The 72,089-nt window shown below is 37.3% G+C and overlaps 4 protein-coding genes across 7 annotated transcripts in view; all 4 read left to right on the top strand.

Annotated features, from left to right (window-relative positions):
• Positions 1–2,748, top strand: part of LOC130213801 (CD59B glycoprotein-like) — an 11,424-nt gene extending 8,676 nt beyond the window's left edge. For both annotated transcript variants that reach the window (XM_056445582.1, XM_056445590.1), the window contains exon 4: positions 2,008–2,748. In XM_056445582.1, coding sequence (XP_056301557.1) covers positions 2,008–2,120 — 113 coding nt within the window. In that variant the 3' untranslated portion in view covers positions 2,121–2,748. The remainder of the gene's footprint in view (positions 1–2,007) is intronic.
• Positions 2,749–3,612: 864 nt separating this feature from the next.
• Positions 3,613–10,594, top strand: LOC130213833 (CD59 glycoprotein). Its single transcript, XM_056445626.1, has 4 exons — positions 3,613–3,665; positions 7,434–7,486; positions 7,601–7,723; positions 10,229–10,594. The coding sequence occupies exons 2-4, from the start codon at positions 7,435–7,437 to the stop codon at positions 10,327–10,329; spliced, it is 276 nt and encodes a 91-aa protein (XP_056301601.1). The 5' UTR covers positions 3,613–3,665; position 7,434; the 3' UTR covers positions 10,330–10,594.
• A 4,703-nt stretch (positions 10,595–15,297) lies between these two features.
• Positions 15,298–20,940, top strand: LOC130237376 (CD59B glycoprotein). The gene is made up of 4 exons (XM_056468312.1): positions 15,298–15,370; positions 18,217–18,269; positions 20,346–20,468; positions 20,632–20,940. The coding sequence occupies exons 2-4, from the start codon at positions 18,218–18,220 to the stop codon at positions 20,730–20,732; spliced, it is 276 nt and encodes a 91-aa protein (XP_056324287.1). The 5' UTR covers positions 15,298–15,370; position 18,217; the 3' UTR covers positions 20,733–20,940.
• A 34,230-nt stretch (positions 20,941–55,170) lies between these two features.
• LOC130213768 (uncharacterized) lies at positions 55,171–70,436 on the top strand. 3 transcript variants are annotated; one of them, XM_056445551.1, is made up of 6 exons: positions 55,171–55,376; positions 55,619–55,718; positions 58,199–58,335; positions 64,562–64,793; positions 65,985–66,114; positions 68,327–70,436. In XM_056445551.1, exons 1-6 carry the CDS (start codon positions 55,184–55,186, stop codon positions 69,053–69,055), a joined length of 1,521 nt encoding a protein of 506 aa, XP_056301526.1. In that variant the 5' UTR covers positions 55,171–55,183; the 3' UTR covers positions 69,056–70,436. The 3 variants fall into 3 exon arrangements, with proteins under 3 accessions (XP_056301526.1, XP_056301519.1, XP_056301535.1); XM_056445544.1 differs by having other exon boundaries at positions 58,199–58,353; XM_056445560.1 differs by lacking the exons at positions 55,171–55,376; positions 55,619–55,718; positions 58,199–58,335 and adding an exon at positions 61,675–62,308.
• Positions 70,437–72,089: the final 1,653 nt, after the last annotated feature.

The following is a 72,089-nucleotide window of genomic DNA, read 5'->3' as shown; positions in this document are numbered from 1 at the left end:
CCTCAATTGTAAGTCACTTTGGACAGAAGTGTCTGCTAAAGGACTGAATGTAAATGTAAACAAACCATCAAGTCGTAACCTCTGTATTAAAATACTTTTTAAAGTTTGTAAGTACACCACTGCTTTGTCTAAAATACAAGTCCTCAATCCAAAAGTGTCTTTCAAGAGAAAAATTCACCCCCTGGTCTAGTGAGTCGGGAATCAATTGAATCACTTGCTTTTTAAAATGATTCAGTCTAGTGTTCAGAAGCGATTAAAATGCCTCAAAATGGCGAATCCTGCTGGACAGCTCTACGTAAATACACCAATATTTATACCACGATATTTTGTATCGTGTCTCAATCAGACAGTGAATAGGCTATCATTAATTTTAAACTAATCAAACTGTAAACACAGATATTTTATATATGGCATAACAGTTCACCGGAAGCACTTGATCTGGCTTATTCAAATTAAAAGTCCTTTTGATTACACAGTACCCCAGTGATTCTCAACCATGTTCCCGGAGGACCACCAGCTCTGCACATTTTGCTTGTTTCCTTAATCAAACACACCTGATTCAGATCATTAGCTCATTAGCAGAGACTGAAAGACCTGTAATGGGTGTGACAGACAAAGGAGACAACCAAAACATGCAGTGCTGGTGCTTCTCCAGAAACGTGGTTGAGAAACACTGCAGTACCCCAATGTTTTATTGAGTGCAAATGCTCACTAGAAGATCTACTATTCATTAAACAAAGTTTGAGGATAAGCACTATTCAATATTATAGCTTAGGTTTTTATGTGTTTGTTTAAAGGGATATTGATTTCTTTCCTCCTGTTGAACACAAAGAAGATATTTTGAAGAATGAAGCTGAAAATCTGTAACCATTGACTTCCATTGTGTGTTTTTTTTTCTACTTTGGAAGTCAGTAGTTAGAAGTCTTCATCTCTCTTCAAAGTTTATTCTTAAGTGTTCAACAGAATTAATAAATCTAAAACATAGCTACTTGAGGGATAGCCCTGAAAAAACAGCATATGCTGGTAAGGTATGTTTTGATGCTGGTGTTCTGGTCTTGCTGGTTTCATTCCTGGTCTCCAGCAAGACCAGCATTGAGACCAGAACTGACACCAACATATAGATCAGCAAAACCAACATTTAAACCAGCATTTAAACCAGCAAGACCAGCCGTGAGACAATCAAGACCAGCATCAAAACAAACCTTACCAGCATATGCTGTTTTTTTCAGCAGGGTAAATAGTGAGAAATGTAGTTTTAGGTGAACTATCCTGTTAAGGGGAAATTGGCTAATAAATTGGCTAACATTATGCAAATTTGTTCTTTAGGCATTGCAACATACTACCAACAGTACACTTGAGTAGTTACAGGAATCCAGTCATGATAAGGGGTAATAAAATTGCAGCATATAAAGTTGATCCACGGTCAGTTAAAAACATTTCAAAACAGTTTTGATGTAACGCTCACAACAGTGGGATGTTGCGATATTTCTATCTTCTTTTTATTCCCCATTAGAGTGAGGATGCATGATGAGAAGTGATTTAAAGGAACAGTTCATCAAAAATGAAATTTACTCACTATTTACTCACCCTCAAGTGGCTACAAATCTATAAGTGTGTCTGTTGAACACAAAAGAAGATATTTTGAAGAATGTAAGTAACCGGTAACTATTGACTTCCATAGATGAAAAAATAAATGTAAGTCAATGGTTACCGGTTTCCAACATTTTGCAAAATATCTTCTTTTGTGTTCAGCAGTAAAAAAGAAACACCAGCTTGGAACAAGAGAAGGGTGTGTAAATAATGACAGAATTTTCAGTTTTGAGTGAACCTTTATTGCTAAAACTGTGCAAATCTGTTCAAAAGAAACAATTAGTTTGTTTGTTTTTGTTTGAAATACACCCTAAGGATGTACACAAATATAAAGAGTTAGTGAAGGTTTGTTCTTTGAAATGCATTAAAATAAACAAGTGCACTAATTTACTGTAATTTCTTTCGACTTTCCTCTAGTTGGCTACTTCCGGAGGTGCATTGGCATGGCGGACTGCATGATTCTTCAGTCCAGTACCTCGATTAAGGCCAAGTGCTGTCAGACTGACCTGTGTAATACACCCATCATTTAAACCAAACAAATAAACGTTCAATAATAATGTTGGCTTTAAAGAGATAATTCACCCAAAACTGAAAATTCTATCATCATTTACTCACCCTTCACTTATTCCAATCCAGTTTGAGTTTTGGTTTTAATGTTGAACAGAAATGAAGATATTTTGAAGAATGTTGGAAACCGGTGGTCATTGACTTCTTTAGTATTTGTTTTTCCTACTGTGGATTTCGTTGGCTGTGTTTTATTCATCAGGATATCTTGTTTTGAGTTCAACAGAAGGTGTGCATAAATCAACCCAGGCTCATTCTGAAAACGTACCCTTATACACATTTATTGAGAGTGCCAAATGCGTCTGATGAGGTATGTTTCTTTTTGCAGTTTTAGTTTTCGTGGATCCACCAGAGGCCGCTGTGTGCGCTATTTGAGAACTCAAATTTCTCTCATGAGTGCCATTCGCGCCTGCTCTTCTTTCAAAAATCCACCACAGTCCGCTGTTGACTGACAGACTGACCAACCGACTGATACACCCACCAACCCGCTGCCCTAAACCCAACCTATAGTGTTTTAAAAAGCACAAATTGACCAGCGTCCACCCACCCACTTCGCTAAACTTAACCGACAGTGTTTCCAAAAGCAATTCAGAATAGATTTTTACCACGCTTTCAGATTTTACATTCTCACCCTGTTATTTACTTGTTTATTTTATTTTTTGGATTTCGTTTTTTGTTGTACCTGCTTTCTGGAATCATTCTCTCCCAGACTCGAACCCCAATATCACAGTCAGCTCTTCTCTGCGTCTCAAGTCCACCGATATACACAGCGAGCCACTGGGCAGACTGGTAACAGTGGGAAAGCCGTCCACACAGAGGGATCGACGTCATACCGCCCTGTAGCGTTTCATATAAAGACAAAATGCAGCCATACGTACTTCTGGCTTTATAATTCGCGATCTCCAGAAATGTATAGAGGTACGTTTTCAAAATGAGCCTGTGTTGGCATAAATAATTGTTACAATTAAAAGTTGAATTGTTTTTGTGGCCAAATTTCACCATACAAATAAACAGGTTGCATGAATAAAGTGTTGCTTGATTTTGTAAAGGATTTTGTCAACACTGATGTTGTATTTGTGTTTCATCATCTGTGTCTGTTTGTTCATTTGTAATGTAACCAACAAATCATAAAGGAACGTTCACTTAATACTGTTACCAGTTTATACAAACAGCAAATATAAAATATGACAACAGAGAAAAGAGTCTTTCATAGCAGAACTGGAAAAAAACCCAGAACAGAACACAACAATAATGTTGCACAACCACACGGACCAGAGTAAACCAACAAAAGTGACACTTATCTCCTGAACCTCAAGCCAAGAACACACACACACACACACACTCACACGTAACAATGCGTGTCATTGTCTGGTTAATTCCAGATTCTTTGGCCTTAATTCAATATGGAATTTCCACACATCAAAGACTCCCAGAAATGAGGCAACATTACAGTATATAAAGCACAAACACAGGAGTCTGAGTATTGACTTCAGATCTGCTTCACAGTCAAGGTGAGTTTAAATATTATGAGAATTAAATCTGTAGTGAATTTGAACACTTTTACTTTTATAATAGTCTTATTGACTATAGTCATATTGTTCTTCCTTTGGTTGTTATATATTTTTAAATATTTCGATGACGCAGCCATACTAAGTTTACTTTATGAGAATGATGATATAAGGGTTATCTACCAGTCAGAAATTAGCCGGTTCGCTGATTGGTGTGATAAAAATAAGCTAAAAACAAACAGAAGAGATGGTATTTGACCCAAAGTGTATAGGTGACCGTCGTCAAGTGGTTGTACACGACCATCCTTAGTCAGAAGCATTACTCAGTCAGAGACCTATAAGTACTTGGGCATTTACATTGACAGTTCTTTTACATGGAAAACACACATATAGTTGGTTTGCTCTCGTTTACACCAGAGATTGTACGTTGGTCACACTTAATTTTGATAATCCGTTTGTTGAATTTAAGTTACATTGCATCTACATGCCAACTAATTCTCATTAGATTATAAGTTGCCTGTTAGGTTGTGGGGTTAGGGTTGGTGTAAGTTGACATGTACTTGCAAAGTTTCTTATAGTCAGTTAAATGTCTGGTGAAGGAGCAGTGTCAACATATTTAGCAGACAGTCTACTAATACTCAAATGATTCATCCAAATAAAGTGTAACTGTATTTTTACGGAGGTTACGCCTTTTTTCAGTTAACAAGAAGCTTATGATGCTGTTTTATAAAGCTGTTCTTGAAAGCATTATTAGATATGGTATCACAGTATGGTTTGGCAACCTCCTGTATCTGTGCAGTGTAAGTGTTGACACATCTCTTAAAGATAGGACGGAAAACTGTTGGGCACTATGAATATTTTAATCATCAAGTTTTATATGAGAATTGTGTCCTCAATCAGGTGGAAAGTATTCTGAATGATCTAACTCAGGGGTGTCCAAACTACAGCCCGCGGGCCATCTGCGGCCTGCAATCAGTTTTTTGGCAGCCCGTGAGGCTTTTTACAAATGTTAATAGAATCTGGGCCGCTATTCAAAAATGAACGTCAATTCAATAAATAACCACCGGGTGTCGCTATCACATGCCTTCAATTGTTATAACGTAAAACCGACCAAACTGAAGGAAACATAATTGATAATCACGTTTTGGCGAGGCATGGCACAACCAAGAAAAAGGAACACAGTGAGGGCTGGAAATTTCAGTCACGTAGGGGCAAAGAATATTTCTTCACAGAGGTCAACGGGAAATGTGTCTTTAACTTGCTAGGTTAGTAATGAATCAGTTGCAGTAATGAAGGATTATAATATTAAAAGACATTATGAAACAAAACATCAGGTCTTCAGCAAAAAGTAAAACAATTAGCAGCTGCCCTATCAGCTCAACAACAGCAGTTTTTTTGTGCTAATAAAGTGCAAGAAAACTCTACGCTGGCTAGTTATGAGGTAGCTCAGCTAATCGCACAGCACAGGAACACCTTCACTGAAGGAGAATTTATAAAGGAGTGTCTGATGAGTGTTAATGAGTAATAAGTCTTAATTAGCATTATATTTATTTTAACTACTGGACTTTGTATTGTTTTTATGGCATGTCTGCAGCAATATGGGGATGCCCATAACAAATTTCGTGCCAAGGACAATAAAGTTTTACTACTACTACTATAGTCATATACAGTGCATCCGGAAAGTATTCATAGCGCTTCACTTTTTCCACATTTTTTATGTCACAGCCTTATTCCAAAATGGATGAAATTCATTTTTTTCCTCAAAATTCTACACACAAAACCCCATAATGACAATGTGAAATAAGAGTTTTTGAAATTGTTGCAAATTTATTAAAAATAAAAAAGCTAAAAAAAAAAATGTAAAAAAAAAAATAATCACACGTGCATCAGTGTTCACAGCCTTTGCTCAATACGTTGTTGATGCACCTTTGGCAGCAATTACAGCCTCAAGTCTTTTTGAATTTGATGCCACAAGCTTGGCTCACCTGTCTTGGGGAATTTTTGCCCATTCCTATTTGCAGTACCTCTCAAGCTCTATCAGGTTGGATGGGAAGCAACAATGTACAGCCATATTCAGATCTCTCCAGAGATGTACAATAGGATTTAGATCTGGGCTCTGGCTAGGCCACTCAAGGACATTCATCGAGTTGTTGTGAGGCCACATTGAAATTTTGGCGATGTGATTTGGGTCATTGTGCTGCTGGAAGATGAACTGTTGCCCCAGTCTGAGCTCAAGAGCACTCTGAAGCAGATTTCCATTCAGGATGTCTCTGTACATTGCTGCATTCATCTTTCCCTCTATCCTGACTAGTCTTCCAGTTCCTGCTGCTGAAAAACATCCCCACAGCATGATGTTGCCACCATCATGCTTTACTGTAGGGATGGTATTAGCCTGGTGATGAGCGCTGCCTGGTTTTCTCCAAATGTAACACCTGGCATTCACTCCAAAGAATTCAATTTTAGTCTCATCAGACCAGAGAATTTGGTTTCTGATGCCTTTTAGCAATTTCAAGGCGGGGAGTGGCTTCCGTCTGGCTACTCTATCATACAGGCCTGATTAGTGGATTGCTGCACAGATGGTTGTACTTCTGTAAGGTTCTCCTCTCTCCACAGAAGAATGCTAGAGCGCAGACAGAGTGACCATCGGGTTATTGATCACCTCCCTCACTAAGGCCCTTCTCCACTGATCACTCAGCTAGGAAGAGTTCTGGTGGTTCCATACATCTTCCACTTATGAATGATGGATGCCACTGTGCTCATTGGAACTTTCAGAGCAGCAGAAATGTTTCTGTAACCTTCCCCAGCCTTGTGCCTCGAGACAATCCTGTCCTGGAGGTCTACAGACAATTCCTTTGTCTTCATGCTTGGTTTGTGCTTTGACATGCACTGTCAACCCTGGGACCTTATATAGACAGGTGTATGCCCTTTCAAATCATGTCCAATCAACTGAATTTACCACAGGTGAACTCCAATGAAGCTGCTGAAACATCTCAAGAATGATCAGGGGAAACAGAATGTACCTGAGCTCAATTTAGAGCTTCACGGCAAAGGCTTTGAATACTTCTGTAGCTATGATCACCGTCAGCTGTTCCTACACACGTGCGGCGATCAAGTTTTAAAATAGTTCAGCTTTTGCCACTGTGTGGATTAAGACTGAATGTGTGTCACTGTTTTTACTTATTGTTAAGAATAGAGCAATATGCTGGTGTTTAACTGCATTGCTTTAATGCACTCCTGCATTGGGCTCACACATACACTCTGCACTCTGACTACTTCAAAACTGTTGATAAGCCGTGCTGGGCATTCCTCTCTGTCTCACGCTAAACACAGTCGACCAATCACAACAGACTGGGTCATCGGACCAATCAGTTCAGATTAGCATCACGCTAAGGAGGGGTTTGGGAACAAATGAATTGCTGAACGAATCATATGGGAGTCGTTGGGATAATTAGGTAAAAATAAATGCAGATTATAAGACAATGAAAGCGTTTTCTGACCTTGCGTGCATATCAAACCATTGTTGGAGATCCCTAAAACTAAATATGTTCTTTTTAATGCATAATAGGGGCTCTTTAAGTAAGAAATAAGTAAGAAAACTGAGAAATGGTCCTTAAATTAAAGTGGTAGGCTACCGATTCTGAAAATAAGTGATTGATGGAAAGCCTGAATTAAACTAGGAGTAAGCAAATCTATCACTCAATGAAATGTAGACATGTGACATATTCATAAACACTATGGTTGATCAGGTCTATTTTTGATTTTCCTCAACAGAATGATGAAGGTTCTGTTGCTGGCTCTTGTTCTCGCACTGGTGTTTGCCAATGGTTAGTTAAAGTCAAGCTGATTTACTTTTACAGAACAGTCACTATAATAATCATCTTAAATTGTTGCATCAATGATAAGCTGCTTCATTAATAACTGCTTTATATCTGCTACAGGATCTTCCTTGGTATGTAACAGATGTGTCCCCTCCAGACCTGGAGGAAGTTGTGTGACCACTAAAGAAACCTGTGGCTATAAACAAGACACGTGTGTATCTGCCAGGTTCACCATACAACCCTGTGAGTATGTGCTTTTATGTGAAGAAAAATGCAGAGAAATCTCCTCAGGTGTTTGCATTTAGAAGTTAATGACCAAACACCTCTTTATAAAAGTTCACATTGGCGTTGCAGATTAGGTGTAATGCAGAAAATATATTAAAATATTTTCCAGCAGGTTAGATATTAATTAACAGTCATTCAAACATTTTACGGAAGCCTCTACATTTAACGGTCGGTCTCGCACGTCCGCCATCTTTGTAGTTTGTTTACACTTTTTAGCCGCATTTGCAGTTCTAATCGAATTCACGTTCAATACGCAATGTATCGGAAGCAATACTTGATATAGTTCATTCATTCATTCTCTACCTCTTTTCCGGGACCGGGTCGCGCGGTCAGCAGTCTTAGGAGAGAACCCCAAACTTCCCTCACCCCAGACACTTCCTCCAGCTCCACCGGGGGGATCCTGAGGCGTTCCCAGGTCAGCCGAGAGACGTTGGCTGTTTCTCAATTCCAAGAATGCAGAGAACGGACTTGCGTTCTTGTGAAGACCGGTCTTGGAGTCCTCAGAAGAACGAACTCAGGAGACTGCGAGTCAGAGAACGCGTCCTCTAAGAAATGAGACGCTGCATTCTTCCTGATGGTCATGTGACCTTCATGTGTTTTTTAATGGAAAATTATTTAAACATTACAGCATTCTTACAACGACTTATTGTTTTCCCCTTTTCACCAGATATACTATGCATAAAAACATTCTAAATATACGTTGCACAATATAAATAAAACAGATTTTAATATAAATTTCAGCAAACAAACACACTTAATGTGTTTATTCCTTTATTAAGATGTCCATGGTAATGTTTACTTTTACCATTTCATTAATTAAAACTCCTGAGGTAAATAAGTGATATCACTGAACTTTAATAATAAATCTATATAAAATGCTGCGCTTCCCACCTCCAGTCGCAATGACTTCTGGGACTTCTAAAACAAGATCAGTGCTCAAGTCTGCATCGGTGCGTCCTCAATATCAAGAAACCCCAAGATACTTGAATTCCTCTACATGGGGTAATGACTTTCCTCCAACCTAGAGATGGCAAACCACCTTTTTCAGGTGGAGCACCATGGCCTCGGACTTGGAGGTGCTGATTCTCATCAGCATTCTCACTTGATATATTTACGGTTGTTATATTACTGAGCGAGTTGGGGTGGGGCAATTTTAATGGGTAATTTAATAAATAATACAGACAATTCTTGTTAACTTCCAACCACACCCGGGGGCTGTTCTATAAACCAAGCTTACAGAAAAAGCCAGGCTTATTTTGGTAAGTCAGGTTTATTAATGGGGGATTCTGTTTCATAAATAAAATTTACGATAGTCTGGCAACTCATGCTGGGAAACTAGTCTGGTCCAGGGCAAGTTAACTCTCAGGCTCAGTCATGTTAACATTCACCTGCTATAATTTGATGCCATTTTATTTCACTTAACCTCTTAATAACGATTAAAAAAATGTTCATTTAATAATAGATATATATATATATATATATACATACCAAACATCCTATAGAATATAACTATATATACAGTAGGCTCCATTTAAATGCATAGTACAGTTACTAACCCAGTTCTCAAAGGTGTCACCAATCCCACCAATGTGTTATTTTTTAAATGCTTCTACTTTGAGAATATAGAATGTTTAGAATACCTTTGCAACTGTTTGGCAACACCTTAGCAACAACAGAATTCCTTAGTGTAGTAACAAATCGGGAAAAAAAGTGATATTGGATACAGCAGCAGAGTAAAGTCTAGATGGGATACAGCAGCAGATCCTCACATCAATAATGCATAATTTATGTGACAATTCATTCCTTTTCTTTTCTGCTTAGTCCCTTTATTAATCTGGGGTCTTCACAGCGGAATGAACCGCCAACTTATCCAGCAAACGCTTTACACAGTGGATACCCTTCCAGCTGCACCCCAATACTGGGGAACACCCATACACTCTCATTCACACACATACACTACAGACAATTTAGCCAACCCAATTCATCTGTACCGCCGGTCTTTGGACTTATGGGGGAAACCGAAGCACACAAAGGAAATCCCCATGAACGTGGGGAAAATATGCAAACTCCACACAGAAACTGCCAACTGCCCCAGCTGAGGCTCGAACCAGCGACCTTCTTGCTGTGAGGCGACAGTACTACCTACTGCACCACCGCATCGCCCTTTATGTGACAATGTACAACAATAATATTTTTACAGTACTGTGAGGGTTGGAGTAGGTGTAGACGTTAATTAAATACAATTAATTAAATAATATGAATAATACTTGGTATTATTACTGTTTTTACATTACTGTGAAATGGGTTTAGGGTCTGGGTAGGGGTAGGTGTTAATAAAATCCAATAAATTGGTAATTTGATAAATAATATGAATAATTCTCGTGAACTTCCGGCCACAGCTGTATCCCTTAACAACCAATCAGAACACCATTTTCACTTTGATGTTCTTTGTCGTTCCTCTAGATTCCTACTTCCGGAGGTGCATCAGCATGGCAGACTGCATAATTCTTCAGTCCAGTCCCCATATGTCAGCCAGATGCTGTCAGACGGACCGCTGCAATTAACCAACCCATCATTCAAACCCACAGAACTTACAGGAAAATACAAACTGGTGGCATTTAAGAAGTGCATTTCGGAGAATTAATCTTTAGAATTAATGGTAGTAACACAACAATAGATTAATATTTACAGGATGGCGTAAACCCTTTAAATTAGAACTTGGGTAATTGTATGAGCACATAATGACCTTATGATTGAATGTAATACAATTTCATTTTTCAAAAATGTTCAAAATGCATGAATAAAATGTTGAACTAAAGGTGCAGTAGGTGATTGTGAGAAACTTTTTTGATGTGCTGTTTGAAAGTCTCTTCACATTCCAATAGTACTGATTAAAGTCAATGATCTAAATGTATTTATATGTATTTTTACATTCTGGGTAAGGCATAAGGCTAAAAAATGTGCTTCCAATTAAATATTGTCGGGCTGACATTTCCCATAATTCTGATAAGTAGCTCAAACTATCTGTCAGCAAATGTAGATTTGTGCATCTGTGCCTCTCTGTTCACGTAGATCCGCCATTAGTGAATGCACGCATGGATGCACGTCGCGCATTCATGTGCACATGAGACACATGAGATCACAGCGGTAAAATCAAACGCAGAATCAAAACTTTTTAAAATCCTGAATCAATATTGAAGTTACTTTTGCACACTGGAGGAAGGACGACACCATGGCTGAAGTATTTCTGTTAGACAGGTAACGTTCTGTTTTAAAAGTATTTAATCACGGAAAGCTGATGTAGAGTGTGTTGTGTTACGAATGGGTTACATGCACTGAAGTGTTGTTCAGCCACTGAAATCTTCTGCCGATAGATTGATGTGACTATTTTCAGTTTCATAAGGGACCTTTTATCGATAATGTAGATTTTTATTTAGTTTAACAACAAAACATCAGTAAATAGCACCATTCCGCCTAGCCTGCTTTACTGAGGTGAAGCTGTTTTTATTTTCACATTGGTTCATTTTTGAACAGGAATGCACTGATATGGATTTTTTAGCCGATATCGATAACCGATAACTCTTTAGATTTGGAGGCCAATAACCAATATTTATATAAGCCGATAAATCTAAATATTTTAAAATGTTATATTTTAATACTATGTTACTATACTTATGTTATATTTCCCTAAGAGGGAAGAAATCACTTTCCCGAACTCTCGCATTCAATCTGCCCAGTTGGTGGAATGAACTCCCTAACTACATCAGAACAGCAGAGTCACTTGCTGTCTTCAAGAAATGACTCAAAACTCAACTATTTAGTCTCCACTTTCCTTCCTAATCTTAACTGCCTCTCTGGCTATACCACTAACTGTACTTTCTCAGAAAAAAAAATGTTTTAATGCTTTGCTTCTTAGACTTTACACACCTGAAACTTGTCTATAGCACTTGTTCACTGCTGCTCTTATAGTTGTGTAAATTGCTTCCTTTTCCTCATTTGTAAGTCGCTTTGGATAAAAGCGTCTGCTAAATGACTAAATGTAAATGTAATACCATGTAGGAATGGGCCGGTATAAGATTCTGACGGTATGATAACCTTGGATAAAAATATCACGACTTCACGGTATGATGGTATTGTGATAACTGCTCTAAAATATATTCTTTTTAATTTATTCTTTTGTCTGTGTAAAAAACAACAACCTTTTCCTCTTTGACCACAATATATCTTATTTTGAGAAACTTTTAAAATATTTTAAGAAAAGAAAACATGTCAGACGGCTAAATAATTCAAATGAACCATTGACTTCTGCTGTTCTCAGTTTCAAAAACACTGATTTTATTACAATTTAAAACAGCATCTTTGAATATATTTTCTGCTGGAGATACTGTTGTCCTAAAAAACTTAAAAACTTAAAACAAATCGAAAAAAAAAATCTTACATAAACCTTAGGAACCGTAAAGCAGAAAGTGTTGGTGGTTTTAAAACCTTGACTTTTCCAAACCGCGGTATACCTTAAAAACTGTTTTCGTCGCATGCCTAATACAGTGTACAGCTGATTTTATTTTAAAAACAATAAAAGTTTGATCTGATCTTATGAACTGAATAGCAAAAAAGCAATAATTTCAAAATCGCAAGGTGATTATATCAACACAGGCTTATTCTGAAAACGTAGTCCCGTGGACGTTTCTGGAGACCGCGAATGCAGACGGAGATACGTATGGCTGCATTTCTTTTTTTTTTTTTAAATCGAACGCTATAGGGCGGTATGACGGCGGTAAGACAGAAATTAGGTAAGACAAAAACAGAATCCAAAAATTATAATGAACAAGTGAACAATCTGAAAACGTGGTCAAAATCAGACGAGGGCTTTTCTTTTTCTGGACGGCTTTTGTAAATTGTCGGTTTGGGTTTAAGGAAGTAAGTGGGTGGGCGGGTCAATCCTTAAAATTGGTTGGGTTTAGGGAAGGAGGAGGGTGGGTCAGTCGATTGGCCGTTCGCCCAGTCAATCATTCAGTCATTCAGTCGGTCGACAGCGGCCTCTGGTGGGTTTACGCGAGAACAGCGCGGGCATGAACAGCACTTGCAAGAGACATTTGAGATACGAAAAAACACAAACAGCGGGCTCTCACGGATTTGTGAAAACAAACACTGCAAAAATACAGACAGAAGGATTTACTTTAGAAAACGCTGCATAAATTCATCCCATTTGGCATTTTAGATTCTCTTGAAGACATGTGGGTGCTGCTTGCTGTCTCGCTACAATCCAACTTCTTGGTCTGGTATTCTGGTAGTACCTAGAATAGCAAAGTCGAGTAAAGGAGGTCGAGCATTCTCATTTATAGCTCCTAAACTCTGGAATAGCCTTCCTGATAACGTCCGAGGCTCAGACACACTCTCCCAATTCAAAACTAGATTAAAGACCTATCTGTTCAGTAAAGCATACACTTAGTGCACCACTTAGGGGGCTTCCACACAGGTTATGCATCTTGTTGATATACACTGTGAACATCAGCTACACTAATTATTTTTTTTATTCTCCATTTCCACCTGGGGATACTCTTCCCGAGGCCCTCAGACTTTGCAGAGTCACTGATTCGATCCAAGACCAACGACGAGTTGATCCCAAGGTTTCCATATCCTGGACCAGGCCGTATCCGGAGCAGCTACTGTGATGGTCATGAAAGAGTGGAGAACATGAGACTGATTCCTGTGACGCTCCAGAGACAGACGAGTCTTCGCTGAGGCCAGCTTCCAGCCTCCGCCGCTGAGACTGCAGCTCTACACAAGACGTTTGGCCAGCAGAGAAATTAAAATGATCGTGCCCAACTGAGCCTGGTTTCTCTCAAGGTTTTTTTTTCCGCCATTAGTGAAGTTTTTTTTTCCCTCTCCGCTGTCGCCTCTGGCTTGCATGGTTCAGGATCTATAGAGCTGCGCATCGTTGGATTTTCTCTTCAGTATTTGGACTCTCAGTAGTGATTATTAAACCACACTGAACTGAGCTCAACTGAACTTAAACACTACAAACTGAACTACACTGTTCCTATTTACTATTTACTATGACCTTTTATGTGAAGCTGCTTTGACACAATCTACATTGTATAAGCGCTATACAAATAAAGGTGAATTGAATTGCTTGTCCATCAAACAACGCTTCTATGTTCATTCTTACTGTCAATTGCGGGAAAAATGACAGATGAAACCCACAGAACACAAAGGAAAATTGTGGCATTTAAGAAGTGCATATCAGAGAATTAATCAGTAGTATTATGTGGTTGTATAGGCACATAATGTTTATATGATGATGATGATGATGATGTTGATCTCACAAATTCATTTTATATTCAAAATGCTTCAAATAAAAACAATTATTAAAAGATGAAATGCTGTGCAGAAATATAGTATTTTCACGTTTTCATAGCTGGTCATCAGATATCAGGGGTGGATTTAACAGATAAGCGAGGTAAGTGGTCGCTTAGGGCCTCAGGAAATCTGGTGGCCCCAGTAAACACCTATTCATTAAACAAAGTTTGAGGATAAGCGCTATTAACTATTATAGCCTAGGCTTTTTGTGTTTATTTAAAGGGATATTCATTTCTTTCCTCCAGTTGAACACCAAAGAAGATATTTTGAAGAATGAAGCTGAAAATCTGTAACCATTGACTTCCATTGTGTGTGTTTTTTTTCAACTATAGAAGTCTTGGTCTTGCTTGTCTAAAAGCATTGAAACAAACCTTACCAGTATGTGCTGTTTTTTTCAGCAGGGTAAATAGGGAGAAATGTACAATTTTAGGAACTATCCCGTTAAGAGGAAATTTGCTAATAAATTGTCTACAATATGCAAATTTGTTCTTTAGGCATTGCAACATACTGCCAATAGTACACTTGTGTAGTTACAGAAATCACGGTCAGTTTCAAAACAATTTTGATGTAACACGCTCACAACAGTGGATTGTAAGCACTTCTCTCCGTCTCAAGTACACGGACATACATGTTGAGCCACTGGACAAACTGGTAACAGTGGGAAAGCCGTCCATAAGGAGGTAAGCGGTCAGCTGGTAAGAGCAAAAAGGAACAGCATCACATCGCCCCGTAGCGAACATTTTAAAGACAAAATGCAGCCATACGTACTTCTGGCTTCATAATTCGCTCCTCCAGAAATGTATATAGGGCTACATTGTCAAAATGAGCCTGTGTTGGCATAAATCATTGTCACATAAATTAAAATTAGGCTGAATTGTTTTTGAGGCTAAATTTCACCATACAAATAAACAGGTTGCATGAATAAAGTGTTGCTTGATTTTAAAGGATGTGCTTTTGTAACCGCTGATGTTATATTTGTGTTTCATCACCTGTGTCTGTTTGTTCATTTGGAATATGACCAACAAATCATAAGTTCAATTTCACTTAATAGTGTTACCAGTTTATACAAACAGCAAATTAAAATATGACAACAGAGAAAAATGTCATTGACTGGTTGATTCAAGATTTATTGACATTAATTAAATTTCCACACATCAAGACTCCCAGAAATGAGGCAACATTACAGTATATAAAGGAAAAACACAGGAGTCTGAGTATTGACTTCACATCTGCTTCACAGTCAAGGTGAGTTTAGTCTTATTGACTATAGAGTCATATTGTTCTTCACTTGGTTGTTTTATATATATATATATATATATATATATATATATATATATATATATATATATATATATATATATATATTCTGAGAATATTTCTTACAAATTAAAAGCATTTATATTAATTTAGAGCTTTTTTTTTTCAGAATATGAAAATTGGTCAGATGATATGTTTTAACTTTCTTTAGGGGAGTGCGGGGCAAAAAGTACAGTGGGGTTAAATGTAACACAGAGTTTTGAGGTATTTGCTTAGGGTTAACCATGGCATGCTTTCAAGGTTTACACCACAATGTCAGCAGACGTCTTCCTGCCAAATATTGAAAAAGTTCGGCGAAATTTAGATGAGAAACACAGGAGCAGCATAAAAGTATTTTTTATTATAGTCGATATATTTTTATTTTTAAAAAGAAAATCTGTGAAAGCATGAACTTGGGTAGCACAGTTTACCATTACTATGGCAGTATCGCAATGCTATGGCTCCAACATACTGACGGTGCCACTGTAGTTTGCACATCGGTTTATTTCTGTTCCTGCTAATATGATTTAGTAGCCACAACAACAACCATGACTCTCTTTAAAAGAACGACTTGCAAAGTGAAATTTTGAATTACTTTGGATTGTTACCTGATACTGAAAGAAAAAAACAATAGATGAAAAACCCCAAAAATCTACAGGAAACATTAAACATTTTTGACCACTTCATAAAGCCTAATTTTGTTGGAAAAATGCTCTTCTGTAACAAGTTTCATTCAGTATAATTTGTATCTTTATTTTAATGTATTGTTTGTTGTGAGTGAGGTGCAGATATTACTTTTTGGCCTTAAGGGAATCATCAATCAAATGCAAGTAGGCCTATTATAACATAATATATACTGTAGTATTTCTGGCAATTTTCTTTATAATTTGAGTCATGAATTACAGTATCGTAATACTTTGTATTACTTTGATCGTAATACATTGGTATCGTGATACTTCAGCTGGTATAGTATCGTAAGATTAACTAATGGTATCATGACAATTATGAACCTAAAATCTTATATTGTTGTGAGTACCGTCTTCTAGGCTAAAAGATGAAACCATTTTAAAAGAAGTAAAAAACACAGTGACTGCTAGCCAGTTTTGAGGAAAACACGACACAGCGGGGTTAATTGTAACAGGGTGGTACAAATAAGCCACACACTGTTGGACACCTATTAAACCAATAAAATATATATATTTTAATTTTGAGTGTAATGTTGAGAACTTTTTAAATGAAAATGTTTTTTAATAGAAAATATTTTATTAGAAAAAAAATATTTTATTGCTAATAATCAAAATAAATGCATCGTAAGATACTGGATAATAATGCAAATAAATTCAAATGTGTTTATCCAATAAATAAATAAATAAATAAACATACTGTGCTATGTAAAATTTTTTAAAAAATGAGCCAATTACTGAGGAAATATAGCTACTATTTAAAGTAAACTGAATTGAAATTAATTGTGTGAAATCTGCCTTTATAAGCATGCGTAACCCACTGTCTGTTACAACTTGCCCCGCAGGTGGGGTAAATAGTAACATTTTTACTCCTGGCACTTTTGGGAATACTGCACAGAAACCATAGGTCCGGCGATCATAATTCCAGTGCTCATTTGTAGGAGACTTGTGTTATTGATAATACAAATATGGTTTGTCTAACCCCGTTACTTTGTTCATTATTTGGCTAAAACCAAAAAGAGTTACTATGTGCCCCGCTCTCCCCTCCCTCTCTTTACTTTCTTTATTGTCCACAAGTGAGAATTTATCTTTGGCTTGACCACACAACCAGATCAGCGTTCACATTACACACATCACCGAAGAAACAGGCAACACAAATACATTCAATATAATCACATTCAGTTGAAGTCAGAATTATAAGCCCCCCCCCCTTTTAAGAGCTGAAGTTTTATATTTAAGGTATGGGAATCTTCAATCTTCAATAATGACATGTGTTTTCTGTTTAATTCTCATTGAATACATTTCACTTGCTTGTCTTTGTGCTTTACCTACAACTGCACTGACAATTTTTACTACTCGACACAGTTTTTGCTTTTCCTTGATTGGCAACAGTCCATACCAATCATGTTAAAACTCACAACACTTTTAACCAGGTTCTTGTATACCATCTACAGAATCACTCAAATTGTTGTAATCTCCTAATGAGATTTAATCTCTGCATTGCTTTTTAAAAATGCACTCTGCATGTGCATTTTTACAAATGATGTGCACATGTGCACAAATGATGTAAAACTGTTTTAAGAAATGCATTAACTGTTGTGCAAAGGTAAACAGTGTTGTGAGAAATGCAACTAACTCACTGAGGAAAACGGTACTATTTTCAATATGATTTAAGCACAGGAATTCGAACAGAGTTTTTGGGCACTTTATTTTAGGTATACAATTCTCACTATTAATAAACATTTGACTATGACTTTTGCCTTAATAAACTCTTAATTTGCAGCTTATTACTAGTTAATAAGGTTTATGTAGTAGATAGGATTAGGGATTTATAGTAGATCATAGTAAAATCATGCAGAATATATAACTATAGCCTATTTTATATGTACTAATAAACAGCCAATATCTTAATAATAGGGAGGTAATAAGCAAGAAAACTGAGAAATGGTCCTTAAATTAAGGTGGTGCCAATTCTGAACACAGTGAAAATGAGTGTTTGATGGAAAGCCTGAATTAAACTATAAGCAAATCTATCACTCAATGAAATGTAGACATGTGACATATTTATAAACACTATGATTGATCAGGTCTATTCTTGATTTTCCTCAACAGAATGATGAAGGTTCTGCTGCTGGCTCTTGTTCTCGCACTGGTGTTTGCCAATGGTTAGTTAAAGTCAAGCTGCTGTTGCTCATCGGTTTTACAGAGTAGTCACAGTAATAATGTATATTAATCATCTTAAATGGGTGCAGTGATAACCTATATGAACCATTATTCATCTACAGTCTAAGAAATGCTGGGTTATTTAAACCCAGATTTGGTAAAATATGGACTAACTCATTGGGTTAAATTTGGTCCTATTAATTCATTCATTTTCTTTTTGGCGTAGTTCCTTTATTAATCAGGGGTCGCCACAGCAGAATGAACCGTCAACTTATCCAGCATACATTTACGCAGCGGATGCCCTTCAAGCTGCAACCCATCACTGGGAAACACCCATACACTCTCATTAACACACATACACTTTAGTGTACAATTTAGCCTACCCAATTCACCAATAGCACATGTGTTTGGACTGTGGGGGAAACCGGAGCACCTGGAGGAAACCCTCGCCAACACGAGGAGAACATGCAAACTCCACACAGAAATGCCAGCTGACCCAGCCGAGGCTCGAACCAGCGACCATCTTGCTGTGAGGCGACAGCACTACCCACTGTGCCACCGCACCACCCTGGTCCTATAAATTTCATTCAAAAAGTTAATCCAGCAGTTGGGTTAGTTCCTATTACACCCAGAATAGGGTTGAAGTAACCCCGCATTTCTTGAGTGTATTTATTCCCAGCCAAAATATATTTTTAATATATCATAAATATAAGCTGTATCCATATTGTTCGATAAAATGTATTTTTAAAATATAAATATATTTCATTTCAAGCAAACACATATTTCCAAATATATTAATATAATAGATTTCAAATAGGGTGAAGGAAACACATCCCTGACCTTACAGCAGAATAATTATTATTAATTACAAAACAGTTTTATAGTGTCATTTAAATTATGTTGATTGGTTAACGTGCAAATAAAGATTGCTCAGCGGTTAGCACCATCACCTCACAGCAAGAAGATTGCTGGTTCGAGCCCCGGCTGTGTAAACACTGGCCACCCCTGTAGCCACCCCAATAATATTCTGCTGTTGATATTATTGATTTAAATGTACACTCTCAGAAATAAAGTCAAGTGTGTGCGTGCGGTCAACGACAATCGGAGAGGGGCAGGGGCAGTGAATCAGCTACACCAGTGGCACCAATCAATCACAATAACACAATAATTTACTGCATATTTAGTTATTTAGTACACTCTCAGAAATATAGGTATGCGAGCTGTCACTGGGGTGGTATCTTTTTAAAAAGGCACACATTTGTACTTAAAGGGTCCATATTGGTACCTTAAAAGTATACATAAGTACCTAAACATTTTAAGAGGAACACTTTTGTACTTTTTATATACATATATATGAAAATGGTTTTTAAACTAAATATTGACTTTTACTTGGTTTGCACACGTACTTGCAGAATAATTTCAAGGAATAACTAGCAAAGAATAATTAATTAAAATGAATTAAAACCACATCATTTCATTTACCAGAAACATAAATATAACATTACACTGAATACATAACTTTTTTGTGTGCCACCCCAATATTTGGAGCGGCCTCTTCTGGCCACCCTTAAGAAAATTTTCTGGGGGCACCACTGCCGGCTGGGTCAGTTGGCATTTGGCGTTTGCATGTTCTCCCTGTGTTGGCGTGGGTTTGCTTCGGGTGCTCCGGTTTCCCCCACTGTCCAAAGATATGCACTAAAGGTGAATTGGGTAATGTAAATTGGCCATAGTGTATGAGCGAGCGTGTGTGTAAATGATTGTGTATGGGTGTTTTCCAGTACTGGATTGCGGCTGGAAGGGCATAAAACATATGCTGGATAAGTTGGCGGTCTATTCTGCTGTGGCGACCCCTGATAAACAAGGGACTAAGTCGAAGGAAAATGAATGAATTAGTATATATTTATATACACATTTTAAAAATGTAAATATATTTTTAAAAATGGTCAAAAATGTATTTGTCAAAAATGTGTTTATGTAAATATCTTTTTTGCCCATTTTTGTATATTTTTAATAGTATTTCAAATATATTATGAATCTAAATTATGCTCTAGTTAATAACCGCTTTATATCTCCTATAGGCTCTTCTTTGACATGTCACAGATGTATCCCTGACATACCTGGAGGAAATTGTGCATTCACTGAAGAGACCTGTGTATATGATCAAAATGCGTGTATAGCTGTCGCCTTCAAGAAATATCCCTGTGAGTCCCAGATTATCATGAGTACTGTGGATTTTCTATCATTCCGTTTTTAGAATTTAGAATGCAGAATGTTTAGAATACCTTAGCAACAATAGAATACCTCAGCCTGTAGTAACAACTCAGAACACCACACTCACTTTGATGTTCTTTGTCATTCCTCTAGATTCCTACTTCCGGAAGTGCATCAACATGGAAGACTGCACGAGTCTTGAGTCCAGTCCCCATTTATATACCAGATGCTGTCAGACGGACCTCTGCAATTAAACAACCCATCATTTAAGCCCACAGAACACAAAGGAGAATTGTGGCATTTAAGAAGTGCATCTATCAGAAAATTAATCTGTAGAATTATGTGGTTGTATAGGCACATAATGATTATATGAGGATGATGATGATGTACGATGATCTCACTAATTCATTTTATATTCTAAATGCTTCAAATAAAAACAATTATTAAAAAATTAAATTGTAATTTCATGTTTTCATAGCAGGTCATCGGATAGCAGGGGCGGATTTAAAGGGCACCTATGGTAAGAAATCTACTTTTCAAGCTGTTTGGACAGACATATGTGCATGTATGGTGTATAGACTGTCATATTGGGGTGATATAAGCACACCCAGTGCTTTTTTTTTTTCAATTTAACAACATAAAAACGGTGGACCAATTAGAGCTGTTTTCAGATCGACCGCAACTTTACGTAGGAGAGCGGTCCCCCCGCCCACCAATATTGATTGACAGGCGTGTCATCATATCCTCAGTTTGTTGATTCACATCCACCATTTTCAGCATGAGTGGAAGTGATATCACTAAAGGAACACCCTTGCTCTATTTTTAGATGCAATGCTCATTGGGCTCAACACAAGAGCAATATTCTCCACATTATCGCTCTAATCGGAATTATTGGTTGTATCTTTAGGTAGGTTTGCAAACATGTGTACTTCTCATTGAGTCAACCTTATACTTCAGCCGTTTGCATTTCTTGCGATCACAGAAGCTCCCTGTGATCTTAACTAGGTGCTGCTACACCTGACGCAGCGCCATGCATTTTAGAATTCTAAACATAGATTTCTATCAGGGTACACACAACGGCGCGACGATTCGGGACACTTCATGTTTCTGCCGCGCCACAGAGAGTGTCTGTTGTGCCTTGTGGCGGCTTCGAGCGGCGCATCCCGTGCCTCAGTCAAAGTTAATTCCAGTGTGCGTGGTTATTAGTCTCGGTGTACAAGCTTGGTACTTGAAACTAGCACACAGTTGGCTGTAAAACTATATAAAAGACACAAATGATTTTGTACTCTCTGCTTGGTCTGTGTCCGAGTCGTACATGTACGACTGATTGCTGATCCTCTCACTCCTGCTCCTTCTCTCAGTCTTCCTGTCTCTGTTGCCAACACAGAGCGGGTGAGCTCATGGCTCCGCCCCCTTTATGCCGCCCTTAGTCACAACCATAGACTGTAAAATATATGGACGGAGTATCCGTGACGTCACCCATAGGTTTCTGAAGAGCGCAAAAGAAGGCACAAGTAGGCGCGGCCAACCGTCACCATTTTGTTCGCGCGTCATCGCACCCACGGCGGGATACCAAACAAGGGCAAAGAGGCGGAGAGTGGGCGGAGCTACAGACACCTGCTGGCACTTTGCTTAGACCTGACAGACAGACTTTACTTTGGGAGAAACGCTTGATACTTTATTACCTGCGACTTGTTTGTGTTCTGACCACATGTGCTTGGCTGTACACTATATCAATAAAGTGTTTAGACTTTAGAAAACACTGTAGTATTACATTGAGCCACTAAACATTGTTCTTATGATGTTTTTCTACAGGAGGAAAACGCGAAATACTTCCAAACACTTCAGATATAGTGTGTGTTAGTAAATGCAAGACTATTGATAAAATCCAGCACCACATCACTGTATGACAACGCTTCAGATGACTGTTTTAGAGCCTACAGCTAATCAATCTGTCAGATTCTGGAGTGCTTTACGGGTCTAAAGAAAAATATTAATGATAAATGATCTTAAATAAAACACACACATTTATAGAGATGGTGTATAAGTATATAACTTTACTCACATGGGAAACGAGGCCACGTGAACGGTTTGTGAGCACAATTAAGTGCACACAGCATGCCATATCATCTGATAATTGTAAGAAATAAGTCCAAAAGGCAGCTGACTGTGTAAAGCCACATAAAACAAAACAAAAATACGATGAATATGCCGAGATCAGTGGCTAATCTGCCAGATTCAGCTGAGGTGAAGTGACGGCGACCAGCGAGACCTAGCTGTCACTCAAGTGGCCACGCCCTTAATTATGCAAACTTAAAATAACCTAATATAAAGGAAATGGATGAGTTATAAAAAAATTCACCCCCTCACAGTTGTCATGGAGGGTAATAATAGCTATATGAACCAAAATCGTTCTTTGTACCAGGCTGTAAACACCTTTTTTTCTGCTGTAAAGTTGGCCATTCTAACAGTGGGCTCAATTGCACTTTGCTCTATTATGGAGCCAGGACTAGCGGAATTTTGATGAATTGCAGTTTTAGTTACTTCCGTATTGGCCTCCCAAGGGAGAGCGGGAGGTTGCCGCTTGGTCACAACGCGAAGGCTGAGGTTCCTTTTTCACAGATGTTTAATGCACTTATCGACACAGATGCCGACATCAACACCGTAGAACTGTATAAATGATTATAATAACAACATCAGATACATTCACATACATAAGGATTAAGCATACAACTTTAAAATAATTAATGAACAAAAATACATTCACATACCACTTTGCCTGCTTGTAAACTAAGAGAGGAGGGATACATCCTTCGAATTCTTGATTATAGCACTTATAACTTACAAAAGAAACGTCCTTAAATCTTGCCGTTACTTTCCTCTTTCACTTTCATGTGCGTGCCAAACCCGGAAGTAGTATTTTAGCTGGGCAAGATGGGAATGAAATTAAAAAATGTCCAAAGCCGTCAGAATGAATAACTTTTGCTCAAATAAACCATAGATCGGTAAATAAGTCAACAATAAGCATTTTAAAATTATCAAAAATCGAAAATTATACATAATAAACTAATCACAAGTTATTGAAGAAAACACGTTTAAAGTACACTAGCGCCATCTAGTGGAAACAAAATAACACTGCTTTATGACAGCAGTTACACCCTTGTTACGTTGGGCGGGAAGCTGAAATTAATCTACATGTGAAGCAACACACCCCTAAATCAGCGAACTGTGGACACGCCCCCAACATGACACTTTTTAACACATTATAATAAAACAATCTGAATTGTGTTTTAAACTGATCCTAAACTGGCACACTCAGAAGAACCATAATATTAATATTAAATCACGAAAAATAGGTAAACTATGTGCTCTTTAAAGGGGTGGTCCACTACAATATCATATTTTAAACTTTAGTTGATGTGTAATGTAGCTGTGTGAACATAAACAACATCTCTGAATGTAAAAAGCTCAAAGTTCAATGCAAACGGAGACCTTGGTTTTAGAGAGTTAGCTTAGCAAAGCCTAAAATGAACGAATTTTGGAGACTACAAAAAAATACTTCCAGGTCTGTGAGATCACAAACGTACTTTTACCGCGCACACACACTGCGCAGCTAAGGGGCGTGGCCAGAATCACTGTAATGTTACAGCAGAGATAGAGCTAATTAGCCATCCAAACGCTGCTATTTCCACAGAGCTTCTTCTGTTTCTGTATTTGGGCTTCCAAAGGACACGACACAGAGACAGAAGTGCTTACAGTTCAATATTAATTATGTTCCAGAGAATTATAAAATACATAGCAAGCATGATTTGACAAGACACAGCTCCCAGAATCTCTCTCAGTTCAGTGCTCGGTTAAAATCTCCTCAAAGAAGGAGCTACAACTTGTGTTTTTATTTGTTAAATTTGATCATGACATGTACAGTGTCTAGCGTTAACGAAATGCTGTAGCAAAGATGTAAACAATGAGAAATGCTGTTTTGCACCACAAACGATTTAGCTACAAATTCATATATGTTATATACAGTACAGTTGTTGATTATAACATGAGTAACATTGTTGATAATCATATCACCAAGACAGGACGTGCGCAAAGAGATTAAAAGATCTGTTGAGCTCTCTGTGATCATCAATCATCATCAAATGTGATCAAGAGTGAGTTTTACAAGTTTAACTTGTTTTTAAAACAGTGCATGTGTTTAATGAATTACAGCGATTTACTTCAGCTTTTCTTCATCAGCACAGTCGCGTGTCAGAACAATTAAAAAAGAGACGCTTCAATCTCGGTTTGTGGACGTTAAATCAGGTTTATTTTGTACATTAACTTAACGGATATCCATATAGCAGAGGATATTAACGTGTATACTGTCACATTTGCCGTGCAAAAACAGTGCAAAGCTAAACGCGCGAGCTGTCTGTGTGTGTGTCTCTGTGTATGTTTGTGTGTGTGTGTGTGTTTGTGTGTATCTGTGTGTGAACTTTGTAACGACATTGTGTGTGACTCATCTTTGCAACTCCACAACAAATGCATCAAATAATCATTGGGAAAGTTCTTACTGTAGTATTTCTCACAAACGTTACGTGAGATCTGCTTCCTTGATGTCTGTCTGTTATCTAATGCAGCCGAGCCGAAGATTGAGGCATGCTGACAGCCACATAGGAATGGTGGGCTGGGAGGACTAAAATTAAAGGCACAGGCCTCAAAAACAGCTACAAGATGCTCAGAGCTGAAAATTACAAACTTCTGAAAGCTATTATAAATCATCTGATGGGTGTTTTGAGCTGAAATTTTACAAACACATTCTGGAGACACAAAAGACTTTTATTAAATCTGGGAAAAGGGCTAACCTAGGTGCCCTTTAGTACTGTTACATGTTTATACAAACAGCACATTAAAAGTTATACCATAGAAAAGAGTCTTTAGCAGAACTGGAAAGAACCCAGAACAGAACACAATAATGATGTTGCTCAACCACATGAACCAGAGTAAACCAACAAAAGTGACACTTATCTACTGAAATTTAAGCCAAGAATACACACACACACACACACACACACACACACACACACACACACACACACACACACACACACACACACACACGTAACAATGTGTGTCATTGTCTGGTTAGTTCCAGATTCTTTGGCATTAATTCAATATGGAATTTCCACACATCAAGACTCCTAGAAATGAGGCAACATTACAGTATATAAAGCACAATCACTGGAGTCTAAGTATTGACTTCAGATCTGCTTTACAGTCAAGGTGAGTTTACAAAATATATTATGAGAGATTTACCTAAATGTACACTGTATTTTACATACTTTATATTTATAAATATACTGAAATTGAACACTTAAATGTTTATAATAGTCTTAATATGACCTACAGTCATATTGTTCTTCACTTGGTTATTCTATAATAAAAAGTTTATGTTTTTTGTTTGTTAATATATGTTTTATTTTAAGGTTTGAGAACATTTCTATACACCATACAGCCTAATCCTGGTCACCTTACATTTTTAAGCTGAATCAAATTATCCTTAAATCCATTGAACTAATTTTATTCTAAACCAACTTAAAACAGCTTGTGTAACTTATGAAATTAAGTTAGAACGTGATTAACTTTTTAATACGTTACAATGAACTAAAAACATATGCTGTCATGACTAATTAATCATTTAATTTTTTACAGTGTAGAAATTATATATATATATATAGATTTTTTTTCAGCACATTTCTAAACATAATAGTTTTCATAACTAATGTCTAATAACTGATTTATTTTATCTTTGCCATGATGACAGTAAATAATAATTGACTATATATTTTTCATACAGCTTAAAGTGACAATTAAAGGCTTAACTAGGTAAATAAGGTTAACTAGGCAGGTTAAGGTAATTAGGCAAGCTATTGTATAACGAGGGTTTGATCTGTAGACAATCTAAAATATATAGCTTAAAGGGGCTAATCATTTTGTCCTTAAAATGGTTTTTGAAAAATTTAAAACTGCTTTTATTCTAGCTGAAATAAATCAAATAAGACTTTCTCCAGAAGAAAAAATATTATCAGACATACTGTGAAAATTTGCTTTTTTCTGTTAAACATCATTTGGGAAATATTTAGGAAAGCAAAATTCAAAGGGGGCTAATAATTCTGACTTCAACTGATTGGCAATGCGCTGCCTAAAAATTTATATAAACCTGTCTGGAAACATGCCTCCTTTTTGTTTTAAGTCTAATAAAAAAACATTCCTTTTTTGGAGAAATGTCATCAGTAGTTTACAGAATAAAATAGAAAAAAAAATCTGTATTTTCATGTGTTTTCTTATATTTATGATTTAAGCACAGGAATTTGAACAAATTATTAGGTAAGGTACACAAGTCTGTTATTTTTGCCCCAAGCTCCTAATTTGCTGCTTATTAATATCTATTTATTTATGTATTGGGTAGGATTAGAGATTTAGTGTAAGAGCATACAGAATTTATGCTTTGACTGGCCACTTTATTGGGTACACCTAACTAGTACCAGGTTGGACCCCATTTTTGCATTCAGAACTGCCCTAATCCTTCGTGGCATAGATTCAACAAGGTACTGGAAATATTCCTCAGAGATTTTGCTCCATATTGACATGATAGCATCACGCAGTTGCTGCAGATTTCCACCACATCCCAAAGGTGCTCTATTGGATTGAGATCTGCTGACTGTGGAGGCCATTTGAGTACAGCGAACTCTGTCATGTTCAAGAAACCAGTCTGAGATGATTTGCGATTTTTGACATGACGTGTTATCCTGCTGGAAGTAGCCATCAGAAGATGGGTACACTGTGGTCATAAAGGGATGGACATGGTCAGCAACAATACTCAGGTAGGCTGTGGCGTTGACACAATTCTCAATTATTACTAATGAGCCTAAAGTGTGCCAAGAAAATACCCCCTACACTATTACACCACCACCAGCAGCCTGAACCGTTAATACAAGGCAGGATGGATCCATGCTTTCATGGTGTTGATGCCAAATTCTGACCCTACCATGTGAATTTCGCAGCAGAAATCGAGACTCATCAAAGAAGGCAACGTTTCTCCAATCTTTTATTGTCCAATTTTGGTGAGCCTGTGCCAATTGTAGCCTCAGTTTCCTGTTCTTAGCTGAAAGGAGTGCCACCCGGTGTGGTCTTCTGCTGCTGTGGCCCATCTGCCTCTAGGTTGGACGTGTTGTGTGTTCAGAGATGTTCTTCTGCAGACCTCAGTTGTATCGAGTGGTTATTTGAGTTACTGTTGCCTTTTTTTTCAGCTAGAACCAGTCTAGCCATTCTCCTCTGACCTCTGGCATCAACAAGGCATTTGCCGCTCACTGGATATTTTCTCTTGTTCAGACAATTCTCTGTAAACCCTAGAGATTGTTGTGAGTGAAAATCCCAGTAGATCAGCAGTTTCTAAAATACTCAGACCAGCCCGTTTGGCACCCACAACCATGCCACGTTCAAAGTTACTAAAATCCCCTTTCCTCCCCATTCTGATGCTTGGTTTAAACTACAGCAGATCGTCTTGACCATGTCTACATGCCTAAATGCACTGAGTTGCTGACATGTGATTGGCTGATTAGAAAATTGCGTTAATGAGCAGTTAGACAGGTGTACCTAATAAAGTGGCCGTTGAATGTATTTGATATTTATAAACCCTTCTATGGTTGATCAGGTCTATTTTTAATTTTTCCACAGAAAATCAACAGAATGATGAAGGTTCTGCTGCTGGCTCTTGTTCTCGCACTGGTGTTTACCAACGGTTAGTTAAAGTCAAGCTGATTTACTTTTACAGAACAGTCACTATAATAATCATCTTAAATTGCTGCATCAATGATAACCCAAATTAAATTTAGCTGCTTTATCAATAACTGCTTTATATCTGCTACAGGATCTACCTTGATATGTAACAGATGTGTCCCCTCCAGACCTGGAGGAAGTTGTGTGACCACTAAAGAAACCTGTGGCTATAAACAAGACACGTGTGTATCTGCCAGGTTCACCATACAACCCTGTGAGTATGTGCTTTTATGTGAAGAAAGCCTTGCTGAAAAAAAACAGCTTGAACCAGCCTAGGCTGGGGCGTGTTTCCCAAACAACGATGTAACTCGCGGCTAAATATCATAGTACGATGCATCATTTGGGGAAAAGAGTGATGTAGTGACGAGTGTTTCCCAAAACCTGTAGTTTCTCTTTCACAGATCCATCGTTTGAACCACGTTAGTTAGAGCGTAAAATGCCCATAATGATGCTCTAAATGGGGTGGAGTAACAACTTCTTTAGAGAAGAACCCCATCATTTCTTTGTGCAAATTATATTGTTTTACACGCACATGCATTTAAAACAAAATCCAATATTAGTTATGATAAGAACATGCACTCGTTTTCCATATTAATTAAAATATATGTAAATGGAACATAAGAAGCCAATGTTTCCTTTACAAATATTATTGAGATCATTACATATTCTATTCTAAACCATAAAATCACTTACAAAAGCTAACACATATTCTAATATCATATATAAATCATATAAATAAATAAATAAATAAATAAGGAGGCTATTTATTAAGAAATGAAATTTTTTATTTATTAATTGTTAGGAAATGAATAAAATCCTACTTTAATAATAATAATGATGATGATTGTTATTATTTTTATTATTATTAAGTAGGATATTGCTTATTTTTTATTTTTTGAAAAGTCTACTTTTACCAACAGGCCGATGTTATATACAGTACAGATACAAATAACCAACTATAACTTAAAAGCATTAATGTATGCTATGTTTTTTGATTTCACAAGCTTTGGAGACGTAACATAAACTCCGCTTTTAAATATTAGGTCACCTATAGCTTTCGTCATGAGCCACGGCTGTGTTCCCAATGGCATCAATGTTTTCTAAGTGCACTGCGAAGGGTAGCGCAGCTGTAAACATGAAGATCACTAAAGCTAAACTGTAAAAATACTATTAAAGCAAATTACACCTTAGAGAGATGACTTTAATGCTTTTTTAAAAATAAATCCAAGTTTAAATGTTAGAATGTTCTAAATGAATAGGGCATAGGGGGATAACTGGGAATAGAACACAGCCAGGAACTATGTTTCTAACGACAGCTCCAGAGGAGTAGTTGCAAGCATAGAAGTTTGCGACGCAGATTGCGAATGTTTGTTGAAACGATGGATTTGGGAAATGCCAAATCAACAAACTATGTTTGTAATGACACAACTTGCGACCATAGTTGGCTAACAATGGTTTTCGGAAACGCACCCCTGGTTGGCTGATTTTAGAGGGGTGTTGGCCATTCCTGACTGCTTTCCAGCCATTTTCAGCCTGGTCTTAGTTGGGATGACCAGCTAAAACCAACTTCACTAGCCTAGCCAGGGTGGGAGCCCAGCCAAAACCAACTATGTCCAGCGTAAACCAGGCTGGTAAAGCTGGTCATTTTCCTGGAAATGGCCAAAACCCCTCTAAAAGCAGCCTGGTTGACCAGCAAAAAAAGCGTAGATGAGGTGCGTTATAATAATGGCCTTGCAGATGAGGTGTAATGCGGAAAACATTTAAAATGTTTTCAACAGTTTAGCTGTTAATTAAGTCTCTCAAACATTTTACCGAAGCCTCTACATTTACTGGTCGGATCTTACGCGTCCGCCTTGTTTGTAGTTTTTTTAGTCGCATGTTTTAGTTCTAATCGAATTCACGTCCAACATGTGGGGCAATAGTAATTATAATTACTGTTGCTATATTACTGTGAGGGCTGGGGTGGGGCAATTTAATGGGTAATTTAATAAACAATACACATAATTCTTGTTAACTTCGGACCACACCTGTATACCCTCTAGGAACAACCTAAAGGCTCGTACACAACGGGGACACTTTTCGTTTGCGTTTATCAATATGTTTTTCCGGATTCAAACCCCAAGAGATTTTCACTGGCGTCGAGCAGAAGAGTATGCAAAAATCACTCCTTGATGTTAGATGGCGCTACACAACTTTAAGCTTCTGACACCCGCTTGTAACAGAAGAGAGTGAAGAGAGAAAGTTGACATGTTTGTTGTTAAAGTTACTGGCAATTCCAACACGCATGGATGGTTCAAGTAACAGCTCCAGCTCTAGCGATGAAGAAATGATTATTGTTCACCAGTCCAATAAGCAGCTCCATGTTCATATCGCCTCTGGGCATCTTCTTTAATGTTTGCTCGCATTGACAGTTTTGCGCTTGAGCGCCTCCAAGTGCTGTTTACTGTAACTTCAGCAGCTCCGTGCATGTGAACAAAAGTGCCAATCTGATTGGTGGAGAAGGTTTTAACATGATACGTCAAAACAAAAACAAAAAAACGAGCATGGGGCGTTTCTTTAAAAAAGACGCTTTTGCACCTGCTATTTTGCGCGTAGGTTTGCATGATCACATTAGCGCCCTTTATTTAGTCACGAAGCATTAAATGTCAACAGAAAAGGCAAGCAAAAAGCGTCCCGGTGTACACGGGCCTTTAGAGTGAGAACACTTCTGCACTTCAAATTTCTACCGGAAATGGTAGACCATCTGGTTATTGGAATACTCATTTCAACATAGGCTACTATGATTTGGGACATACTAATTCTAATGTTGAATACTATTTAGGATACATAACATCAGAGCCGGCTCAAGGCATAAGCAAACTAAGCGGCTGCTTAGGGCCCCGTGGCCACCAGGAATGCATGAAATGACTGAGTAACTTTCGTTTTAGTTTGTTGGGTCGTGGATTAGGGGTGGGACAAAACATATGCCAATTTATCATGTTATTTAAGGCCGCGATACATACTCTGGTGCCAAGTATCGATATTTATCTAAATTTACAAAAAATCTGAATTAATTAATCAGTCTTTCACACTGACTGCAGCAGTTTACCACATTAGCTACCCAGCCGCCACTAGGTGGCGTTTCCCATAGTTGCAGATCATAATGGCAAACCGCTGATAGATGAGCCATTGCTTTGGTGAGAATCTCAGGCATACGGACAAAGGTATTTGTGTGTTTCAGACATCCAGCTTCCCCGAATTTTCCGCTAGTTTCTTCCTCAAAGACGCATTTTCACTTCACTATAACGGTCGCACGTGCCCGCGTCAGTGCTGTGACTTCATACAGGAATATGAGCTCAAACTTTTGAATTCTGCTAAAATATATATTTGATAAAGAAATCAATAGGGCACGAACATATCATTTGAAGGGCCTTGCGTTTATTTAACCCTTACAGACCTTGGCAAAGTCTCGAAGATATTTTGGCTAAAAATATTAGGGGAATTAAAAAAATCTAAAAATTATGCTCTTTTAAAATGGATACGTAATTAACTAATGTTCTCCACGGCTGAAAACATCATACGTGCTCAGACAAGTCTGTGCTCACTTCTCAGAGAATTCTGATCAGTTGAAGAAAAAATATTTATCTAGTGGGAATGCAGGATTTATTTATTAAAATAAACCAGGGCAAAGCATAAAATGTTTTCATAAAATATGTTGGTCAAGTTATAATAAGTGTTTACAGAAAACTAAAAAGCAATAAATTACTATATTTACAGTGTTTTCTTCAATGCATATTCCACAAAATTGAGATTCTGCTGCTATGATAGAGATGTGCTCTTTTCAGTCACAAATTGCTCTCTGCACATCAGCATTTTTAAGCTTGTTTGACAGCTGTGCGCTTGTTTTACATTGATGCAATTCTATAAACGCATGTTAATAAAAAAAAAGGCATCATAACTTTTTGATGCATTTTTTCCCCTTCATTTACAAAAATCGTGATCTATCGATCGTGGCTGGTATTCGATATATATCGATCGATCTTGTATTCTATCGATATATCACAGAATCATTGATATCGTGATTGAAGCAACAGTGCACGGCACAGCAGCAAAATGCTTCATAAACTTGATGATAAAAAATAAGCATCTGATTTATACATTTGGTTCAAATTTCTTATTACACAGCCATGTACTAATGATCATTGACAGTTGGTAAATACACTGCAAAAATGATTTTTTTTCTTATAGTTTTTGTCTTGTTTCTAGCTCAAATATCTAAAAAAAATTTAAACCAATAAACATTTTCAAGATGGATTTTTATGGAAATAAACATAATTTTGACAAAAAAAAAAAAAAAAAAAATCAATAATCTGCCAATTAGGGCAAATAAAAGAATATTGTTTTTGGTTTTAAATAAGATTGTTTTACTTATCTCATTGGCAGATTAATTTGTTTGTTTTATAGAAAGAAATCACTTAATTTAGAATTATTTCTGAAAACTGAACATTTTTTCTAGATATTTAGTAATATGATATATGCGAATGTCTAGAAAATGCTTCCTTATTTAATTTGATAGATTTGATTATTTAAGATGTTTGAACTCCAAAATACAACTTTTTTTCAGTGTTAACATTTATATCCATTTTTTAAAAAGTATTGTCACTATTTTTGACTGTTTGGCAGCGTTTGTGATAGGCAGTTGTTTCTGCAGTATAGCATTTCGAATTGTCTTAAAACATGTATTTTATGATGTAAGCAACACAGCTACAGCAAATAAAATAATGCATGTTTTAAATTGAAAGTGTGCGAATAATGAAGGATTGACGATAATTTGTCATATTGTTTGCACCAAGGGGGCCCCAAATAAAATCCTGCTTAGGACCCCCTGAAGACTTGCGATTTGCATGCTATGCAGGGCCGGCCAGACAACTATGGAATATCATCAGTGCTGTGGATGTGTTATTATTAAATGCTTCTACTTTTAGAACCTTTGCAACTGCTAAGCAACACCTTAGCAACAATAGAATTCCTTAGTGTGGTAACAAATCAGAATGGTGAAGTCAAGACGGGGGTACAGCTGTGGATACTCGCATCAATATACCATCATTGTTCTGATAAAGTACTACAATAATTTCTGTTTTTACTGTGATGGATGAGAGTTGAGGTAGGGCTTAATAAAATACAATTAATAGTTAATTTAATAAATACTATAAACAATTCTCGCTAACATCCAGCCACTGCTGTATACCTTTTAGCAACAACCAATCAAAACACCATTTTGACTTTAATGTTCTTTGTCATTCTTCTAGATTCCTACTTCCGTAGGTGCATCAGCATGGCAGACTGCACGACTCTTCAGTCCAGTCCCTATATATCGGCCAGATGCTGTCAGACGGACCTCTGCAATTAACCAACCCATCATTTAAACCCACAGAACACAAAGGAGAATTGTGGCATTTATGAAGTGCATCTATCAGAGAATTAATCTGTAGAATTATGTAGTAACACAAGAGCAACAATAGATTAATGTTTAATTACAGGATGTTGCAAACCATTTACATTAGGACTTGGGTGATTGTATGGGCACATATCACTGTATGATTGCATGTTATTACAATTTCATTTTTCAAAAATATATATAAAAAAAGCATGAATAAAATGTTGAATTAAGATGATTGTGTAATTCTGGTGTTTCATCTATTTAAAAAGAAATGAGAATACCATGCAGAGATAAAGAGCAATAAGGCACAAATCGTGTTTGGTGCGATTTGTTACTATTTTCAGACCAGCGCAACTGTAATTTTTTACGTTTTGCACCTCATTGTTTAAATAGCAAATCTATTTGCTCCCCTTTGTGGACTAATGGGTGTGCTAGTCTAAAAAGGAGGCATGTTAAGGCGCATTGTTGGTGTGCTGCTATTTTGAGGAACTGAAATAGTCTGCGCCATTGACCTAACTAAAAGCTGCTCTAAAGTCCAACGCAGAGCGTGTTAGTTATGTGCCTATGTGTGTCCAAACACTTACACATTGATTCATACTTGTACAGTAAAGTTTCCTTTTAAAACTTCACAAAAAGCTAATTTAAAGTTATTTACTGCATAATTTATTGCTAAAGTTAGCAAGAGTGTTGTTGCAATATAAGCTCATTCTGAAAACGTAGCCCTATATACATTTCTGGAGATCGCGAATTATGTAGCCAGAGGCATGTATGGCTGCATTTTGTCTTTAAAGCAAACGCTACGGGGCGGTCGACATCGTTCCTTTTCACTCTTTCCAGCTGACCGTTTACCTCTGTATGGACAGCTTTCTTGCTGTTACCAGTTTACCCAGTGGCTCATTGCGTACGTTGGAGGATTTAAGACAGAGCGGAGTTGACCGTGATGATGGGGTTTGAGTCCGGTGAAGAACAGTTCTAGAAAGCAGGTGAGGCAAAAGCCAAAAAAATTTAATAAACAAGTAAATGACAGGGTGAGAATATGGTAAAATCTGAAAACATGGTAAAATCAGGCTGCCGCGAGGGCTTTTCTTTTTCTGGATTGCTTTTGAAAATACTGTCGGTTGGGTTTAGGGAAGTGGGTGGTTGAGGATATTGGTCGGTCAGTCAGTCAGTCGACAGCGGCCTCTTGTGGATTTGCGAAAACAAAATCTAAAAAAAAAAAAACGTAGCTCCTGGGACCAGGGACGGCCCGTGATATCAGTATAGGCAAATGCTAAGGGCACCGTACATCCAGGGGGGCACCAGAAATGAGGGAAGAAAAAAAAAGTAACTTCCACTATTCTTAAAACTATGGTATTACGTCAGAAAGGAATAAGCCCACATTAATTTAGCTGCATAGTGCAAAGCCTACTACTACTACTACTAATAATAATAATATCACCTAAGACCCCCCCCTGAATTATTAGACTTTACCTGCTACAAGGTGTTAATTTTTTTGATGGGTCAACAAGCTCGGCATGTCAAAATGTCCCATACTGTCTGGTGTGCAGGAGAGGCAAAAAAGAAAAACGCGACAAAGACAGAGGTAATGTTACAATAAAGATGATTATTTTGCTGTATCCAAGAACGAAGATTGATAACGCCATTAACGCATGACGCTTACCTGTCAAATCTCCCGTTTTTGGGGCTATCATTCCGTTTAAGTATTTCCCATATTCTCCCCCATATGTTTAATCTTTATATGAAAAGTGAAAGTATCTCTATAACATCAGTAAGGTCCAACCCTTCCTATCTGAACATGCAGCTCAACTCATAGTTCAAGCTCTTGTTCTCTCCAAACTGGACTATTGCAACTCTCTACTAGCCGGGCTTCCAGCTAATCCTATCAAACCTCTTCAGCTGCTTCAGAACGCAGCAGCACGAGTGGTCTTTGATGAACCCAAAAGAGCACATGTCACTCCGCTACTCACCCGTTTGCACTGGCTGCCAGTTGCTGCTCGCATCAAATTCAAAGCTCTGATGTTTGCTTAAAAAGCGACCTCTGGCTTTGCTCCTTCGTATCTGCTCTCACTTCTGCAGATTTATGTGTCCTCCAGAAACTTGCGTTCTGTGAATGAACGTCGCCTCGTTGTTCCATCCCAAAGAGGGAGGAAATCACTTTCCCAAACTCTCACATTCAATCTGCCCAGTTGGTGGAATGAACTCCCTAACTACATCAGAACAGCAGAGTCACTTGCTGTCTTCAAGAAACAACTAAAAACTCAACTATTTAGTCTCCACTTTCCTTCCTAATCTGTAACTGCCTCTCTGGCTATATCACTAACTGTGCTCTCTCTCTCTCTCTCTCTCTCTCTCTCTCTCTCTCTCTCTCTCTCTCTCTCAAAAAAAAAAAAACTTTACTAATGCTTTGCTTCTTAGACCTTACACACCTGAAACTTGTCTATAGCACTTGTTCACTGCTGCTCTTATAGTTGTGTAAATTGCTTCCTTGTCCTCATTTGTAAGTCGCTTTCGATAAAAGCGTCTGCTAAATGACTAAATGTAAATGTAAAATGTAAATGAAAGTACCATCAACAGAGACCCGTTCTCGTGATAAGATTGCAAGAGCTGTTCAAGAGAATTGTACTTTCGCTTTATTTTGGCTTGAAAGCATGTTAAAATGAATATAAAAACATCTTTATTAACTTTCTTTCCATTAAAGCTGCGCATCGATCGTTGCAACCTCTGAATCAGTAGCCTACAGTATGCATGCTGACTGACGGACGCGTTCCGTATGATAAACTGTTCCTAGATAAGCTTCTGATTTTTGGGGGTAGTGTTTGGAGAGTGTAAAAAGTGTATAAACGTGTAAGTGTATGAATGTGAATGTGAATACTGTTTCCCAGTACTGGGTTGCAGCTGGAAGGGCATCCGCTGTGTAAAACATATACTGGAATAGTTGACGGTTCATTCCGCTGTGGTGACCCCTGATTAAATAAAGAGACTAAGCCGAAAAGAAAATGAGTGAATGAATGAGAATTATCTGTTGTCTTTTAGACCCGACTCATAAATTGTTTTAGGCCTAATTCTACCTCCCTGACTTTTCATCCCTCCTTTCTGCTTCATAGCATGTTTAGTTAAAATAAGATCAGGTTTCACAATGCATGAGCGCTGCATATTTTTTCGACGTGCATGTTAACAACTGGGATTCCTCTTCTGTCTTCAGATGTGCTGCTGAGGTTTCTCAGTCCCACAGTTGCAAAAACTTCTAAGTATTTTGAATGTACAATTGCTTTGTTTAAATAAGAGAATGTCCAAGACAAAGCTAATACGTTTCTTATATGTACACTAGCTGTGGAATTTACTGTGATGTGACAAGGCGCCACCTGAAATCTTGCCTAGGGCGCCAAATTGGTTAGGGCTGGCCCTGCCTGGGATGTATTTGGCACTCTCCAGAAATGTATATAGAAGCATGTGATCAGAATACGCCTGGGTTGTGTACATCACATATGGGTTGCTAACCAAATCTTGACATACATGGAAACCTTCTATAATACAGAAATAGTACACTGGTATTGCTCTAAAAATGAAAGTTAATCAACCTTATACATCTATGGAATTTTTCCAAAGGCTTTTGGTTTCCAAAAAAAACCCTCCCTTTTGTGACTTGTATGTTTAAATAAACTATGTATAAGTTTACAAGCACATTCAATTATGATAAGAGACAAGAGGGTTTTTTGTAGCAGAGCGGGAACAAAACCGAACAGAATAAAAGAGTGAACATGGACACCAGTACACCATTAAAACAGACATTTGAAGCCAAGAGAACAAATTTAGGCCATAAGCACAAAAACAAGCTCTGTCTCACTGTCTGGCTGTCTGCTTCTTTGTCCTAAATTGAATTGAATTGTGAAATTAATTACTGAAATTTCCTCAGGGGATTTAAACATAACTATGTAGCTTCTGTATATCAGATTATGTTCAAATGTAGAATTGTAAAATAAAATAAAAAATTTTAAACATACAAAATGATTTAGATTTAGACCATTATATTCATTTGGCATGAGTTAGTTATTTCATAAAGGACTCTACACTCACCAGCCACTTTATTAGTACACCTTAGTATTACCGGGTTGGACTTAAGTTGCCTTCAGAACTGCCCTAATCCTTAGTGGCATAGATTCAGCAAGGTGCTGGAAATATTCCTCAGAGATTTTGCTCTCTACTGACATGACAGCATCACGCAATTGCTGCAGATTTGTCGGCTGCACATCCATGATGTGAATCTCCCGTTCCAACATCCCAAAGGTGCTCTATTGGATTGAGTTCTGGTGACTGTGGAGGCCATTTGAGTACAGGGAACTCATTGTCATGTTCAAGAAACCAGTCTGAGATGATTCGCACTTTATGACGTGGATCGTTATCCTGCTGGAAGTAGCCATCAGAAGATGAGTACACTGTGGTCATAAAGACATGGACATGGTCTGCAACAATACTCAGGTAGGCTGTGGTGTTGACAAAGTATGCAAAAAAAAATATCCCCCACACAATTACACCACCACCAGGCTAAACTGTTGACACAAGGCAGGATTGATCCATCGTTTCATGATGTTGACCTGGACTGCTGTACCTAATAAAGTGGCCGGTGAGTGTAAATGCGAACTGCATTTAAAGAGCCCATATTATACATGAAATAGGGTCATATTTAGGTTGTAAGGGTCTCCAACAACAGTCTAATATGCATGCAAGGTCATAAAACACTTTGATGGTCTTATAACCTGCATTTATTTTTACCTAATTATCCCAACGACTCCCATATGAATCGTTCAGCGATTCATTTGTTCCCAACCCCCTCCTCAGCGCGAAGCTAATCTGCGCTGATTGGACCGATGACAGCCTGCTGCGATTGGTCGACAGTGACAGGCTTCAGCACGAGACAGAGTGAAATGCCCAGCTGCTAATCAACTATATAAAAGTAGTCACAGTGCACACGCGCTTCATAGTGTAAGGCTTTTTTCACACACACACACACACACACACACAACCCTCCTCAGAAGAACTGGGGAGATCGACGCGAGTCTCTCTCTCTCCCTCTCCCTCTCTCTCTCTCACACACACACACACACAACGCTCCTCAGAAGAACTAGGGAAAGCGACGCGAGTCTCTCTCTCTCTCTCTCTCTCTTTTAACGTGGCTTACATGTGATAAGAGAATATAAAGAGTAACCGCGTGTACTGTACCAGGTTAACAACTCATCTTTGGGTAGAGACTGTCAATATTATCCATCTGAGCACAGCGTGACTTCATTGGACCGGCGGCGTCTGTGTGTGTGTGTCTAGTGTTTTTTCTGTGTTAGTGGGCGGGGCCGCAGGTTTCAAATCTCCCTGGTTTGCGCGCGTAACTACTGGCGAGGCTTGTGTTTTGTGGCTGCGTCATCGCGAAACACCTAATGACTCGTTATCAAGACGACTCGTTTGGAGCACTATGAGTCGACTCTTTTATAGATGAATCAATAGTTTTAAACACTGTACACTTACAGATTTAAGCCTTAGCTGGATATTTCACTTCACTTAGAGCTGTGTTACACACTACATGGAAGGGCATTTTCAAAAACCCATAATATGGGCTCTTTAAACAATATGGATAACAATTATTCACAAAATCATTATTTTACTAATGCACTGATGGGGTCGGATTTCAGACTTCAAATCTATCCCAGAGACTATTAATGTTTATCCTTTTCTCATTATCCTTTTTTTTATTTCAAACTGTAAATTATCCCTGCAGCACAAACTACATAAACGAGTTTTTGTTCCTATACTATGGATGTCAGCAGTTGTTTTTTACATCCTACTTCAGAATATCTTGTTAGGAAATCATAAAAGTTTAAAAGGACTTGAGTGTGAGTACATGATTGTTACATAAATTTGAATTAGGGTATTTCATTCTGAATACGTACCCCTATATACATTTCTGGAGAGCGCCAAATACGTCCCAGGAGGTCTGGTTTTTTTTTTTTGCAGTTTTTGTTTTCGCAAATCCACCAAAGGCCGCTGTATACACTTTTTGAGATCTCAAATTTCACTCTCGAGTGCCATTCATGCCTGCTCCTCTCGCGTAAATCCACTAGAGGCCGCTGTCGACTGACTGACTGTACAAACCGACCGAACCGATAATGTTTTCAAAAGCACCAATTGACCAGCACCCACCCCTTCCCTAAACCCAACAGATAGTGTTTTAAAAAGCAATCCAGAAAAAGAAAAGCCCTTGCCTGATTTTTAACCCGTTTTTAGATTTTACAACATTCTCACCCTATTATTTACTTGTCTATTAATTTTTTTTTGCTTTTGTTTTTGCCTTACCTGCCTTTTGGAACCATTCTTCACCGGACTCAAACCCCATCGTCTCAGTCAACTCCTCCAATGTACGCTGTGTGAGCCACTGGACAAACCAGTAACAGCGGAAAAGCAGTACACATTGATGTAAGCAGTCAGCTGGTAAGCGCAAAAGGAAACAGAATCTGTCTTTTGCTGATTTGAAACAAGTCAGAATACTGTGTTGGGTTTATGTAAACGGCACATTGAAAATATGATAAGAGGCATTATATAGCACATCTGGGAAAATCCCAAATAAAACAAAAATGTTGCACAACCACATGGACCAGTAATCAACAAAAGCGGTAATTTACACCTAAAATTTAAACCAAGAATGCGCACGCATGCAAGCACATACACAAAAACACTGTTTGTCATTGTGTGTTTGATTCACGATTCTTCTATATTCAACACGGAATTTCCTCATTGCAGATTTGAAGAAATCAGGTGACATTACAGTATATAAAGGACAAACACAGATCTATGAGTATTTACTTCAAATTTACTTCACAGTCAAGGTAAGTGTACACAGTATTACGAGAGATTTACTCAAATCTAGACGGTATTTAGTGAAATTGAGGACATTTTTTATTATTAAGTTAGAGTCATTGTTCTCCATTTGGTAATTATTATATTAAAATGTCAAAATTTATTTAGTAATAATATTTAGAGCTAGGGCGTCATGGTGGCGCAGTGGGTAGCACGATCGCCTCACAGCAAGAAGGTCGCTGGTTCGAGCCTCGGCTGGGTCAGTTGGCATTTCTGTGTGGAGTTTGTATGTTCTCCGCGTGTTCGCGTGGGTTTCCTCCGGGTGCTCCAGTTTCCCGCAAAGTCCAAAGACATGCGGTACAGGTGAATTGAGCATGCTAAGTGTATGAGTGTGTATGAGTGTTTCTCAGTGATAGGTTGTGGCTGGATGGGCATCCACTGTGTAAAACATATGCTGGATAAGTTGGCGGTTCATTCCGCTGTGGCGACCGCAGATTAACAAAGGGACTAAGCCCAAAAGAAAATAAATGAGTAAATGAATATTAAGAGCTTAATTAATAAAAAACAATTGGTCCGCTTAGAAATGTTTGCATTTGTTTTGACTGCAACTCAATGAGCTGAAAATATTGGTTGTGTGTTGTCTAAAAATGTATGTTAACATGTTTGAAAACATGCCACCTTTTTGTTCTTTTATGCAACTAAATGCTCTATTTAAAACATTTTTAATAGAAATTTGGAAGAAATTTCATCAGGAGTTTAGAGAATAAAATAATAACATTACGTATCTGTTGCAAATGGAGGACGAGCAGACAGGAGTCAGGCAAGCAGGGGTCGAAAACCAGCATGTACAGAGTAGTAGATGATTCAAGAGCATAATCCAAAGATAGGCAAATGGTTCAGGGCAGGCAGCAAAGAATCAGAAAAAAAATAAAAGATTAACAGTCTAAACTCAACAAAACACAGTAACAAGAAAACCACTTTGAATGACAGTAACAGCTAATCAATACTCAGCAATGTATGTGTGAAACATAGGGGTATAAATAGTCCAGTAGAGCTGCACTATTAATCGAAAAAAGATTGCGATCTCGATTCGACCCCCTAGACGATCTTAATTCAGCATTTCTATGATTCTGTCAATCATAATTTCAAGTTCAGGGGAGAAGCGAAGGCAGCTGCACGAGTCTTTTCATTGCTTTACATACGTAGCTCAATGACATGAACACCTCCAAATGATGTTGAAAGAGTCACATACTGTATTTATGAAGTATAATTCACCCAAAAATGTCATTTCTGTCTTCATATAATGATGTATTCGCGGCCGGGAAATCACACGTGACGTGAGCTGCTGACTGTGAACAGTTACCACAGAGAGGGCGGACGCGCGCCCTACTTAATGATAGACGTGCACGCGTATACTTTAGTGAACAGGACCTGCATAGGCTGTGAAAAACAGGTAATAAAGTTGTAAATAATCTTCAGTTTGTGGCACAGAGTGATCGTTTGAGAGCCGCACACGAAGTATGAAGAGCACTTAGCAGTGAAAATGAAACCGAAAGCGTGCACATCATTTAAATCGTCATATTGCATTTTAGCGTTGTAATTACGACAAGCATTTTATGTTTTTTTCTTTCATAGCGAACACACAGTGTTGTGCATGAAAATAAATGTTTAGAGTGTCAGTATAACTAGCCTCTAGCCTTGAATATAATGTAAGAGGGAATCTGATAATGACAAATGTCTCATTTGAATAAATGGTTTAATGACAGATTGCAAGCATATATCTCAAACATAATAATTCAACATCAGAATTATTATAAGTCGAATAGAATTATTTATAGAAACCAGTAGACCTACACATAATTTCATTATTATTGTTTTACCATATGTTTGAGAAAAAAAACAATAGCCGACTCATATTAACCTTTATTTTACATCTACAGAATCGTGAGAAAATCGTGATCTTAAGTTTAAGCTAAAAAAAAAAATTGCGATTCTCATTTTAGCCAGAATCGTGCAGCTCTATGATCCAGGTAATCAATGAACATGAGTCTCAGATCAGCTCAGCTGTGTGTGTGTGCCTAAATAACTTTGTTGTAATTTGTAGTTCAGAAGGAAGTGATTTCAAATGGAGAAAACGTCGCTGGTGATTACAACAGAAACTATTATTCAGAAATAAAAAGAGTATTTTCAACAGTTTTCCTATTTTTTTTCCCATAATCGTGATTTAAGCAGAGGAATGTGGAGAAATTATTTGGTCACACTTAATTTTAAATGTACAGTTTGCTGCTTAATAAAAGTTAAGTTGTCAGTAGATTATGTTTGGGTTTTCCTCAACAGAATGATGAAGGTTCTGCTGCTGGCTCTTGTTCTCGCACTGGTGTTTGCCAACGGTTAGTTAAAGTTAAGCTGCTGTTGCTCATCTGTTCATCTACAATAATATATAATAATCATCTTAAATTGGTGCATTATGATAACCTGATAACTTTTTGTTTATCCCCAGCCAAAATATACAGTATCTTTAAATAATGTTGTATCTGTTGTTCAATAAAATATATTTTTTATATCAAAATATATTTCATTTCAAACAAAATATATTTCTAAATATATTTATGGTGAAGAAAATACATTTCCAACCTTATAGTATAATAATTAGTATTAATAATAATAACAGATAAGCATCATATCATCCAAAACCATATCATTTTATAGCTTCATTTAAACTTTGTTGATTGGTTGATGTGCAAATAATGACTTTGTTAATATTACATGTTGTTATTATTATTATTGTATTATAAATCTACATTTTGCTATAGCAAATAACTGCTTTATATCTGCTACAGGATCTTCCTTGATATGTAACAGATGTGTCCCCTCCAAAGGAGAAACTTGTGTGACCACTAAAGAAACCTGTGGCTATAAACAAAACGCCTGTATATCTGCCAGGTTCTCCATACAACCCTGTGAGTCCCAGATTATCATGAGTGCTGTGGATTTGCTATCATTCCATTATTAGATTTTAGAATGCAGAATGTTTAGAATACCTTAGCAACAATAGAATACCTCAGCCTATAGTAACAACTCAGAACACCACACTCACTTTGATGTTCTTTGTCATTCTTAGTTTCCCGCTTCCGGAGGTGCAGCAGCTTATCAGAGTGTCAAATTCTTCAGTCCAATCCCTATATATCACCTAGATGCTGTCAGAAGGACTGCTGCAATTAACCCTTCATTTAAACCCACAGAACACAAAGCAAAACAGACACGAACTGGTGGCATTTAAGACGTGCATATCAGAGAATTAATCAGTAGAAATTATGTGGTAAGTCATTTTAGGACATCAGTAATCCAATTATTTACCTTGATCTAACTAAGAAACAATATTATTAAGGTGTTTATATGAGTTGCTTGTTTTGTTTTTTCTTGTTTCTGAGAGAAAAAAAATAATAGTAAAACTCAAAAATACACAACTAACACCGGCTTTTGGGTGGAAAAAAGACATCAGAACTTTCATTGATTAGTTTTCCTTCAGCTTAGTCCCTTATTTATCAGGGCTCGCCAAAGCGGAATGAACCGCCAACTATTCCGGCATATGTTTCACAGGGCAGATTCCCTTGCAGCCGCAACCCAGTAATGGGAAACACCCATACACTCTCACATTCACACACACTCATACACTACGGCCAGTTTGTTAATTTAATTCACCTATAGCGCATGTCTTTGGACTGTGGGGGAAACAGGAGGAAACCCACGCCAACACGGGGAGAACATGCAAACTCCACACAGAAATGCAAACTGGTCCAGCTGGGACTTGAAGCGGCGACTTTCTTGCTGTGAGCCACGCAACACCTGAACTTGGAAGATGATAAAATCTGGTCTCAAAATCTCTATTTAATGTATTTTTAAGTCAGTCTACTTTTGCAATGCAGATATCTGCTCCAATGTTCACCAATAGTATTTGACTTGCCACCAAGTCCTAGCAGAACAACTGCTACCTCAATAACAAGGGCTGCATCCCTAGAGTTGCACTGAAGAGGGAATCTTTACCACACAAACACTAACTGTGCATTCACACCGAAGGCAGTGAGAGCGTCAAAGGTCACTCTGGCCACCCTCGTGACAACATTGTCTCCCTTTAGCTCCAATTTATTAAAGGGGCTGTTGCAGCATATCATATCAGTTACATTCATTTAACAATGGAAGATCAAGTTGCATGTGTTGTGGCTTTGCTCCACTTAATTATCCAATGTGTCCATATGTCTGAAATATCCTAAAGCAGCAATACTGTTTTGTACTGTCGCATGAGATTCACACTGTTTAAAAGAAAAAAAAAAATATATATATATATATCTAACATTAATGCACATCATATTTGGAAGTCCGGCGATTCAATAATCAAACCCTTGGAAACAACTCCTCTCAAGTGGTGCACTTCTACATTCCGATTGCTTGACACCGAACCACGTCATAGCTCATTACCATAAAGTTGACTTAATTTTAACTCACCTCGACGCACACATCGGCGAAGAGATCCCATTAAAAATGAATGACTTCCAGTTACTTTGATGCTCTCCCTGCCTTCGATGTGAACGTACAGTAAAGCTGAAAGATATAAACACAACATAAAATCTTATTTACCTACATATCATTTCTTGCACGATGACAGAGCTTCAGCTTGTGATGTGCAAGTTTGACATCCAGTGGTTTAACTAGGTATTATACTCCTGGATCAAAACAAACGCTAGCGCAAGTTGCCAGATTGACCAACTGGAGCGAGTCTGACGATCGAGCCTGAAGGCTGATTTAAACCGTGTTGTAAATAAAAGCAACAGCACACGATAGAAGGATTATTTTCTATATTAAAGGGAGTTTTTTGACACCTTGAATTGATATTAGAAACAGCTTCTATTTCTCACAGCTGAACAACAGAAAACTGACAATGATCACCTCAGGTACACCTCATGTGCTTTATTCAGTGTTAAATGCTAATAATGTGAGTTTAAATGCCATTTTACATGACATTTATTGCCATACTACTAAAAGCAGCAGCAGATAGTTCACCTCAGATTTGAAATTGAACTTTAGACCTGTGACTTAATGCAAGCCAACACATATCAGTGATTCAGCATGTACATTTAATCATGTTAAAGAGGGTTAATATGTATTAATTTGATTATTAACCTAACCATTTCGCGAGTGAGTGCATATTCTGTGCTTCTATATGGCTGTAGTTAAATTTCTGTCGTGTTTAGTCAAATTGCCTGTATTTGCAAATCTTGTCATGTAGCGTGTTTTGACACGGGGTTACAATAAACCTGGGGCACGTTTTAGAAAGGAGGTTAAGTGAAAACTCAGAGTATTTTCCCTGAAATGAGAGAAACTCTGGGTTTTCTGTTTCAGAATGGCAGGTTTGTCAAACTGGAGAAAGCAGGGTAAGTCAAGCGTGTTTCTGAAAGAGAGGTAACTTTAACTCAGAGTCAGTTATCATGGTAACGTACTCTGTGAACCTAACCTGGTCAGGAGCAGGTTTTATTCTCTAAACTCTGAGTTTCTGTCGGTCTCCTCCCCTTTTTTCAAAGATGAAGCTGAATTTTTGGCCTTAGCCTTACATTTCCACCCACCTATTTTATTGCTCATTTTGGATATACGCATAAAAAGTATTGTTGGAAACGTCATGATGCATATAACTTTTGAAAATATGTATAAAAAATGTATGCGGAGTGGGATAAACTTTTATTCGATAAACTACGATGGAAACACTTTTACTGATCGAATTCCAGTATGTGCATTAAAATGGGATTTGTTATAAGAGATCATATGATGATGAAAATGTGTGTGAATGGACAAACCAGCAGGCTGAGCACACTAACATCTTAAATGTGGTTTTGGTCATTCTAAAACGCCTTAACCGTTTCAGTATTAATGTATATATTATTAATTATCTCCAGAGTGTCTGGAGAGTGTCAAGAGCATCTGTTCTCCGCGTCTCATGGCTTCAAACACCCCCTTGTGTTCATTGTGTGTCAGCATTGTCTTCTGAGGCGCAAGTACATTTATTAAATAAAGACAAGATTGACACAGCTTCTTCTACCGCAGTAAATTCAGTTTTTACTGTTGATATTTGGCGCCAGTTAATCAGGAAGTGACGATTTTGTTTTCTTTGACTCGCTGGATGGAAACGCTGCTGTATTCGCATATCTTTCATGCGTTATTCCAGTTTTGCACATAAATTTAATTAATATATTTGGATGAAAACATAGCTATTGTCTACATTTCAGTCACACAAGAACAAAGTCACATACGAGAATGAAAAAAAATATTGTTTAGTTCTGCTTACAATGTCATATCTGCCAAATGTCATATCTGCCAATGTCATATCTGCCTCTATCACTTGATCAATACTATAGGCAGACACACAAGTGCATTTTTAAATCTATTAAAACTAATCAACGAGTGTAAAAGTGGCAACGTGTGTAAAATTATTGTAAACGTCACACATAACATAATTATATTATATTACATAAATATTATATTACATACAGCACCTTTAATGACACTCCACTGATTAATTGCAGCTCCATTAAATTTGGGGGCAAATGCCCCACACTGCTTGAAGTAATTCTATGAAGAAAGGAAAATAAAGTTAACCAAAGCATATCTCTACTGAAAAAACAGCTTAAATCAGCCTAGGCTGGTTGGCTGGTTTTAGCTGGTTGACCAGCTTGGTTTTAGAGGGGTTTTGGCCATTTCCAGCCTGGTCTTAGCTGGACATTTTCCAACTTGACCAGCTAAGACCAGGCTGGAAATGGCTGCAAACCAGCCTGGAAATGGCCAAAACCCCTGTAAAACCAGGATAGTCTACCAGCTAAAACCAGCCAACCAGCCTAGGCTGGTTTAAGCTGGATTTTTCAGCAGGGATTTATTAAATAGTGTACCGTTACACAATTAAAATCAGAGTAAACACCAAATCTTTGAAATATAAATTTCCTGAAATGTTTAAAAATTATTTGTGTACTGTTGACAGGAGATAATTGGTAAAATCTCACCTGTTGTAAATCAGTCAGTCTTCGGGAATGTGCCACAACCTTCAGAATGAGAAAAGTACATTTAAATAAATACTGTTAATATACTTATAAAATATTGTCTACTGTATATAAATGGGAGATGGTAAAATCTGTAAAAGTAACAGCAAGTTAGTAAAGAAAGTACTATATTTTATAAACATATTGAGAAAACTAACTTTACATTATAAATGTGGCCAAACCCCACATGTATTAGCAAAGGTCTAATCTGCTCTAAAAATGTTTATACTGGGAACAATACATGAACAATAAGCTAATATGTCATTTTACAAGTTATAACACTAATGTGAAGAAGCATTACTTACCAAATGTGATGATTGAACAATAAAAAAATTTGGTGAAAAATATCCCATGTCTGATTTCTTCTGGTGTTTAACTGGCGGTTGGCAAATGAAGCACATTGCGCCACCTGCTGTATGGGGTGAAAGCCGCATCAGATGCATATATTTCATTCAATTACTTGTTTTTTTGTAACCCTAGAGTAGCTGGATTAAGTTGTTCTATAACTGATTTACGTTGGTTTAGCCGACCACTCTAGTCAGTTCAACATATGTTGAGGCGACAAATACTCTACTACAGACTAGTGACTGGAGATTGAAGACAACACACTGAATTAACAACTTTTTAGTTTCAATTTCAAAATCATGTTGAACAAAAGTTTAATTTAAGTTTAATGTCTGTCTCCTCTCAGCGTTGAGTTTCTCTGCTATCTTCCTTCCTTCTAAAGTTAAGTTATCCACTACCGGTGGTGGAAAGAGTACTGAAAAATCATACTCAAGCAAAAGTACCATTACTTGCCTAAAAATTTAGTGCAAGTAGAGTAAAAGTATCTGTTGTAAATATTACTCAAAGTATGAGTAAAAAGACCTTTAGACCTTTTAAAAGTACTCAAGAGTAGTGAGTAGTCTATTACAATGTTAAAAGCTGATGCGTTTACATGTAATTTGTGGATGTGTGTGTAAACGTAACATTCTGTAGTGCAATTAGTTATTGCCCAGCAGGCACACGTCATAAGACGCTAATATTACACTGAAAAAAATTATTCAAAGATGATTCCTTGGATTTACTAAAAATTTTTTACGTTAAGTGTTTGTTAACAATTTATTTGGGCTGAATTTAAACAAACAAATTAAGTTGAACATTGCTCACTTGAATTTGTTTGTTTAAATTCAACACAAATAAATAGTTTGCAACAGTTTTGTATGCAACACTTTTTTCAGTGTAGGTTAGATTAAGGTTATGATGTCAGGTGGCCAAAATTCAGTCTATGTCCAATGTTTAGCCAGCGTCTAAGGACAACATTATTTTGATGTCCAATAATGACTATATACTATTAATTATAAGGCTGTGCTTTATATAATTAAATAAGTACAGTGAAAGCGATGAATCCATGGTGAGGTAGGTGACATTATAAAGTACACTGTCGTTCCATTTGAATTCGCAGGGCATTAAGGGGTTAGCGCAGCGTGCGGGATGCGCACTTTAGAATCTCGCTGGAAGTAGTAAGTCATCCGAGTACTGGGCTTAGCCCAGACGTGCTTTTAGGACAGTTTGGTGGTCAACAAACACACTGGAATCTCAGCGAATACTTGCTTCACAGATATAAGAAATATAACCAGATAAAATTCCAGAAAATAAATCTGTACTGTTAAATGATCCCACTACACCTGATAACAAAAGGTTTTTGGTTTTGTAATTTGTATGAAACAAACGCGAGGTACAGTCCGTCTTGTCAAACACACATCACATGACAGCAACTACTTAAACGCCTACAAACTTTCAAACAAAGAGTCGCTGTCATTTCTGGAGGCAATTCACCATCAAGACCAAGTTGTGGATTACTTCAGAAGCGTGATCTGACGATCATTATCTAGAGCAGGGGTTTTCAAACTGTGGGGCGCGGGACATCGAGGCGTGCACTCGAGTAAATTATGATGACGATTTTTGTGTTGTTCACTAGAGGGAATATGATTAACGTTAGCTCCACATCTAACAATCAGTACCTGTAGAGTTAATGCGTTTGAGTGAAACATGCAAATAAAATGGACCAGGTGCTTTTTAATAATTCTGACGGTGAATGAATGAAAGTCAAACCGGTGAGCCGTCTGACAAAAAAGTGCTCTTCTGAATCAAACCAGCAGGATGCCCTATGGTGTCCTCTGCGAACTTGGCTTTGTGAAGCAGCATTTTCTGTATGTACATAAAAAAACAAGTATGCTATGGCACACGCATATTGACAATGGAAAATGATTTACAGATAGTCATGTCAGGAATCCGGCCACAGATTAGCGTGTTGTCCACTCAGAAACAGGCTCAGCTATCACACTGAATCAAGTAAGTGTAACCGGTGTTTGACTCTCTGCATTGTTTACAATAAGCGCCAGTGGTACTGTTGCTGATGGTGGGTTTTTTGTCACTCAAGCGTCAGGACAGAGCAGACTGGATGGATCAGAAAACAGCACAATAAGGAGATATGATTTCGCTTGTAAATTTCCCTACCTCTCCTCCTCCAACCGGAAATGATGTAGCGCGCCAAACAAATATTAAACTATTTTCATTAAAAAGCACAAATTCGAACTAAAAAACTAAATTCGAACATATTTCTAAACAAATTGATGCAAAACAAATGCAAGAAAATTAAAACGAGGGACTATTAGTGAAATACATTAAATGAATAAACTCTTATTTACACCTGTCACATTCGCTATATATTTATATTTATCTGTAATTAATTCTACACACAATAAACGCAGCACGTAATATGTGAATGATGTTTGCACATGCATTATAATTTTGGCTCGTGAGAGGGGGGGTTGAGGTGGGCGCAAGTGAAATTGGCCAAACTTGGGGGGGCGTGTGTCCTAAAAGTTTGAAAACTCCTGATCCAGAGGATGATAATAAGGCCCAATCCCAAATTTATTTTTGTTCCCCTTCGCCCTTAAAACCGATTGTGAAGGAGAAAGGCTTCAAAATTTACCCCTAAGAACTGGGACAGCACCTGCACACGTCATAAGATGTCATCGCGATCTCTTGCTTCATATGAGATCAGACGATGGCGACTGCTGTAGTTATTCCAGTTGTGTTATTTTTTGGTATTTATCTTCAGGAAATCACTGAAGGCGTATATTATGTTATCATAACAATCTAATGTGGCAATAAGATCGTAACTGAACTGTGCATTTACACAGTGGCCATATTCATCTATGTAAACCATAGACTGTAAAAGATATGGACGTAGTATCAGTGACGTCACCCATAGTTTTATGAAGATCCCAAAAGAAGCTACCAGTAGGTGTGGCCAACCATCGACATTTTTTTTCGCGCGTCATCGCACCAACCGAGGGATTCCAAACAAGGGCACAGAGGCAGAGCGTGAGCGGAGCTACAGATACCTGCTGGCATTCTGCTTAGACCGGCTTTCCTATAGGAGAAATGCTTAATACTACATTACCTGCAACTCGTTTATATTCTGACCACATGTGCTTGGCTGTACACTATATCAATAAAGTGTTTAGTCTTTTAAAAACACTGTAGTAACACATTGAGCCACTAAACATTGTTCTTATGATGTTTTTCTACAGGAGGAAAACGCAAATTACTTTCAAACACTTCAGATATAGTGTGTGTGTTAGTAAATGCAAGACTATTGATGAAATCCAGCATAACACTGTATGATAACGCTTCAGATGACTGTTCTAGAGCCTACAGCTAATCAATCTGTCAGATTCTGGAGTGAATTACAGGTCTAAGGAAAAATATAAAGGATAAATAATCTTAAATAAGACCAATGCATTCATAGAGATGGTATATAAGTATATAATTTCACTCACCTGGAGGCCACGTGAATGGTTTGTGAGCACAATTAAGTGCACACAGCATGCCATATCATCTGATAATTGTAAGAAATAATTCCAAAAGGCAGCTGACTGTGTAAAGCCACATAAAACAGCACAAAATATGATGAATATGTCGAGATCAGTGGCTAATCTGCCAGATTCAGCTGAGGTGAAGTGACGGCGACCAGCGAGACCCAGCTGTCACTCAAGTGGCCACGCACTTAATTATGCAAAATTAATTTACCTAATATAAGGGAAATGGATGAGTTATAAAAAAATTCACCCCCTCACAGTTGTCATGAAGGGTAATAATAGCTATATGAACCAAAATCGTTCTTTGAACCAGGCTGTAACACCTTATTTTCTGCTGTAAAGTTGGCCATTCTAACAGTGGGCTCAATTGAAATTTGCTCCATATGGAGCCAGGACTAGCGGAATTTCGATGAATTGCAGTTTCAGTTACTTCCGTATTGGCCTCCCGAGGGAGAGCGGGAGGATGCCGCTTTATGTAAACACACAAAAAACAGCAATAACATTATAGCAGACACTGTAAAAGGTCATTCACAGCCACTAGTCTTTTCTGACAGGGTATTCGAGTGTCATCGAGTGTCAGAATGTTGTGGGACTGCTGTACAGGAGTTATTATTATGGATTATAGATCGGGAAATTTAGCGATTTTTTTTTTTAAAGCATGACAGTAAAACACGAATGCGGTTATGAATTCTGGGAAATTTTCTTACCCCTTGGTTTTGAGTGTGGACCTGAAAAATCTTCTTTCAAAGGGCTATCTACCCCTAACCCTCAGCACTACGCCTTCAAGCAAAAGAGAATTGGGACAGCCCTACCCCTTCACGGGAACACGCAAAATGAGGGGTGTGGGTAAAGGGAAGGGCTAAGGGCCAAGTAATATGGTCATAAGGTTGGTGCCTTGATCTCGTTCCTTTCGAGTGCGCATGTGCATTAGCTTGGGCATTCAAAAAATTTGCCAATTTTGTCTGAGTGTTTAGAAACTAAACTTATGGTTGTCGTTTAATTTTATCTGTGATTCCAAATATGTAATGTAATGATAAGCTTGTCAAGCAGTTTTGGAGAATTCAATGTTTCCCCGTTCAGACAGAATGCTCGAGCATACTACCCGAGAGGCGTTTCAAAGATGGCTGCCGAGTGAAATCACTTGCCTTAAAGGGACTTTGGCCTAACAAAGTTATTAGTTTCACAGTTAGAAAGACACATAAGCCGACTGTTCAACAATATACTTACGGATATAATTGCAAGTTACAACTAGAAATAATTTAAAAACAAAATACTCACTGGCCCACTAAGGCCGCAGCCCACCGGAAATCTCCCAGTATCCTCATCGGTCCCGATGGCCAGTACAACCCATACTTGAAACAATACTGCCTACAACTATGTGTACACCTATTCATTGTACATATCGCTGTCAATTTTACATTGTCCTGTTTTTTTTGGGAGTATTCTGTTGTATTTTGTACTTGCACTGTCTGTATTTTGCACTGTTATTGTATTTGCACTGTATTTTGTACTGTCTGGAGCCAGCACCTAAGCTTTTCACTCATCATTGCACACGTGCTGCTGATGATGTGACAATAAAAGTGATTTGATTTGTTAGCAATTATAAAAAATAAACTAATTTAGCATGCTTACTTTTATATATTTTTAATTCAGATGATGATTAGAATAAGTCTGTTCTTCCATAAATATATTAACATTATACATTGAATAACATTATTAACATTATTCTACAAATTGACATTTTAAGTATGCTCTTTAACTGAATTTATTATATTATGTTAATACAAGGCAACATGGCGGCGCAGTAAGTAGTGCTGTTGCCTCACAGCAAGAAGGTTGCTGGTTCGAGCCTTGGCTGGGTCAGTTGGCATTTCTGTGTGGAGTTTGCATGTTCTCCCCACGTTCGCGTGGGTTTCCTCCAGGTGCTCTTGTTTCACCCACAGTCCAAACACATGCAGTACAGGTAAATTGGGTATGCTAAATTGTTCGTAGTGTATCGTAGTGTATGAGTGTGAATGAGTGTGTATGGATGTTTCCCAGAGATGAGTTGCAGCTGGAAGGTCATCCGCTTTGTAAAACATGAGCTGGATAAGTTGGCGGTTCATTCCGCTGTGGGAACCCCGGATTAATAAAGGGACTAAGCTGAAAAGAAAATGAATGAATGTTAATACAAACACACGCACAGCTATCTTTAAGGGGAGATCCCATAGACATGATTTTTATACTGTACATACTGTATATTCTTTCATCCCATCCCTAAATCCAACAATCTGCAGTTTTATATTTTCAAAAGACTTCATTCTGTGTGATTTTATGAGAGGGGTCTGGCTGCAGACCTGGTGTAGATGCAATCTGAGCTGCATCCAATACTATTTAATGTGCTCGCCTAACCCCACCCCTAACCCTACCCCTCACAGTGACGTCACTTGATTGTGTGTTTGCTGATGGTGGGTTTGCGTGTTTAAAGCCAAACTGCAAGTTTCAGTATTACAGCAAACAAGCTTTATCAGAGGAGATTAATTGGGTAAACAATAATCTTATATTAAAATATAATTTGTTATAATTCACAATCAGTTAACTGTTGCAGGCTCTGCCCTGAAATGCTACACTATATAAAAATGCTGGCTTCCACACAGTGGATTTGTGTTGGGACACATGAAGGAATTAAGTTAACTTATTAGTTTTTGCAAATTTAAGTGGATTGAACATAAAATAAAAAATTAAGTAAAAAAAAAAGTTTTTTCAGCTCATTTTAAATTTATAGTTTGAAAAGAACCAAAACATTTGTGTGTTTGTGTGTGTAAAATTGCATCCCGAGATTCACCAGTCCTCCGTGTGAGTACCAGCAGGTGGCGGTAATGCACCTAGAACTTGTATGCCAACCAACCGCCAATAAAAGAAGTGACCGTCTCTCTCGGAACCGCAGATGGTGTGTTCGCAGTGAAATCTCCGTCTTGTTTTGCAATAATCCATCATGTCTTGACTGGCATTTCGGCTGAATACACATCCGTAGCGTGAACGTCGAGATGCACAGCAGCGGTGAATGTTTGTTGATGGTTAAGTTCATTGACAGAACAAAAAAGAACCCTTAGTTATTATTGTGGAGCACTGTTTCCCCCATTACAAAAATAAATAAATAATAATCCAGATTATGCGTCCACGCTTTTGTATGCTTTCATCGGTTATTTCTTGATGTCTGGAAGATATCCGCATGGGAAAAACTAGTAATTCATAATAAACATGTTTTGAACCACGTAAAGTCTATAATGTGTACAACTCTTTGTTAAGGCATGCTACTGAACCATAGTAAACTGATTAACTCAAATAAATACTGTAACGGTAGTGTAAAAAGCTGCATTGTGATTATAGCATAGAAAACTGAAGCCTAATAAATAATTTATTACAGTTCTGTTGTACCACAGCAACAATATAATTACTCCAAGTTTAATTCAAGTAATTATATCTATAGTATGCTTCCAAACACTACTAATAGTATTTTTCATGTAACGTAATTATACAGCATCTACCGCCTCTGACAGGTAAATATATTTTATTTCAGATGAAACGGTATGCCCTCCATCTGAATTTAGCGCATCACCAGAACCACGTGATTAAAAACCATCCTATGTCACGCGGCTTCAACTGCGCATGTCGGCTGCAAAAAACAAACAGGAAGCATGTCGTGTTGTGCGGTAGGATGCCAGAATCGATTGTCCTATAACAAGAAACTGAAATTTTACCGTATACCATCTGCCCGCACTGCTTTCAATGCTAACCGCAGGCGTCTTTGGCTAGCAGCCATCAAAAGAGTCGACTGGAGTGAGGAGAAAATTAAAAATGCTCGACTCTGCAGTGCACATTTTATATCAGGTAAGCTCACTCCATGCGAAATCATACACATTTGTGGCTTACATTGACAATATGTAGATAATGAGTTGTATATCTGACAGAAGAACAGAACAATGTAAAATCTTGGGAAGAGTTAGCTACCTAGCTAACTTAATGTTAAATGTAACTGTACATTGTTTTGCTGGTAGTTAGCTAGCTATTGTTGTAAGCTAACTCAGCAGTCTAAAGTTATTTTTTAATCAATGTAATACATTTTTGTACAGGAGAGGCGTCCTTGGACTATGATAGTCCTGACTTTGCCCCTTCAGTGTTCTATCATACAACCCAGCGTGAAATAAACAAAGGTTATGTAAAACTTGAGAGGTAAATACTGTCTCTTTAGCCTTATTTAGTTGTTAAATGTGATAACAATGCATGCGTAAAAATGAAAAGAATGCATATCAAGTAATATTGCATGGTTTTGATAGTTTGTGTAGTGTTTATGTTTGCGTTGATTTGTGAAGGCATGCTATATGATTATATGACATGATTGGCTATAAACTAGGTCTGTGCAGAAATCCACATATTTTTTAGCCCATCATTGAGTCTATTTATTTACTGTAAATGTGTGTAAATTTATATATTTATTCAGTTTTTTTATTAATTTCAGTAATTTTTTTACTAATATGAAAATGATATGATTTATTTACAATACAGTTCGTAAAGTATTATTTTCTATTTATTACTGCTCATTAAAATTGTTGGGTTAAAAATACCCCAACATACAACCCAACTATGGGTTATTTTACCCAATGCATTGGGTTATTTTGATTTTAAAAAAAATTCTCCATTCTGGTATTACTATTGCTACTATTACTACACTGGTTGCCTTAAATTTTTAAGTTGAATTAAATTAACCTTATAAGTTTATTGAACTTATATTGAACTGGGGGTCATCTTCGACAGCACCCTTTCATTCACTGCACATGCTAATAATGTCACCCGGTCCGCTTATTCCTTTGAAATATAAATCGTTTATTTCCTTCCCTCACACCTCATTCAGCTGCCATTCTTGTTCATAGTTTAACCACATACTGTTTAGACTACTGTAATTCCCTTCTTTTTGGCCTCCCTAATAAAACTGTTCATAAATTACAACTGGTACAAAACGCTGCAGCCTGTATTATCACAAAAAACCCATGTCACGTCACACCCATTCTACAGCAGCTTCACCGGCTTCCCATCTTTTTCAGAATTATTTATAAAATACTTCTTCTCACTTTTAAAGCCATCCACAATCTTGCTCCGCCATACTTTGCTAATCTTGTTCATACCGCCACACCTTCTCGAACACTCAGGTCTTCTTCCGTTCACCTCACTGTTCCCTCTGTCCACCTTGTCACTATGGGAAGCAGATCCTTCAGCCACTCTGCTCCTCAGCTTTGGAATTCACTTCCTCCTTATCACCGTAATTTAGACTCTTTCACAATTTAAATCCAAACTCAAAACACATCTGTTTAGAACAGCTTATTCTTTTTAACCCAACTGCATTTTAAAAATTTTATTGGTCTCTATTGACTTTTATTGTGTTTTTATTTGAAGTGATTGTTCTACCAGTGGTGACGCAGTAGGTAGTGCTGTCGCCTCACAGCAAGAAGGTTGCTGGTTCAAGCCTTGGCTGGGTCAGTGCTGGGTCAGTTGGCGTTTCTGTGTGGCGTTTGCATGTTCTCTCGGCATTCGCATGGGTTTCCTCCGGGTGCTTCGGTTTCCCCCACAGTCCAAAGACATGCGGTACAGGTGAATTGGGAAGGCTAAATTGTCCGTAGTGTATGAGTGTGAGTGAGTGTGTATGGATGTTTCCCAGAGATGGGTTGTGGCAGGAAGGGCATCCGCTGCGTGAAACGTTCTGGATAAGTTGGCGGTTCATTAATTAATAATATTATTAATATTATGTTAAACTGACTTAAAACAGCTTGCGTAACTTATAAAATTAAGTTAGAACATGATTAACTTAGTTTAATAAGTTACAATGACCTAAAAACATATGTTGTCTGGACTAATTGATAATACCTTTTTTACAGTGTAGTACTACTATTAATGTCATAATTATGGCTGTGTAAATAAATAACATGCAGTTTTTGAAAATATAAAAAATGCTGTATTTTCATTACATTTTTAGTTCCAGACACAACATTTTTATCCATTTAATAGATCGGCTATGAAGTGTACGTTTGTATCATCAATAATTAAGATTGTGAATAAAACGAATTGAAAAAACAGAACACGGAGAGGTAATTTGATAAAAAACAACAACAATGTTATTGTGTTAGAGCTTAAATGAACACTATAATGAAAACTATAATCAGTTGACTTGAAATTAAATTTTTTAACCCAACTGGTTGAGTTATTAAATAAATAACCCAATAAAGGTTAAAAATAGCCCAACATAGCACCAAATATTTACCCCAACTGGTTGAGTTATTAATAAATAACCGAATAAAAGTAAAAAAATAACCCAGCAAAGCATCAAATATTTTTAACTCAACCATTGGGTTAAAAAAAGTTTTTACGAGTGTAGATGTATTATATGAGAGACTTGCTTTGTTTACCAAATAAGTGGATCTCATTGGATTTGAAATGTAAACATTAAATAAAAGATAAAAAGGTATTACTTTTCATTTCATATATTAAGTTTTTAGTTACAACTCTCTCCAAATAAATCTGCAGATTTTGTATAAAATTCTGTGCAGAAATGGCAAAAAAGTCTGCAGATTCTGTCTGGCACTACTTATAGCCTATACGATCTACCAAGCAACTAAAGCTTTTTGGACTGACCGCTTGCTTCTCTCCTTTCTGAATATTAGATTTAAGAGGAAAAGGAAACGGGATGAAAACACACGCAGACCACCTGGTTTACAGCCTTCCAAAGAAGTTACTAATGAGGTAGCAGCAGGATCCTCAGGAGCTTGCCTGTCTACCGATGCCTGCAGAATAGAGCCAGGTATTGGTCTTTGCACTGGTGAGAACTTATCCCAACTAAATGGTGGTTTTATTGGATTTTAATAGCGAATATCCAAACTAAATGGCGGAACATTTTCATTTTTGGATTCTTTGACAAGAATCAGTTTCCAAGATGCTATGAAGCAAGAAAGAAATCTTTTCAGCACTGATGATAATTGTAAGAATGATCATTAGTCTTTTTTTTACTAATAATAACTGATCACAATAGAACATTATTTTTGATCAAATGTATGCAGCAGGGAAGCTCCAATCAGGATTTTTGAGGCCGATACAGATTACCAATGCCTTGTTATCGTGATCGACTGATTGCAAATGCATAAAGCACACTTTCGCTCAAAGTATGACACTTAGGTGGAAATCTTAATAACTGAACATTCAATTGTTTTAATGTAAAAAGTGGTACTGAATTAAATCATTTGCTTAAAAGAAACATCATTCTCTACGATCTCAGAAACCGTCCTATTCACTCACTGGCCACTTTATTAGGTACAGCTGTCCAACTGTTTAACACAAATTTCTAATTAGCCAATCATAACACAAATTTCTAATTAGCCAATCACATGGCAGAAACTCAATGCATTTAGGTATGTAGACACGGTCAAGACGATCTGTTGCAGTTCAAAGCGAGGATCACAATGGGGAAGAAAGGGGATTTAAGTGACTTTGATCATGGCATGGTTGTTGGTGCCAACCGGGCTGGTCTGAGTATTTCAGAAACTGCTGATCTACTGGGATTTTCACGCACAACCATCTCTAGGGTTTACAGAGAATGGTCTGAAAAAGAGAAAATATCCAGTGAGCGGCAGTTCTGTGAACGCAAATGCCTTATTGATGTCAGAGGTCAGAGGAGAATGGCCAGACTGGTTCCAGCTGATAGAAAGGCAACAGTAACTCAAATAACCACTCGATACAGAAGAGATTTGCAGAAGAGCATCTCTGAACACACAACACATCCAACCTTGAGGTGGATGGGCTACATTAGCAGAAGACCACACTGGGTGTCACTCCTGTCAGCTAAGAACAGGAAACTGTGACATTGGACAATAGAAGATTGGAAAAACGTTGCCTGGTCTGATGAGTTTTGATTTCTGCTGCAACATTCGGATGGTAGGGTCAGAATTTGGCATCAACAACATGAAAGCTTGTATCAACGGTTTATGCTGGTGGTGGTGTAATGGTGTGGGGGATATTTCCTTGGCACACTTTGGGCCCATTGAGTATCGTGTCAACACCACAGCCTACCTGAGTATTGTGGTGGACCATGTCCATCTCTTTATGACAACAGTGTACCCATCTTCTGATGGCTAAATCCAGCAGGATAACGCGCCATTTCATAAAGCATAAATCATCTCAGACTGGTTTCTTGAACATGACAATGAGTTCACTGTACTCAAATGGCCTCCACAGTCACCAGTTCTCAATCCAATAGAGCAGCTTTCGGATGTGGTGAAACAGGAGATTCGCATCATGGATGTAAAGCCGACAAATCTGCAGCAACTGCGTGATGCTATCATGTCAATATGGTCAAAAAAAATCTGAGGAATATTCTCAGTACCTTGTTGAATCTATGCCACGCAGGATTAAGGCTAATACCTGTAAGGTGTACCTAATAAAGTGGCTGGTGAGTGTATCTGTTTCTTGACCACAAGTGAGCGCTTTCTTGTCCAATGGCTCTATCTTGTGGACTGTGCTTGTCACTAACGTGCAACTAGATTTTTGCAGCCTTCCTGTGATGTTTAGAGCTTTATAATCTCTCTCAGACAACACATTGCATTCTGCACCAGTATCAAGTTTAACTTGGACATCTCTTTTGTTTATTTTTATAGTTTCAGATCAGTCATCTTCATTTATATTTTGATATGTTTTAGGTATTCTGTCTTTGAACTGTTGATTTTGTACTGCGTCAATGAAAATTTCCTCGTCTTGTAAATGACATGCGTTCTTCTCCTTTGATTAACTTGGCTTTTGTATATGCACGCTTTAGTGAAGTGATTTTTCTTTTGACAGTTCTTGCATACTTTTCTGAAGGCAGGGCAGTTTCTGTATTCATGTTTGTTTCCACATGTGTTATTTGTCAGCATGCTGTGGTCTATTTTATTTTCTTGTCTTTTGAGCTTTATTGCTTTGACTCTGTTTACCTCCATCTCTTCATTTAACACTCTCATCTGACTTGATGTGATCTCACTTTGTCTACAGATTTCAAAGGAACATTATTTGTAACACTGTGGACTTTTTTCTCTGAGAGTGTAGCTATTTGGGATGATGTATATTTTTTTTTCAATCAATTTTTCCCATATTTATTTTCTAATCAATATCAGAAACAAAAGAATTCCAATAAAAGTAACATTTGGAAGTGATACAATTTGATCAAGAAATAAAGAGCGTATTGAATTGTTTGAAGAAGTTGCAGAGACACAAACATTTCCTACCATTGTAGTAGGAGGGTCTAAAGGGTGAAAATAGAAAGAAAAAGGGCTGTCTAACCTAATAACTCCAGATGGTATGGCATCAAATACAACAGCAAATTCTTTAGGGGGGATGGGAATGCTGTGTAACTGCTGTTATAGGACATATCACTAAGGCAGCTTACAGGAGCGAGGTGGCCAGTCTGGTGACATGGTGTGAGGACAACAACCTCACCCTCAACACAGACAAGACTAAGGAGATGATGGTGGACATGAGGAAGGAGAGGGGAACTCATCCGCCACTGTTAATCCGTGAACTTGAAGTGGAAAGAGTGAGCAGTTTTAAATACCTGGGGGTCCACATCAGTGAGCTGGTCGAGAAAGCACAACAGCGGCTGAAGCTGAGGAAACTTGGTCTGTCATCCAAGGTCCTTAGCAACTTCTACAGCTGTGTTGTTGAGAGCATCCTAACCAGCTGTATTACTGTGTGGTTACGCTACTGTGAAGAACATTAAATAATTGCATTTGCATTAAATAATTGACTAACAAGCAGAATATTTGCTTCAAACCGGCGCAAAAACCATCCCCAAAACATACTCATTTAGAGCAGTAAATGGTCTTTGCCTCTAGAGGGCGCTGCATGCTTGAAGAAAATCACACTACACCTCCATTCACGAACGCAGTTGAAGAACATTGGTGACTACGTACAGATTTATACTGACGGTCCAGGATATAAATAAGACCGGAATAACAGTAGTTATACAACAATAATCTATTTTAATAAAATAATTGCTTTATACTACAGAAGCGATTGCAATAGTCGGCTTTATAACGGTTAGATGAGACATTGAGAGCATTATGTTCACATTCTCTGGCGGTTTTAAAATGTATTTAATCAAAACAATAGATAATATAACTGTTGTATTGATTACACGGCCAAGACAACATTGTATTTTCCCATCCTTCTCATTCATTGTCACTCCACTCTCCAGATCAGTCGCGGTGGCAGCACTGAAACACCAAAAGTAGCGCCAATAAACACGAGACGAAGAAGAAGGCTGCTGATGTATTTCCGGTTTAATCTCAGCCAGTGTGTTTATTTCCCGTACAGCGTGTTCTAGATGTGTACTACTAGCTGCCAAACCCCTTTCATACTGCACTTTGAAAGCGAATTTATGAATGAACAATAATTAGTCAACATAGTAATGACTTCCAAAAGGTATAAATATCAAAGGCGAATTGACAGTAGTTCAGCTGAACATTGTTGTGTGCCGTTATGTGGAGCTTCATCGAGATTCAACTCCTCACTGAGTTTCCACACGTTTCCGGTGGTCACGGAAATACGCGAAAAATGGATTAGAAACATTCGACGTGAGAAACTTAACCTCACATGTCACACGAGGGTCTGTAGTCGACATTTTACTAGTGATGATCTGATTCAGCCGTTTAACCCTAAAGCGAGGCGCTTGTTGAGGAAAGGGGCAGTTCCCACATTATTTGAGTGGAATGGATACTCAGATGCTGAAGCAAAGATGACCGCAGAGTTTGGTAAATTGAGCTCAACTCTTTGAATTTTGTATTTAATTTAAGGTTTGTTTCCAAGTGTATTCAATTCATGCTTTATTTATTAAGAACTTATCAACACTGAGGTGAAGTTGGTTTTTATATTCACGCATTCGGACTTTCTCCTTAATATAATTTCAGAAAAGTATTGTTTGCAAATTCTACATAGTGACATTCATGTTGGAGTATTAGTCATATTAGCGGCCAATGATTATCAAACATTGTTCACAGTTAAATACTGCTAATGTTATACATGTGATTATTCAAAGTACCATGGTAAACTATATATGGAGTATATTACAAGTTCTCACTGAATGAACCATCAAATATAAAACCAACTTTACCTCAATAATTCAGGTGAAATTGGTTTTATATTCACACATTCAGACTTTCTCCTTAATGTAATTTCATCAAAGTATTCTTTATGAAATCATTTTAGCAGCCACAACGGAAATAAGTTTTGTTTTTAAAACCTTGTGTTATCCTTGACAAATTAAGTGTATTCACTCATTTTTTTTTGTCAAATAAAAGAAAGAAAGTGCCCAAACAGTCCAAGTGTCATGGTAAACGATACACACTGTAAAAAAAAAAAGTTTACTCCACTTCAAATTTTTAAGGCAACAAACTTCAGGACATTTTTGAGTTTACTCAACTTAAATCATGTCAAGTGAAGTAATTGGGTTGGAAGTTGAGTCAACTCATAAATGTTCTAAAATTTTAAGTTGAGCCAACTTTGTTTTTTTTTACAGTGTAGGGAGCATGTAACAATTTACCACTGAAGCAGTGTTTGAATATAAAACCAACGTTATCTCAATCTTTACAACAACCAAACCGTAAACCAAAGCGCTGTACAATAAAATGACTTCACAAAACAACAATTGACTTATAAAGCATACTTAAAACAAAGAAGCCAAAACCACATAAGTAAGACACACATAAACACCATTAAAACCAATATCAATCAAGTGTTAAAGGCCAAGGAAAAAATATGTAAATGTAAAGAGGCAAATTTAAACTTGCTTTAGGTTAAGTTGGTTTTATATCCACACATTCAGACTTTCTCCTTAAAAATATAATTTCATTAAAGTATACTTTGCAAATTCTAAGTTGTGATATTCATATTAGAGTATTAGTCATATTAGCAGCCAATGATTATCAAAGTACAACATTGTTCACACTTACATAGTGCTATAGGATAGTTATGCATGTGATTATTCAAAGTCCATGGTAAACAATATATGGAGCATATGACAAGTTCTCTCTGAACGAATGTGCAAATATAAAACCAACTTCACCGCAATAATTGAGGTGAAGTTGGTTTTATGTTCACACATTCAGACTTAACTTAATAATATAGTTTCAGATAATTATTCTTTGTGACTTAAAAATAGTGGACTCATATTAGCAGCCAATGACTGTCAAAGTGCAGTCAAATAACAGGTAAATAAATAGCGCTAATGTTGTTTTGAAGTCATATATGCAATTATTTAAAGTACCATGGGAAACACAATGTTGCACGATGGCTCAGTGGTTTGCACTGTCGCCTCACAGCAAGAAGGTTGCTGGTTCGTGGCTGGGCCAGTTGGCATTTCATTGTGAAGTTTACATGTTCTCCCCGTGTTCGTGTGGGTGCTCCAGTTTCCCCAAAGACATGCGGTATTGCTTGAATTATATAACCTAAAATTGGCAGTAGTGTGTGTGTGTGTGTGAACGAGAGAGTTATCTTCAATACTTAAGTTCACTTAACTTACACCATATCTATTACACTTGAATTATAATGTTATTTCAACATCATTCTTAATTACAACAACTTATCTATTTAAGTTAACTAAACTTAGACCATGTCTATTACACTTGTATTGTCAAGTCCTGTCAACTTTAACCTCAGTTAAGACTGCTTGAACATTTAAGTGAAGTAAACTTAAATTAAGGCAGCACGAACACTTAATTTTTAAAGTTGAAACAACAATTTTCTTTGCAGTGTAATTATTTAGTTTTATCAGTATATTATATGTAATTATATAAGATATATCAAAGCAATTCAATATATTTATGTGTGTTTGTATGTACATATGTATGTTTCCATATTACAAAAGCTATATTTACTTCTACTAATTTAAATAAAAATTATTTTGTAAGTACAGTACTTATATACAGTTCTTATAAAGTTATAAATGTTTATATGTACCATTCTAACTTGTATGTATTTGTTCTTCTTTTGTGTCACATTATTTACAGAGTATTCTGTGACAATAAAGGAGATTTACAGTCAAGGGGATATACACCATCTAGAACACGATTATTGTTGGGTTCCGGAACCTACATTGGCAGATAATGCACTGGATCCAGCTAAAGATCTCCACGAAGAGGTGGAGCGACTGAGGAGACAAGTGGAGGAGATGTCAGTCAGTCAAAGATTTTGTTTGGGCCGTTTTGCTGCTTCCGACGATGATATAAGGTTCTACACACGGTACGATTTAAATCCCTTATGTACTAGATTTAACCCACATGTATTAATAAGCAGTTATAATAATATTTTACTGTAAATGCTATTAGGTTTTTTAATTATACTATGGTGAAGTGTATTATACTGTATACTACCTGACAAAAGTCTTGTTGCCTATCCAAGTATTAGGAACAACAAATAATAACTTGACTTCTAGTTGATCATTTGGCATCAGAAGTGGCTTATATGAAAGGCAAGGAGCTCTAGATTAGGCTTATTTTACCAAAATAATATATGATCATGCCTTGATTTTTAATTATTTAATTAGGACAGTAAGGTCTGACTTTGCTTAGACAAAAGTCTTGTCGCTTAACAGAAATAATGTGCAGTATAGAATGTAAAGTCATGCTGCAGTGGAAACAGAATGAATATTGTGTCTGACTCCTATGAGCTTGGAGGACTGCATCCACACATCTCTGCAATGACTCAAATAACTGATTAATAAAGTCATCTGGAATGGCAAAGAAAGCGTTCTTGCAGGACTCCCAGAGTTCATTAAGATTTTTTGGATTCATCTTCAATGCCATCTTACCACAGACATGCTCAATAATGGTCATTTCTGGTGACTGGGCTGGCCAATTCTGGAGCACCTGGACCTTCTTTGTTTTCAGGAACTTTGATGTGGAGGCTGAAGTATGAGAAGGAGCGCTATCCTGCTGATGAATTTGCCCTCTCCTGTGGTCTGTAATGTAATGGGCAGCACTAATGTCTTGATACCTCAGTCTGTTGATGTTGCCATCCAATCTGCAGATCTCTCGCACACTCCTATACTGAATGTAACCCCAAACCATAATTTTTCCTTCACCGTCTTGACTGATTTCTGTGAGGGTCTTGGGTCCATGTGGGTTCCACACGTTCTTCTGCAGTATTTGTGATGATTTGAGATGCAGTTCATCAGATGATTCATCTGCAAAATCAACCTTCTGCCACTTTTCCAAATGATCAACTACAAGTGAAGTTATTATTTATTAAAATAGTCAGTAATTTAAATTATTAAATTTTAAGTTTTTTATAAATGCTAAAAATCTTCTCTCCGTTCAACAGAAATTGTGGAGAAAAACATACAGATTGGCTAACAATTCAGGAGGGCTAATAATTCTGAGTTTAACTATATATACTGTATCATTTGTGTACATCTATGTTCATCTAATTTAGGTTTACAACTTGCAGCCATTTAATGGCCTTCTGGAAGCTCATTGAACCTGCATCCAACAACATGATTCGGGTGTCCAGAGTAAGAGCATCTACAGTTAAGCGTGAAGATGGAACGACAGACGTTGCATTGGTAAATAAAGAAAATGAAGAACAAAATGTAATTTTATATTTGCAGTGGAAGTCTAGTCTACTCTAGTGATTTGAGAAACTAAGCTTTTTCCAAGCTTCAAAACAATTAAACCATTAATTTTGGAAAATGGTTCACTGTTTCGAAGCGTTCAAAACTTTTCTCTATGTAAAAGTAACTCATGCATTAAAAATAGGCTTTTTCAAAAGTGTTGCGAACTTCAAATTGAAAGTGCAACCTATAAATGCACTTAGCTTATCATCTTAACTCATTAAATATAAAAAGTGTCGACATTTATTTCTACATTTTCAAGGATGTGATATATTTGTTCCATGGTTTGTTCTGCTAAACAGGACAACAAGAGACTATTAACTATTATTCCTTTTCATTTTACAAATGCCTCACACTAAACCGTCTACAAAACTTGTAAAATTGATCTGGCATCCGGTAAAAACTATGAAACCTGTTCTGCAATTCACCCCCTGGTGGAAATCTGAATGCAACAGTGCTATTCATGTGGATTTTATGGTATTACACAGATCGCCCCCAATCAAAGAACCATTAAATTCCAAAAAGGCGAGTGAATAAAAGCGACTTTAGTCTTGCAATGCAAAGTAACTATACCACCGCTGCTTTACCACTGTTATGAACCCTTTTACTGGTGCATTTAAAAGATTCTATCTGGCCCCGGGAGCGAGTTATTTTAGAACGTTCACCCTTAATGTTTCCGTGGCGACGCGTCATGTTTGTCATGTGACACACCGTAGCCACAATAGCGCTGTATGACAGATGTATCCCTTTTATTATGTTTTTCCGTTTAAATACAAAATATTCACACGCTTGCTCATCATGTCATCAACTACCTGATATTCCAATTCACAAAAACGTGTGAGTGTTTTTTTTGTTGTTTAAAAGACGTATAAATGATTTTGATCGTGATCTATGATGTGAGATGGGCGTCGCCATGTTTACTTGCGGCCGCGCGTTTGCCTCATTTATAAAAGCAAAACACGCAGGATCCAGCACGTAAATTCATCATTTACTCCCGAAATGCATGCAAGCAAGTGGCTGGCCAGCTGGGAGAAGAATAGATTGAACTTTATTGTGACAGAGCACTGCGCTCCAGAACAGCCCGACACGGAAACAGTTTCTTCCCTCAGGCAATCCATCTCAGGAACACTTGATGATAATAATTGTGGAACCAACATCACTACTTGCTATACACTTTTATACACATATACACTTATTTAACAACACACTTTACATGCCAATTTGCACATAACAGCTGCACATATAACGTTGTATATAGTAATAAACATGTACATACACTTGTCAATTTGTATATTGGCATTCACTACTTACTTCTATTTTTTTTTAAATATATTTATTTTCTTGTCCTGTCTCTGTTATCCTGTTGCACTGTAGAAGCTCTGTCACGAAAACAAATTCCTCGTATGTGTGAACATACCTGGCAATAAAGCTCTTTCTGATTCTGATTCTGATTCTTTCACTACGTGTATCTGATATGAATAATACACATCGGCAAATTATATTCGAGTGGATTATTAGACTTCCATAGACGTTTTTGTGTGTTTTACAAACTCTGAATGTATAGCTTTACTAGTACTATGTATTTACATGTCTACAACCTAAAATAAGCATTGGGTGGTTAAAAACATGGCACAACTGTGATAATATGACACGTCTTTCTCTGGCTTAGTGCCAGCCAACGCACCAATGCTCAGTTTGAATGTTTCACGTCCTGCTTGTCAAGCTGGATAACGAGTAAACACCAGCACCAGGGACATTACGTTCCTCGCTTTAAAACGGAACAAAAGCAGGATTCTGTAGTGATTTACCCTGCTGTTGCTCTTTTTCTCACAATGTATCTTTCCTTTAATGTTCCCTCCGCTCATTTTTTTGTCCGTCCTCTCTATGAGGTGCCGAACTATGCTGGCATCAGTGAGAGAGGGAGATACGTTCACTGTGCTCTGCGCTCAACTAAAGTTTTTTTAATAATTAAACATTTCCGCGTCGCAAGACTCAATGAATTGATTATGAAATTCGTTGCCAACGCTTTTGGTATTCGATTTTAATCGATTTAAATGATTCATTGTTGCAGCCCTCGATCACATTGCAGTATTGATGGTGAAAGGATATATTGTGCAGCCCTAGTACACACTATATGTACATAACTGCAATCCATGTTTTTCAGGACCGGTCCCTGCAGCCCATTGATGAGTTCTTCCTCTTTATGGTCCACCTTTCGGTTGGCCTAACCCTGCGGGATCTTGGCCACAGATTCAACATCCACGAGTCCACAGTGAGCCGAATAATCACAACCTGGGCCCATTTTCTATACACCGTTCTCGGGTCTCTCCGCATCTGGATGTCTGCAGAGGCAGTCAAAGCTCATCTTCCCAATCAGTTCCAGGACTATCCAGACACACAAGTGCTGATCCACTGCACAGAGTTGCATTGCCAAACTCCCCTGCTTAAAAGTGAAGACTTCTCTTACAAGTCCCACCGCAGCTTTAAGGGATTGATTGGCATGGCTCCGCATGGAGCAGTCACTTTTGTCTCATCCCTCTATGCAGCTTCTCTCAGTGATGAGGAGCTTTTTAAGCAGTCCGGGATTGTGTCACTGTTGAAGCCTGAAATGGCTATAATGTTCGACAATACATTGTTTGTTGATGATTGTGTGCCATGCAAAGTCTACAGACCAGCTCACCTGTTGGAGGAGCAGATATCAGCTGATGAGGGGAAGGAGACGCAGCTCAGGGTCCACATTGAGGGTCTCATCCACAGGATAAAGCAGCACAAGCTGTTAGATACAGTTATCCCTCTTTCTGTTACTGGGACCGTCAATCAGATTTATACAGTCGCTTGTCTTTTGGTTAATTACCAAAACGGCCCATTAGTAGAAGGTTGGGCTGAAGATTAAAGACGAGTTGGAGCTATTAAATAAACTTTTAGTGAACACTGGATGGCATAATAATATTTTTGTGCATTTAAAGAGCCTGACAGGTGCTCAGATTGGAAGTCAAGCACTTTCTTTCAATGTGTCATGTCAGTAACTAAACATTGAACTGAGAACGTTTGAGAAACGTAAGACGTTTACTGTATTATTACGAGTTTATTTACCACTTTAATGTTTATTTTCGTAAATGAGAAAGTTCTGTAAGTTTTGGCAAGGAGTCGAACAGTTTGGTGTTTCTTCAAGCAAAAATCTTCAAGTTTAATCTGGAGCAAACAGCAAATCTCATTACATAGCGTGTTGTTAGGACCAGTGGTGTAGTCCTAAAAAAAAAAAAGGTGGTGTACTATTACCCACCCAACCCGCCCATGCTGTTTTATAATCTTACCTGAACGTTTCACCAAGACATCATTCAGTTAACTTCGAAAAACCCACAAAATTTTCTCACAGCTGCTGTGGTCGTCAGGGGGCAGGGAATGGCGCAAAATCTAAACAAAAATGCACCAATTGCAACAAATTAGGATGAGAGTTAAAAAAATTTGGTATACAGTTAAAGGGGAAGTCTAATCAGCAAAGCAAGCGAGTATATCGAGGGTATACGCAATTATTGATCCTCAGAAGTCGTAATACCCAAACAGCTAGCGAAAAAAGTAGGCATACTGAGTATGCGTGCGTATAGCCACGACTACACCACTGGTTAGGACACGGAGTTTCAATGTAACCTGCACACCTAATGTTTGCCTTCATAATATATTATTGGCTAATCTGTGTCTCGTTTCGGAGTCTGCAACTGTCCACCGGAGGTCACATTTAAATCACGGATGCATGCTTTCCGAGCCTTTCTGACTGAATGAATGAAATGCGCTGTTTTCCAACAAGACAACCTGGGGGCTGAAATATAATTGGCTAAAGTGACATTGGGCGGGTTAAAAGAACCAAAACAAAGACAGCATTCTGGCACGTAACGCACATTTTCAAAGCAGAATATCTGACTTCAGCATTGTTTTTCAGATAAAGAAGAATGTTCACCTGGCATTTTTCTTAAATATCTGCAAACATATTATGGTTTTTTTATGCTTTAGAAAGTCAAAAACTTACACACAGCACCTTTAAACATAATAAGGTGTAAAAATGCTGGGTTCCACACAATCGTTTTGTGTTGGGACAGCATGAAGGAATTAAGTTCACTTATTAGTTTTTACAAATTTAAGTGCCTTGAACCTAAAACAATTAAGTTCCCCACCCAAAAAAACAATTGTGTTGTTTTAGCTTATTTTAAATAAATAGTTTGAACAAACAGCAAAACATAATTTTCTCAGTGTAAATAACAACACTTTCAATGCAGTAATGTCCATATGTAAATGTATAAAACTGTAATGTCCATATGTAAATGTATAAAACTGTATATAGAAATATAAATCACTATAGACATTTGCATTTAAGTAATGTAAATAATATAAATATGTAAAGCTGTAAATATGAAAATATAAATAACTGTAGACATTTGCATTTAAGTAATGTAAATAATATAAATATGTAAAGCTGTAAATATGAAAATATAAATAACTGTAGACATTTGCATTTAGGTAATGTAAATAATATAAATATGTAAAGCTGTAAATATGAAAATATAAATAACTTTAGACAGTTGCATTGCAGTACTGTAAATATAAATAACTGATCATTTGCACTGCAGTGATGTAAATATGTAAACAAGAAATGTGGAAATCTATTTTATAGTGTTAAATTTAGAAAGTCAGCAATGTTTTTTTTCATAACTATTTGATTCATAAAACTAGATTATTAAAAAAAATACTAATAAAACCAGATAGGAAATATAATATGAAAATTGTGAAAAGTTGTGCGTTAAAATAAGAAGTGATCATAATAATCTTTGATGCTTTTGCAAATAATATACAGAGCTCAGTATATATGTGTACACACCCTCAAAACTCTCTCTTTTAAGTTCATATTTGTAATAGGAAGCTCTACAATATTATATTTGTGCATCTACATTAGATTAGTCAGTACTGGAGCCAAATCTAACAAAATAACTTGCAATAGCGGTCCAAAAACAAATACACCCAAATTGATATGTTATAGAAAAATATTAAATACAAATTTTAAAAAGAGGAAAAATCATTACATTTTTTTTGCAATATTTTGCTTCAATTTAATTGTATTTCTAAATATGTCTGGTGACTAAAATATTATTTTAGTAAATAAATCTGTTTTGTTTAAAAACACCAAAATATTTGACCTATATCCTATATTTACTGAACATCGATATCGAAATGTGTATATCTGCAATAGTCACGCAGGATTAGATTATATAATAAAGTATTTTAAAGTTATTTATATGTTATTTTACATTTGATTATTCAATTTCTGTACTTCATTACTGTTAGACTGCCCAGAAAACCATAAAGCACAGTTTATTTCACTTTTATTTTTGTCCTGTGGTATTTATACAGTTGAAGTCAGAATTATTAGCCTCCCTAAATTAGTAGCCCCCCGTTTATTTTTTCCCTAATTTCTGTTTAACGGAGAGAAGATTTTTTCAGCACATTTCTAAACATAATAGTTTTAATAACTCATTTCTAATAACTTATTTATTTTATCTTTGCCATGATGACAGTAAATAATATTATACTAGATATTTTTCAAGACACTTCTATACAGCTTAAAATGACATTTAAAGGCTTAACTAGGTTAATTAGGTTAACTAGGCAGGTTAGGGTAATTAGCCAAGTTATTGTATAACGATGTTTTGTTCTGGAAAATATCGGAAAAAATTTTGATTAAAGGGGCTAATAATTTTGACCTTAAAATGGCTCTTAAAAATTTAAAAACTGCTTTTATTCTAGTCAAAATAAAACAAATAAGACTTTCTCCAGAAGAAAAAATATTATCAGACATACTGTGAAAATTTCCTTGCTCTGTTAAACATCATTTGGGAAATATTTAAAAAAATAAAAATAAAAGGGGGGCTAGTAATTAT

The sequence above is a fragment of the Danio aesculapii genome, chromosome 2, assembly GCF_903798145.1.
Source record: "Danio aesculapii chromosome 2, fDanAes4.1, whole genome shotgun sequence".
In the NCBI taxonomy this organism is placed as follows: domain Eukaryota; kingdom Metazoa; phylum Chordata; class Actinopteri; order Cypriniformes; family Danionidae; genus Danio; species Danio aesculapii.
This window is presented reverse-complemented; position numbering and strand designations above follow the sequence as displayed.

Coding starts and splice junctions, on each gene's coding strand:
- LOC130213833 (XM_056445626.1), top strand. CDS start 7,435: ATGATGAAGGTTCTGTTGCTGGCTCTTGTTCTCGCACTGGTGTTTGCC. Junction 7,487..7,600: donor CGCACTGGTGTTTGCCAATG/GTTAGTTAAAGT, acceptor TATCTGCTACAG/GATCTTCCTTGGTATGTAAC. Junction 7,724..10,228: donor CAGGTTCACCATACAACCCT/GTGAGTATGTGC, acceptor TCGTTCCTCTAG/ATTCCTACTTCCGGAGGTGC.
- LOC130237376 (XM_056468312.1), top strand. CDS start 18,218: ATGATGAAGGTTCTGCTGCTGGCTCTTGTTCTCGCACTGGTGTTTGCC. Junction 18,270..20,345: donor CGCACTGGTGTTTGCCAATG/GTTAGTTAAAGT, acceptor TATCTCCTATAG/GCTCTTCTTTGACATGTCAC. Junction 20,469..20,631: donor CGCCTTCAAGAAATATCCCT/GTGAGTCCCAGA, acceptor TCATTCCTCTAG/ATTCCTACTTCCGGAAGTGC.
- LOC130213768 (XM_056445544.1), top strand. CDS start 55,184: ATGTCGTGTTGTGCGGTAGGATGCCAGAATCGATTGTCCTATAACAAG. Junction 55,377..55,618: donor CAGTGCACATTTTATATCAG/GTAAGCTCACTC, acceptor ATTTTTGTACAG/GAGAGGCGTCCTTGGACTAT. Junction 66,115..68,326: donor GAACGACAGACGTTGCATTG/GTAAATAAAGAA, acceptor CATGTTTTTCAG/GACCGGTCCCTGCAGCCCAT.